Source organism: Protopterus annectens, chromosome 5.part1, assembly GCF_019279795.1.
Source record: "Protopterus annectens isolate FY-2018-M chromosome 5.part1, PAN1.0, whole genome shotgun sequence".
NCBI lineage: Eukaryota > Metazoa > Chordata > Ceratodontiformes > Protopteridae > Protopterus > Protopterus annectens.
The window spans coordinates 398,816,988-398,889,076 of NC_056736.1; positions in this window are offsets into that span (position 1 = coordinate 398,816,988).

A 72,089-nucleotide genomic window follows, 5' to 3' on the forward strand; every position below is an offset into this window, starting at 1 on the left:
TGGTTATCAGATAATATTTCTGATTCAGTTCCCCAGTTGCACACTCTATCTATCGCAGGGACTGCACGGAAGCAACAAGGAAAATCAAAGGTGGAGGTACTTGCATCCAGTATATTAATAACAGATGGTGTTCAGATGTGCAGATTCTTAGCAAATACTGCTCGAGTGATGCAGAGCATCTAATGTTGAAATGCAGACCCTTCTATCTACCGAGAGAGCTTACAGTTGTGTTTATCTTAGCTATTTATATCCCTCCACAAGCCATTCGCTCGGCTGCATTGGGGACATTGTAGGAGACTATAAATGCACAAGAAAACAAACATCCTGACACAGTGTTTAAAGTGGCTGGTGACTTTAATCATTGCAATTTATGGTCTGTGATGTCAGCATACCAGCAATATGATACCTTCCCTACACGGGAGAAAAATATACTGGATCATGTGTACAGTAATGTGAAGGGGGCATACAAGGCTGTATTTCTGTATCTCAACCCAGCATACAGATAGCTCCTCAAACAAGCTCCCATTGTAAGAAAAAACTGTTAAGGTATGAACAGAGAAATCAGTGGGATGTTTTTAGGACAGCTGCTATGAATGAGGATGGCATTGTTGAGCTGGAGAAATACAGTTCAGTAGTTTCCAGCTACATGAGCACATGCACTGACCGCATTGTGCCCCATAAAGACATCTGGATATATCCAAATAATAAACCATGGATTAACTCAGAGGTTCACTCTGTGCTTCATTCCCACTCCAAGGCATATGCATTAGGCAATATCAGTGAGTATAAAAAAATCTAAATATAACTTACACAGAGCTATCAGAGTAACAAAGGAGAATTACAGTCATAAGCTGGAAGGCTATTACTCAATGGCTGATACAAGACATATGTGGCAAGGCCTGGAAAACATCATAGGCTACAAAGACAAAGGCAAAGGGATGACTATTGACAGCCAGTTTTCACCGGACAATTTCAATGAATTTTATGCCTGGTTTGAGGTCCAAAACACAGAGTTAAAGGGTACCAATGTAAGAGAGAGAGAGAGAGAGGCAGAGAGGAGGCACCACCACCTTTCACAATATCATCAGCAAATGTGGCAAAGTCCTTGAGGAGGATAAATCCTCGGAAGGCAGCCGGTCTTCATAATATTTCTGGTAAGACACTCAAACCTGTGCTTCAATGCTTGCTAATGTTCTGGCTGATATATTCAATCTTTTCCTTGAATGAGCTACAATCACTCTTATTCCACTGCCGAAAAAGGGCAACGCCAACATCCTGAATGACTACCGGCTGGTTGCATTTAATCCCATTGTGATGAAATGCTTTGAGAGAATCATTATGAGTCATATTCAATCAGTTATAACTGATACAGTGAATCCCCTGCAATTTGCATACAGACCGAATAGGTTGACAGAGGATGCAGTCAGTACAACATTGTACACACCGAATAGATCGACAGAGGATGCAGTCAGTACAACATTGCATACAGACCGAATAGATCAACAGAGGATGCAGTCAGTACAACATTGCATACAGACCGAAAATGTCGACAGACGATGCAGTCAGCACAACATTGCATACAGACCGAAAATGTCGACAGAGGATGCAGTCAGTACAACATTGCATACAGACCGACTAGATCGACAGAGGATAACATTGCATACAGGACAACATTGCATACAGACCAAACAGATCGACAGAGGATGCAGTCAGTACAACATTGCATATAGTTCTTACTCATTTAGAGAATAAGGAATGTTATTGTTGATTTCTGTTTATTGATTATAGTTCAGCCTTCAATACAGTGATGCCAACAAAGCTCATTAATAAGCTGTCCATACTGGGTGTGCCACTGACTATTTGCAATTGGGTCTTAGATTTTTTAACAGGTAGACCACAGTCAGTCAGGCTAGGGAATAGCAATGCTGCACACCCTCTTTACTTATGATTGTGTTGCTTCTCAGCACGACACCAATATTGTCAAATTTGTGGATGATACAATAGTCATTGGTCTGATCTCCGGGGGTGATGAGTCAGCATATAGAAGGGAAGTGGAAAACCTTGTGGGGTGGTGTCAGAACAGTAATCACTCTTTTAATACCAGCAAAATGAAATAGATGATCATTGATACATGGAGGAATAAAGGGCAGGAATTACCATTATATATTGGTGAGTCTGAGGTGGAAAGAGTGGCTATATTCAAATTCCTCGGTATTAACATCTCTGATGACCTTTAGGGAAAAGCTGGCAGTGACTGTATTTTCTGAGAAGGCTGAGGAAGTTTAGCATCCCCAACACTATCCTCAGCAACTTCTACACATGTACAATTGAGAGCATTCTGTCCCACTCTATTACAGTATGGTTTGGGAATAGTACAATACGGGATCACAAGGCTTTGCAGCGAGTAATAAAAAACTGCGCAAAACATCATCAGAGTAACACACCCTGCAATGGAGGACATCTACACCAAAAGAGTTTTTAGGAGGGCCCAAAACTTTATCATGGACATTACCCACCCACAACACAAACTGTTTATGCTGCTACCATCAGGGAGGTGTTACAAGAGCATGTCAGCCAGAACAACCAGGCTGAAAGACAGTTTTATACCTCAAGTGTTTAGGGTGTTAAATAAAACTCATATAGTATCTCTCCCTCCAGTATTGTAGATTGGTTCACATTTGGGGGGAAACGGGCTTTTTTGCTCAAATGCACTATTTTGCACAGTTATGTATATTTACATATTATTGACTGTTTGCCATTACTTCCTGCTAATTGTTATTTTTATATGATGCTGGAGTACTTGCAGAATAAGAATTTAGTTGTACTATGTGATGCTGTCTCTAGTACATATGACAATAAAGTTGAATTGAATTGAATTTCTATAAGTTTCACTCTAACTGCTTTTTTCGTCTAATAGATGCTTGAACTGCCAAATTTGCCCCTCAGCAAATAGAAAAAAATAGACCAAGAGCTACTTCACCTCCATATAACTAGTGGCCCTCCACACATTTGGGGATTCTTTCTATAATTGAGACCTTCTTTAAATAATAAAGATCTACTTAGGAAACTGCAAACTTTTATCACTTTCCCTAAAAGCACCCAAAACCAAATAAATGAAACAACATTTTCCCTTCCTTAACTATATTATTATGTGACTTTAACCATAAGCTATCAACTACTGGCAATATAAAACACAAGCCTGGTCCCTACACTACTCACCCAACAAGCAGCCCTCCCATACCTCACCAAACACCCATCACTCAAGTGTGTTTGCATATTGTTGCTCAAAGTATAACCAATATCTGGAACTTCTTTAAAGTTTGGATAAATACTACACAACTCACATCTCTGAAACTTGGGTAAAGACAAACAATTGCCCTGCATGATTCATACACTCGAGGTACAACTTATTCATGTATAATAGATCAAGGAAAAATATGTCGGAGGTCTTACTCATGATTAAAAAACACCAGACTTTTAAGTTGCTATGGTGCTCAAACCCCATGGAAGACTCCTACAACTGCATGCTAGTTAAATTATACATTATCAGCATAATTCTATTAATCATTACATAGCTATTGCATACATACCCCTTCTAAACTGAATGTTATGGAAGACATCACAGAAAAAAATAATTAAACTCTTTAACTAAAAGAAGCTTATAATTCTAGGTGTCTTTAATATTGAACTTTTTAAACCCCCCTCAAAAAAAAGGGACCTAAGTGCTAAGATTTCTCTCACAAACAATCTTTCATATCTACTAACTACAAAAATTACTAAGACAACTCTTATTAGTTGATTTTATATTAACAAACCTTCCTAACCACATCTATCATAGGTTCATAGGTTAGTACTAAGTTAACTGCCCTTGCGAGCCATTTTTAAGCCTAGCCAATTATCTCTTGTGAGACTCAAACCCTGCACCTTGTGTTTGTAAGGCAAACACCTTAACCATTAGGCCACCCTCCCAACCCTGTATAACAGATAATGTCTATTCTTCTCAGTCACAATTAATTTTCGATCACCCAAACCCATTAGCAGAATAGTTCAAACCAGGACCTTTCCTGAAACCAAGGATGATTAGTTAAAATTGATTTTCAAAACTTAGACTGGACTATCCTGTACCATGGCCTTGTCTGGCATCTACTTCTCTGAAGTACAGACCAACGCTAAGGGACTCTGGCTAACAAAGTTTGCAGTTGACTGCAAACTGGGAGCCATTACTGAATCCCCAAATTATGTAGATATTCTACAAAAGGGCCTTACAAAAACAGATGCTTGGTGCCAGAGCCATGGGCTCAGGCTTAATGCCAAGAAATGTATAGTTATCTCCTTTGGGAAAAAACATGTACCCATGAATTACCACATAGGTGGCAGTACACTAAACACCAAAAGTGTGATGAGAGACTTAGGAACACAGGTGGACAGTGGTCTCACCTTTGATAACCACATCGCCACAACAGTCAGGAAATCCTTCTATGTTGCACACCTCATCACTAAGGGCTTTTCATCCAGTAAAAGGAGGTCATTGTCCCACTGTACTCATCCCACATTAGACTCGTTATAGAGTACAACACCCTGTTTGGTATGTACCACACAAGACATCTGCAACAGCTGGAAAGGCCGCAGAAATACCTCACTGAAAGAATCACAGGCCTTAAACAGATGCCCTATGCTCACCATCTAAAAAAATTCCAGCTATACTCTGTGGCATATCATCTACTCAGAGGTGATCTCTGCTTAACATACAAGGCCATGTCAAACCCTGAGCTGTTGGACATGCTCCACTTAAAGAAATCCCAATCCCTCAGAGCCACATGCTCCAGGGATCTAAACCTTGTCATTACAATGAACAAAACATGCTGGAGGGATGGGTTCCTGACCCAGAGACTCCCCATACTCTGGAATAGACTGTCCATACATTTCAAGCAGAGCGCCTCCTTGGCCCTCTTCAAAAGGAACCTTGATGACTGGATGAGTGATAGGAAATTCACCCCGGGGATCATGTCAGTCGCCCTACTAGACAGGGGTCCAGGGAAGTAAATACTGTGGGAAGAAATATCTAGGGAATTGTTATGGCTAGGCTTGTATAGGCCCTAGGGCCGATAGCCTAGTACTACCCTATGAACCTATGAACCTATGGAACTGACCCAGCTAAAGCCCTACATATATTTAATATACACCTTCTTGCCATTTCTGCACACACCTTCATATAACTTCTTTCACACTGTAGTCAGCCGTTTGTTGATGATACATTACTGTTTAGTTTAAGGGTTTATATCTAGCATTACTCTGTAGCTGGATCCTCTATTTTATTTATTTTTATTTTTATTTATTAATTGTGAAGGTCTGCTGGTCCTAATACTCTTTTCAACTATGAACTCTGGTACTATGCTGATGCTGATGACATTACAATGGCAATAACATACCATGACTTAAAAAAAATGTTGGTATAAAATGCTAAGATTTACAACAGTTTTTTTTTTTTTGTTTGTCACAAACAATGTAGGCAGGAGAAATACATTTCTGACATTATCAGAAGCCTGTGCTAGGATTCGGAAAATGGGAAGAGGGTCTCTGGCATTATCTACTAGATCTCCAAAAGTCACTTATTGAACTTGAAATTCTGTCTAGGTATGGGCACCCTTGATTTGTTGCTGAAACCTCATGGTCTGTGTGACATCAGTTCCACTTTAATTTAGAATTCTCCTTAGTGAGGTTAGGTGGCCTTGCACAGGAATTTGAATGATCCTACGAATTATGACATTATAAATGCCCTCAACTAGCTCCATCTGGAACATAATATATATAATCTAGAGCACTTTACTGTAATGATTTCATATTAGTGGGCAGAAGCATTAAACCTGCTACCAACAAAAAAGAATAATGCCAATGTTAAGACATTATTGATTAATTGAGCTGTGCAAAAAGTGTTTTTCAAGGGGGCTAGTTCCTATACCACCTACAACTCTGTGAATGTCAGCACACTAACTCTGAGATTGCTGAGGTAAAGGAACATTTCCCTCTATGATCAGCAACTCTGAAGTTAGTATTGCATCAATCTTATGATACTGTGCATCAACTCTTGAAATGTCAGTAAGCACACAGTAAACGAGGCACTCAGAAAATTAATTACTCCCAACAGTTACCTATAAAAGGACTATTGCCACTGCTCTGAAGTAGCTCACCCTGTTTTGTGGATGCCACACTAATACTAGGACCATTGAACCATAGTATGACCATGACGGCCACAGTTTCAGGCCTGTTTTGTGTATGCCACACTACTACTAGGGCCATTGAACCATAATATGACCATGAAGGCCACCGTTTCAGGCCTGTTTTGTGTAGGCCACACTACTACTAGGGCCATTGAACCATAGTATGACCATGAGGGTCACAGTACCAGGCCTATTTTGTGTATGCCACACTACTATTAGGGCCACTGAACCATAGTATGACCATAAGGGCCACAGTTTCAGGAAATCTGAATGAAAGATAATTTGCCAGAGGAATCCACCTATTCAATGTAACTTATTAACTGCTACTTCATGCCAACTCAGTCATTTACTTTGCTCATGTATTTGCAACTTCTTAACCAAATAGGACCCACAAAACCAGTATGTTTTTTAGATGCATTTACATGTAAATTCATGCTTTAAATTATAGAAAACACATCTCTCAATTTTTGCTTAAATCCTAGCACTTATCTTCAGAAATCTTATCAGAACACCAAAAGTAAGAACAGTTTCTTAGACTTACACAGTATTATGTTCACAAATTCTAAATCTGTGTAGTTAGTGGTAAAGAATGTTTATGCAACCTCTGTTCAGTGGTTTAATAATTAATGCTTTCATAACTGGCTCTAAATATATAAAGAGTAAGGTTATATCTGGGGAGGGCAAAAATGTTGTGACATATAAAACCTTTCAGGTTTAGTGGCACATGACCTCAGATTTCCTTTCTCTGTTTATCCTGTCTTAACACAAAACTCCTGTGCTCTGAAACTGCCATATCACTACAGACAAAATGACGTTTGCATCTCTAAACAACAAAATTCTCTGTGCCTTCTGAATTCAAGGTGGTCTCTATATTAGTTGAATTGAATGAGGCTTGAACTGTTCCTGTGACATAATTAAACTTTACCCATGGAATTGTTTAAACAGCTAAACGTGGTACACTAATAAGTTAATAATTATAATCAGATAAAAGGTAAAATGAGCCAAAAAAGTTTATAACCAGGAAAAGTGTAATGAGAACTCTCCACACCAAATACATATAAAATCCAAAGGTAAAAAAAATTTTAATAAGCACTTTGAACAACCACCACAAAAAAAGACTGGATCAAATAAAACAAAAAAAAAACAAAAAAATATCCCACATCCGTTTTTTCGTCAGCAAAGTTATACATCCATTTTAAAACTGAAATGCTTTTATATGCTGTTTGAATTTAGTCATAGGTCTGTTGTCCAATCCTTTAACACATTCAATTGAGGTTCATTTAACTGAATGATTAATTCATAAAAACTATGTAAAAAACTAAATAAATAAGTCCAATTCTCTAAAAACATATAATCACAACTTATAATTATAATCAGGCCTAAGCTTCTGTATATTTCATATTACATATCAGTTTGTTGCAAATTTTGGGTGCTGTTTGCTTAGTTAATAATTTATTTGATTATTCTGTTTTGGCGACCTTATTAAGTATTACTGTACTATTATTGTTTTTGCGTGTTTTTACAGTGGGTTAAGTCTGAAAAGGACTATTTGGATAATTTAATTTACCAAGTTATCAAAATAATTAATAAATGAATAAACTATCACATACTTTCTTTTACAGGTGTGCCTAGTTTCTGTTGCTGTATAGTTAGCTACTTACATGTATGTATAGTTGCTTATTCAAGAACCTAACTCTTTCTAAGGAATAAATGACTCCATCCTTTTATGTTCATCCTTTACACAGACACACACACACACACACACACACACACACACACACACACACACACACACACACACACACACACACACACACACACACACACCTCAACTTCCATGACATATATATTTAAAGGCATGTATCTCTCTTCATTTTTCCATGCCTTTTTTTATTTTTCATAATTTTTGCTTTGTACTTGCTTGCACCATCTTGCTGTATTTATTCATTCAAATACAGTGTTGTGATTGTCTTTATTTACTTTCATGTACTTGTGGCTACTCAGTGTTTAGGGCCTTATATATTATCATATAAAATCTAGTAGTGACAAATGCAACTTGTGCTTTATTATTTTATTCTTACCAATTTCTTCTGCATAATGCAGTTTCCTTTGCATGTGCATTACCACTGATGGAAACTGGACAGTTGCACTCTGCCTGCTGTCTTCACCTCCATAAATGTAAGAAAATTAGTAAATGTGTACTCAGCTTTCATAGACTTCACCATTACATTTAACAGCACTTAGAGTGGCAGAGCATATCTCAGGGATGAGATAAGTAATGCTCTGTAAGGACTGCTTTGGTTTTCTGGAAACGTTCCCCTCTTGCAGGCTATTAATTTCTCTCTGACCTTCGCTGTCATCACACTTAAGATGTTTAATGTTCCACAGTTGCTAGGATGCTGGGAACTGAATGTAATGGATGTTATATCAGTTCACATCCAGGAAATGCACACAGACTTGCCTGTCCCAGAGGTAAAGTGTGACCTGGTGTAACAGCTTTAGGGCAAAAGGGTAAAAGGAATATTGAACAGGTTTGGTGCCCTCAATTTTATAGCACATGCAGAAATCCTTTTCATCAGTGTTAATGTACTGTGCTTTAATACTGTCTGTGGTACACAGAAATGTACTGAACTCAGTTAACTGATCATCGGTTTAAAAAAAATCCATCCAACTACATACATATTTCTTTTACAATGACTATGTAACATGCAGTTTGTTTTGAAACATATAATGCACATATAGATTTGCTTATTTTTATTGTTGTCATACTCACAGATAATTTTAAGTTCCTAGTTTCATCTGTGTGTCTTGCCTCAGCCTTACCTGTCTCAGAAATGACAGTAAATAACTTGGGAGTGCATGGCTATATTTAAATTATGATTCTAGTCAAATAAAATTGTGAAGGAGAAGGTTGTTTGTTCATATAAATGTTGTCCGTAATAAATAATATTGTCAGCTAATTGGAAAACTAGGGACACAAAAGACAGACCAGACAGTCTAAGGATTAGAACTGATACTTTAGCCATTTGCCGACAAATCTTACAACATGATAAAGTTCAAATGACTGTGCAACAGATCAAGTTAAATTAGATGGAACAGATAATGATGTTTCATATTTGCTCAATTACATCTTCTTAGCAGGAACATACGTGTATTTTTTTCTTCTGTTCATCAGCAAACCCTTTCAGGTGCAATGAAGATATATAATGAACGCATCTTGTAAGATTTAGAATATGATCTTTGTTTTAGTTTGTAGTAGCTTGTAGATTATGTTGTTCATAATGTTTAGTTATTTGATGCCTGTCATGGGAGTAAACTGTTTCTTCTATGGCCACTTGGCCAATGTTCATGACCACAAACTGCATTGTGCTCATAGGAGGCCATCTGTAGGGGAGCGCTCCTTTCCATGATGTGAAGTGACTTTGGAGTTCATTATATTAGGTTATGCAGGAGGAAAGCCCACAGCATGGAGTTTTGGAATGCTTTATATATTGTATTTATTTATTTACTCTTTGATGACCAGCTTAGTCCCACTAGGCTAATGTCCTCTTTTTGTAGGGCAGACCCGAGGCAATTAGGGGAAGGTTGGCCAGGGTAATGGGGACCTTTCCTACTTTTTTCAATAAGTGATATGGGGTAATTTACAACTCAGACAAATAAGACTTGAGTTTAATGTCTCATCTGAAGTACAGTACACTTAGGAGTGCAGCATCCACCCCACTCCCATATGCTGCACTGCAGTGTCAGCAATCCATCTGCTTGGTATGGGAATAGAACCCATAGCCTCCTGATCCTTTAGCACCAAAGGCAAGCATGCTACTTGTTGAGCTACTGACACACACTTGCCCCATATTTGTCTGATTTTCAAGCTCCACTTTGAATAATGCTCTTTATTTAGATGTATATCTAACTGATCTGGATTACAGATGGACATTTCTGAGACAGGTTGCCATTTCACATGTAAGAATCAATAAGTGTATAAAATACTTTGTTTGACATATCTTTTTAGCACTCTGAGCAAAAACTTACTTTCAGCAAGTCAATACAGAGAGTTATGATTTGCTCATTTTAAAAATGTTCTATACACTGCAGTAGCTGAAACCATTATTGTACCGCCTTCATTAAAACCCTTTCTAAAATAAGGGCTGAATATCTTATAATAATATGTATACAACAGCACTTCTTATTCTGATATGTATTTTATTGTGATATGCATTTTATTCTGATATGTATTTTTGGATAAAATGTATTTTCTGATCGGTAAAGCCTTACTCTGAAATGGCTTTTTGTGTTTCTGCTAAGGAAATAGATGAAGGTCTAGGCATGCAGAACAAACATTACATTTCATGAAAGATATAATGAAACAACATTCTAGTCCTTAATGAAAAATGAGTATTAGAGATGTATATGTTGCATTATGAATGATATCGCACTATTTTATATATGTACTATATCTTGTACATTGGAAGCTACCATGCTTCTTAAAAGTGGTATTAATTTTGTTCTTTTTTATAATTTTACTGACATTCTGAATTAAGAGAAAGAGAGTATTGGTGAATTAGAGCAGTAGAAAGGTTGGGATCAGGAGCCGCTATCGGTCATTAATTGCTTTACAAAGGTTAAGTGTCATTACTGTATGGAAAAATGGTGAAAAACTATTACATTTTAATAATAAGTAGCAATGACTCCAAGAGCATGTCTTTCTTAATAGCCTGTCTTTGTATGTTGAAATCATACATCGGTCATAAAAAAATTAAGACCTAATGTAAATCTAAAATGCATAACAACAGTAACAGGGCACTTAAAATATGTTTATAAACCTGATATAGAAACTGCCATGCACCTATAACAGACAAATAAAAGTGCAGCTTCAGTTCCACTGATTTAACTGCATATACGCAACCTGCATAAAACTTAAATGGATATGTCCTACGTTTCCTGCTTTGTTGTGTCATTTAAGCAAAAATCATTCAGTTGAAATGGCATCTAATTTTTGCCAACAGTTAAAGTCTGTGCATTTAAACTGATATCATTTGAAGCATAGAGTTTTTTAATAGTACATTTAGCTGTTGGTCTGTTTTAAAGGATGCAGACTGATGTCCATGGCCTGACAATGCATTTCATTGTTGCTAGGAGAATCTAAAGACTCTGGTAGCTTATAGCATTTTGGTTTTACATTTCACTTATTTTTCATTGGGTGTTTTATTTTCTTAGTTAATAATTACTGCACAGAGTTGCAATGAACATTGCACTGTGGTAGCTGTATTTACTTACTGGACAGTGTAAACAAGCAAGTAAATGCTTTCTTCTTGTACTATTGAAAGGGCAACTTCTTCTAACTCCTTGGTGTGAGTTATCTACTTCTTCTCTGGGAAAACACCTTTTGTGAAGCTCTGCAGAAGTAAGCTGATTTGTAGTTACACAATCCTCTTAACTGTATTTCTTCAGTCCAAAAAACCTACTCTCTGTATTATTTCCCCGACGTCTCTAGCTCTCACTGTCTTCATTATATGGCAGCACTGGTCATCATCATGGGGAGACAGTGGACTGATCCTCCTTCTTTTGCCAGCCTTATAGCATGTGGTATCCTAAGCCAGTGTAAGAAATGCCTCATTTTCACTGAAAGCAAACTCCTACATAACCCAAAAAACTCTATCTGTTACAGGTGTAAGTACATCATAAATGGGAGGTGTCCCTCTCTTAACCACTAGCAGGCAATGAGCTTAACAATGACTTAGCCCCAACCACACCTATGCAGCGACCACATACTGTAAACAGAAAGCTTTCACTGATGCAGTAAAAAATCTTTTCCCAAGCTTTCTAGAACTTTTAAATATAAACATCAGCTTAAACCCTCAAATATATGTCCTGCATGGCCACTAGCATCACCAGATCTAAACCAACATACATCAGATTCTGAAATTACAGTAAACAGAGCCAAAAAGCATGCAGAAATACTTAAGGGAGCAGGACCAAGCATGGATATCCGGCAACATCCTGGTTATAGGTGACTCCGTATTTAAACACACAGATGCCCACTCACTAGGCTGAGCAAAGACAGTGTGACAGCTTTCTCTCAAGTGCCAAAAATCCATAATGTCAATAGGGCCCTAAGGTCCCTTCACCCCAGGTAAACACATGACCTCACCATTGTACACATGGGAGTGAATGACTTGAAACACACCTCCTTGGATCATATGTAGAGGGACATGATGGCGCTCTCACAGTAAGCATTAGAACTGGGTGTGAAACTAATATTGAGCCGTATCTTACTATTAGCAAGAATGATGCCTCAATACAGAAAAAAGATAATTGATTTTAATTATTCCTCAGCTACTGGTGTCATTCTAAAGGGATGTCATATAAATTAGCCTAGGAGGAGATGACTGACAACACCAGCTGCTTTGCTGGAGAGGGTCTGTATCTCTGACCTCATGGTTTCTCTATTTTAAGATGGAACTGTTCAATCCTAGAAACCTTAACAAAATGTTACACTCCTTGCAGGCATGCTTAACTCTAGAAAATATAAATATTTGCATAGTTACTGAAACATAGTTTCAGAACATCGATAACACCCTGCAATACAGGGATTTAATGCCTATCACTCCTACTGTATTTGGTATTTCCCACTAATTGTACTGTATTGCAATGAGAACACTTCACATTCTGTGGTATAGTTTGTATCACCTTTTGTGTTGTGAAATGTTGCTCTAATTTAGTTACGGATGAGCAGCATTTCTGATGTAATTGAAGAGGGAGATACAGAGAGACCTGGTAGAGCTCTCATTATATATTCATAAGGAGGGGAGCTCTTGTGTTGAGCACTGTTGTGCCCTCGACTAAAATAATTCATAAATACAAATCACTCATCACCGTATTCAACAGTTGGCTATATAAATGGTGTCATGCTACAGGGATCCAGTTTGTGACAGCCAACAGGAATATGGTAGAAAGACCTTCTTTCTTCTCCTGTCTTTGACAACTTTCACATGGTAGTCAAAACCTTTTCCACTCCATTCTTTAGGCAAAGCACAATTACTAGATATTGCAGCCTGTAAAATTTTAATCTGCCAGTTGCTGAGTTGGCCATGCTCAGCATATGGAACTGTAGAAGTAAAAATCTCTGAACTAGTAACTTTCCTTCACATGAAGAACATTTATATTCACACAGTTATTGAAACTTGATTGCAGTCTATGGAAAGTGCTCTTTTTTGGGGGTAGGGGGTCACTACATATCATTTCTTCAGGGCCAGGGCCACTAGGAACAGTATGGGCATCTCCATATTAGTCAGAGATCACATACCCAAGTTTCTTATCTAGCTGGCCTTATCTTTGATTTAGTATAGGTCCAAATTCCTCAAAACAAAATGAATACTATTTTATTGATAATTACAGGTCTTCCACTACGTCCTCATAAGAATGTATCAAATACCTAAACATGCTCCCCCAGCTGGAATTCAAGACAAACACCTTTTTATTAGGAAACTTTAATCACCCAAATATTAACTAGTCCAACTCACATCCAAAGATACACTCAGTACCTAAATCTCACTCTTATAGAGACTGTCGTAAACTGTCCAATTTTAACCCTAAAATATTTAACTCCTTACTCTCACACATCAACTGGCAGTCCCCTGGCAGCTTCCACTCAATGAAGCCATGCTTAAGTTTAATCAGATATTTCTTGACTTTCTCAACTCCATTGCCCCACCGAGGAGAATCAGAATTAGAGGTAACTATGTCCCTGGCTATCTAAAGAAACCCGATCCCTTATGCATAAAACAGATAGTGCTTGGAGAGCTTGGGTTAAAATCAAAATGCATCTCTGCTCCAAAACTATAGACAACTCAGGAATCTCTCCAAAAAATAATTAACAGTGATAAGAAAACTTTCTGCACTTCACCCCAATTCAACAGAAAAATCTAATCCACAAAGATTTCGGTTTACTGTAAACAAAATTGTTCATCCTGGAAACCCTTCCACACCCTTCCCTTTCCCAAATAATACCCCACTAGAAACTGCCACCCTTCTTAACAACTACTTCATAGATACTATTCAAAAATTAACACATACCAATCACAACCCTGACCCCCCCTCACCTCTTCTAACCCACACAGCAAGAACCTTTTCTCCCTCAAACCAGTCTCCACTGCCTGTATCAAATCACTACTTCTCAAACTTAAACCTTATTACCCATCTGCGGACAACCTTCTTCCCACCTTCCTCAAACTTGCCACCAAATCCATAGCCTATCCCATTACTATACTAATCAACAGATCCATTAAAGAGGCCAAGGTCCAGATATTTGGAAATCTTTTTACACTGTCCCATTGCATAAAGGTGGAAATTCTACTGACCCATCTAATTATAGGCCCACAGCTATACTTTCCCCTTTATCAAAAATACTTGAAAAATGTATCTACACTCAGCTCATGAATTTTCTTCTCCAGAAAAACCTGCTAACTCCCACACAGCATGGCTTCAGGCCATACCATAGCACTGTCACTGCACTGTTATCTTTTACCCACACAGTAGCCAAGGCCAGAGACAACAACCAGCTAGTATCCTGCCTTTCCCTTGACCTCTCCAAGGCACTTGATACTGTTTCTCACCCTTTACTTCTGTCTGAACTATCCCATCTCAACCCCTCTGGACCTTCTCTTGACTGGTTCACAAGTTACCTCTCCAATGGGCAGCAATCAGTCAGATGGCTCACTTCCTGCTCCTCCTTCCTATCCATCAAAACTGGCATCCCCCAAGGCTCTATTTTCGGACCTCTACTTTTAAATAACTTCACCAAGGACCTCTATACTGTCTGCAGACAATCCTCCCTTATTCAATATGCAGATGATTTGACACTCCTTACCATCTCAAACACTATCTCTGACCTCCACACACATACACAAAATTCTTTCCTTTCCATTGAAAAATTGCTCTCTGATAATCAGCTTATCCTTAATCCAAAAATAAAGATAAACTTTTACTATTCCTGCCTCGACTGCTTGCTCATCATAAATCTACCTTTGCTATTATATCCCTTAACATGACCACCATTAAAGCAGAGCCTCTCACTAAACGTTTAGGAATCATTATTGATGACAAACTGAAATTTAACCTGCACATCCCAAAAAGTATTTAAAAAAACAACAAAAACTAGGACTATTATATAGAAATAGGAAATTCCTTACCTCTGACACTAAACTCTCCCTGACTCAAGCACTCCTCCTCCCCTCCCTGCTCTGTGCAGCTCCAATCTTTACTAATATCTAATCTACACTTTTATCTAAGTTAGAACAAACATACCATAAAATAGCTCGAGTTGCTACTAACTTGCCACATAACTCACACCACTACCTTACTCTCAACACACTCCAATGGCTAGAATTTCCCCAACAACTCCAATTGACTCAATTTCGAATCCTGCACTCCATTCTATACAAACCCACATCTTGCCCTTCCCTCTCCACCCTTGTCACTTATTACACTTCCAATCGATCTCTCCATACATCCAATCAACAACTCCTTGTCATCCATAAACCTGACAAAAACATAGGAAAATGTCTCTACAAATAAACTGTAGCCCAGGCCTGGAATAAACTCCCCTCATGCATAAGAACCCCCTACACTTCAAAACAGAGCTAAAACAATGTAGACTCTAGATCCTGTCACTGTCATGACCATACCTAACCTCATCCACATCCTTTTTGCCAGCAGGACCCTGCACAGTACTCCTTGACTCCTATACGTTATTTACTGCTATCTCTGTCTATTTTTTGTACTCCACAAATCAGGCTACTACAACCCATGTGTGATGCCCCTGTACTGGCCCAGTAATCAAGGAGCCTCAATCACCACTAGCAGCAGTGTGGGACGTGCACATTTGGAGGATGACAAGTACACACACAGTAAAGTACAATTTCCCTTAAGAGCACACACAGATCACAGTCAGTCTGTATATAGCTAGATATATAGATATAGATATAGGTATAGATATAGATATGTAGTATTGGAAATGTGTTGAAGTCTGTGGTGAGTGTTCTTTCATCTTGTTTAGTAGTAGTGTTACAGAAATATTTTTTCTAAAGTAAGGTGTAGGGTTAGAGTTAGGGGTAGGTTTAGAGGGAAGCCACCATAACCCTAACTCTGTCCTTGCCTTCAACCCTAACCTGGCACTTTACGTTAGCATAACCCTTTCCATAACACTACTACTATTCAAAATTAAACATGGAATTAATGATAATGTTTTCTTACAGGATTGCACAAGGAAATTGTTGCTTTCCTTTTGCAATCATTTTGTTTTTAGAAGATTTGTTTTTTGAGATTGTGTTTGTTCGATATGCTGGCATCAAGGATTTGTGTAGCCATACACACACACACACACACACATATATATATATATATATATATATATATATATATATATATGTGTGTGTGTGTGTGTGTGTGTGTATGTATTTATATTATGAAATATCTAATAGACAAAATATTGAACCTCAAATGACTGCAGAAAGACTGAATGCATAAAACACTGAATATTGCAAATATTCGATCACAAAATATTGAATGATTCTGTCCAAATAAAAAAAAATAAAAATAAAATTCCTAGCATCAGTTTTCAGGATATACTGGGATTCCTCTGCACATATTTTTTCTAAGAAAAACCCACCTAGAAACAATGAGATCAAGTGTTATCTTGGTAGTGGTACCATTAGTGAAAGAGTTTTTTAGTAATGTATTATGTTCATCCCCCTGCAGCACCTTAGCAGTGTGTTAACACTAACCCTACCCCAGCCCCCAACCTAACCCTGCACATTACATTACTAAAACCCCTTTACCTGACAGTACCACTACACAAGATAAACGGATACAGAACACATACAACACCAAATGCAAAACAATAAATCTAGCTCCTTACCTAACCCTTACTCTAGCCCTAACTTTTGAACACTAGCTCATACATACTAACTGCTATAACATTTTCAGTCAGACTTCTACTTCCTGCTCTCTCCTACTTACCAACGCCATATAAATGAAATTTCAGTCACTAGTGCAGTCTTTTTTGAACCAACAAAAGCTTTTCACTTAAATGTGTTTTAGATATTTTGAGTTGTAATCATATAGATAGATAGGTAGATAGTTGTCATTCATTTGGTAGAAAGTACAGCTGTGAGAATCAGAAATGAGTGACAAAGCTAGACCAACAGCAAAAAAGTGTGACTTAACATTAGTGAGAATCACATTTAGTTGAAATCAAGCTTTATACAGGGTAACTGTGTAGGAGTAGATAGGAAAAAGAATGTTTGACTGAAAAGGTGGTGGTTTTGAAAATGTGCACTCCTGATTATAGGGGGTAATGTGTATGTGCGAGTGTTCATGTGTTAAGGCTAGGAAAGGGGATACATTTAGCATTGTGTCTGACTGTCAGTAGTGACCATGTGTCTGTTATTCTAAAAGCATCTTTGTCCTAGTTTAAGCACTTGGGCTCCATTTTCCTTAGGAAAGTCTGTGGTCTAAACTCTTAGGCATTACGGCTAGATAGATTTTTAACTACTGCAGCATTTCGTTTGCTCATAGCTGAGCAGTGCTCATCAAGCTCCTTGCCTTATTGACCTACTCAATATTTAAATTTACTCACTTCTTCCTAGTATATCAGTAGACATGGATATACACTTCCCAACTCTCTCTCTGTGGCCATTCTGGTTGAGATAGGTATTATGAGGCATTGTACCAGTTGCCTCATGTACACTGACAACCCACTTATTCTTAATAAAACAGATAAAATATGCAAGAGGTATAAATACACTTTAATACTGGAGGCAAAACTCTCTCATACAACCAAAACTTATCCTACAGAGGTTGTCAGTGACACATGCAGCATGCCTACTGCATAGGGTAAAGACCCTACACATAAAACTACTTATGCTGAGGCACTTACAGATAACCACTCTAAAATGCTAAGACCTGTGGCACAATATAATCCAAGAAAGGGTTCTCAGCCATCATGTAAACACTCTGTTAAAAAGGGTTCCTATCATGTAGTCGAACTTTTACAAGTTCGAACCACATATGGTTGAGACCATAAGTTCGAATTTGTAAAAGTTTGAGAGTTTGAATGGAAATCTCCATAAGCGGAGGTTTCCATTTTGTTCAATGTGGTGCAATCTCGGAGTTGGTATATTTAAGTAGCAGGGGGTGTGGGGGGTGCAGTAGGGCTTGCCCCCCTGCTTACAACAATTTATTTTGTTCTGTTGTTTTTTTTTTTCTGTAGTCAAAAGTTTTGTAACTTCGAACATAATGGTTCGACCATTAGGTGTTCAGAGATATGGAACTTTGACTATGTGATATCGACCCCATTAAAAACACTATGCACAGCTACACATAGTAACACTGTAGCCAATGTTTCTACTGCTAAGCCCTTAAGGCAAAGCAGTGCACAGCCAAATTTCCTGGTCATTGGTGATTTTATAGTGAGGCACACCAATGTCCCCCTCACCAGACTTGACTAAGGAGAGAGTCACAGTTAGCTGCCTTTCCAAGGCTAGTATCCATCACGTCACACAGGCACTCAGGCCATTCAACCTTAGGTAGCAGTATGATTCTGTCATAGTCCAAGAGTGTGTGTTAATGACCTGCGATGTACCTCCCTTGACTATATGAAGCAAGACATGTTCAAGCTTGCTGGTTATATGTCTCAGGCAGGTATGAGCCTAGCACTGAGCAGCTTACTACCTTCTCCAAGGATGATGCCTCATTACCAACAGGAAATGACTGATTTTAACAATGGGCTTAGCTTCTGGTGTTAATCCAAGGAGGTACAATATTTCATGGTCTGGGAGAACATGGCTGGCAGACCATGCTGCTTTGCCAGGGATGGTCTGCATTTATCCCCTCTAGGTTTTCGGATATTGGTAAAGAACATTTCCACCCCCATACTGACTTTTTTAGAAAATGCCAAAATGATAAACCTACCAACTTAACTGAACATGTGAAGCAATATCTGAAAATGGTACTGCTCAATGCTAGAAGTCTTAACAAGAAACTCCACTCCCTGCAAGCTCTCCTCTCCCTGGAGAGTGTAGACATCTGTGTAGTAACAGACATGGTTTGAAGTCACTGAAAGTACCCCAGTAATGCAATGTTATAATGCCTTTTACACCTTTAGACCAGCTACAGCACAGGAGGGAACTAAAGGTGGAGGAGTCTCAGTCTATACTAAAACCAACCTCACATGCAGACTAGTTAAAGTGTATGACCCACTGAAACTCATACATGTGCAATCCTTGCAACCTATAGGTTCCCCTCCATCTCCCAAGAAACCCATACTATCTATCTCAATGTATGAGAGTCCCTCACAGTTCAACCCAATATGATGTTTATGGAGGGTCTCAACAACCCCTCTAGAGATTGGGAATCCTTCACAGCTTCTAACGCATAAGCCCAGCAATTCCTATTCTTTGTTAATACCAACATCCTGGAACAGTTGCTCCATTCTCTTACCATGGGTACAAACATCCTTGACCTTGTACTCACAAACATGGTGGGGGGTGTTAAATGTGAGTTAAATATGGTGATCCAGTGATACCAAAAACTTTTAGGAACTATTCCAAGGCTAACCTCTCTCTAGTAAGCAACACCTTTAGCTAAATTCTAAGCACCCCCAAACCCAGTAAACAGCATACCATATGCTGAGCTATTTACAAAATCTATGTACAGCCATACTGATAGCTGTATAGAGTGAGATGTGCCCACTTGTATTCGGAATAAGACAAACTCAAAAGACAAGCCACCCTAATGGAATCACAATATCAATCGGTTAAACAACATGGACTTTAATCATACTTTGTCTTAGGGATGAGATCCATTCCCATCTTGGTATTAGAAACCCAAAAGATTTGGAGAAATTAAAAAAGGGAGAAACCAGAGGTCATTGCCAACCTTTTGGCTGACAGGTTCAGCTGAAATTTCTTCCCCCCACTCTCCCTCAATAGTCCACATGAAATACTGCATACCACAATCTCCCCAACCATTACTAGGGAATAAGTCATCAATGCACTTTCAAGATCAAAAACACATCATTGATGGGCCCTGATAACATCCTGGGATGTTTAATAAATAGCATGAAAAATGACCTCAGTGGTCCACTTGAATCACTTTTCAACTGGAGCTTTCAGTCAGGTTTTGTGCTCAAGGAATGGAAGATGGCTACAGTCATTCCCCTGCACAAAGGAGCTCCAACCACTGTTTCAGGTAACTACAGGCCCATAAGTCTTACCAGCCGCATATGTAAGGGCATGGAAAGAATCTTCATGGACATGATAAATGAGGACATAGGTAACCTAATCTGCAAACATTGGACCCATCACAGCTCAACTTTGTTAAAGGAAGGTCATGCCTATTAAATCTGGTCGACTTTTTTGATAGGGTCACCAAAGCACTGGATGAAGGCAAGATGGTACACACAGTTTACCTCAACCTGGCCAAGGCTTTTGATACTATACCCCACTTGGTAATTATAGACAAACTCACTAATTTAGGCATAAACCCTTTTATCACCCTCTGGGTAGTCAACTGGCTCACTGATAGGATCCAGGAGGTCACAATAGGTGAGGAAACCTCCACCAAAATTTCACTAGTGGAGTCCCTTAGGGCTTGGTACTGGGCCTGATCCTTTTTGGCATCTATTTCTATGAAATGGAAGCAAATGCTAAAGGTTTATGGCTGACTAAGTTTGCAGATGACTGCAAGCTGGGGGTTATCACCGACTCCCCTGCAAACAATAGCATTCTTCAAGAAGGTCTATCGCTGACTAACAAATGGTGCCAAAGCCATGATCTTAAACTCAATGTTAAGAAATGCATAACTGTACCCTTCGGGAAGTCAACCATCCTGGCTAATTACCATGTTGATAATACACCCCTAAGAGTTGACCCAGTGATCAGGGATCTGAGTACGCACATAGACAGTAGTCTTACCCATGACCATCATGTGGCCACAGTGGTTAGGAAATCCTTTTATGTTGCATAAGAGCATGGCATTTAGATCAAAGAGGTCATTATCTCACTGTACTCCGCATTTATCAGACCAATAATAGAGTACAATGCTCCCATTGGCATGTACCTGATCAGGCATATGCAGCAACTAGAATGACCTCAGAGGTTCCTTACTAAAAGAATACAAGGCATAACAAACCTGCCTTATGCACAGCACCTTAAAACCCTTTCCCTCTACTCAAGATCCTATAGATTGCTGAGGGGTGATCTATGCCTGGCTTACAAAGCATCCCCAAACCCTAAACTTACAAATCTCCTGCATATTTGTAAGTCAAATAGTACCAGAAATACAAGGTCTAGGGACCTGAATTTTTGTCTGTGACTTAAAGAGAACATGCTGGAGAGGCAGATATGTGTCCCAAAGACTGCCCCTCCTATGGAACAGTATTCCCATCCATGTGAAGCTGAGTTCATCTATAACCCAGTTTAAGTGCATCTTAGACCAATGGATGGGAAATAGGAAATTTACACCAGCCCTGGCACCCATGTCCTTTATGGACAGATATAGCTTATAAATAACTGTCCCACAATATCCTATTTGAATACAGGACATGATTATTCTTTCGGGAAAACTTGGCTAGGCTTAGAAAGGAACCCCCGGGTCGTTAGCCTAGAAACAATCTATGAATCTATGCATGTGAAAACTATGAATCTATGCAATGTGAAATATGTCTGCTTAGATGAGATCCTTCATCTATCTTAGCTTTCTGCTAAGCTCTCCCAAAAAATAGACCTATCCTCAGAAAAAAAGTTTGCATTCCTGCATTTCTTTCAATCACAGCAGGTTTCCTTCCTTCCATAATGTCTCATGTGTGAATCTCCTCTGTCTTATTAGTACCCTATTTTCATAACGTACAAACCCTTATCTCAAGTGGTTTTGTGTTACCTGCTGTGACGCACACTTATTGTATCTTCCACCACCATTTTCAATATATGGAATAGCAGATTTGTGGCGTCATTATTAATATTTCTGAAGCTGTTGTGATGGTTAATTGTGATTGTTCATGCAACAATGAGTTAGTGTGAGTAAAGGTTGCTAGCCACTGTGAGCTTTTGTGACTTGCTATTTAAATGTTATATGCTGTGTGTAGTGAGAGTAATGACTGTGCAGTTAAAAAGGCTGATTTACATCACTTGATGTAAATTCGATCATGTGTTTCTGGTTGACAGCATAGACTCAAAAACATATGATATGCCGTGTGTATATTTGTTACACCTTATATTGTGCTGCAATAATGGATGCATAACTCATATACAGAATCACATCATTTAAACATTTTAAAACACTTGAAAGAATCATATAGTGAGTTGAATTCCATTTCATTATTCTTTCAAATGCTGCCCTTCACACATCACACTGCCTATGAAGACATGCACTTCTTGGAATGGTAATGCTCAAAACACAGCAGGTGGCACAAAAAGTTACATAATTACTATAATATATGCACAGCTCTGCTAGGTTGTCCTTCATTTGATAGTCATACTGCATATCAGCATTGCCATCGCATTTATATGGTTCACAGAAGAGATTAGCGAATCGTATGATATTAAACAGAGTACTGTCTTTTGGCTTTTCCCGGTTAGGGGTCACCACAGCGGAACTCTGGTCCACTAATGATTGGCAGTGAATTTTTACAGTGTCAAGTTGCCAGCCCAGCACCCAACCTTCAAAGAAGGCACACCTACACATGCTCGCACCTACCTACATGTCTTTAAATTCACTTGATTGTGGGGAGGACATGCAGATTCTGCATAGAAGGCACTCCAGCCAAGAATCGAACCAAAGAACCTCTTGCTGTGAGGCGACAACGCTAACCGCTGCACCACCGTGGCCCTATGAAATTAAACTGAGTATTACTGAGTTCATCTATTACTGTAAATTAAACAGTATTACTGTAAAAAGTGAGCTGTTAATTGTGTATACCACTGACTTGCTCAGAGGTATATTCTATGTAGCTGTTTAAAGAAGTAAGCATCCTATTATCTATATGTTGTGGCTTCATAGCATATCATAAATATTATACAAATGTGCCATGTTGACAGTAATGCAAAAATGTTCTGAACATAGAAATCATTAGCTGGGAACACATATACTTGGTTATGCATTGTGCACCCTTCATTAGAAGGGAGCATACCACAGTCAGAAAAAAATATGTCCCACGCATCTGATAACTGTATCTAGGATTGTCCATTGTTGCTAGCCTTATTGCACAATACCTAACATGTTTGCAGAAAGCAATTATAAAGTACTGTGAAGCTTAGAAATATATGAAAGTATTTTTTCATATTATTTTCTTTCCACATACAGTTCCTGTTGTAGCACAGTAACAGAATCTATCACACTTGAACAACAGAGAGTAAAACAATTTCTCTGCGAATAATTTACTAGAATGACCACTGACTTTTATGGGTCATATTGTTCATAGATAAGCTGTCATTTGTGGGCCATTTTAAGCCTAGCCAATTTCCCTCAAAGGTGAGAATCAAATTCTGCACCTTATGTCTATGAGATAAACACCTTAACCCCAACATGGAATTGTAACTCAGATTCATCACAGTTTTGCAAGACATTGTTATAAATGTAGTTCAGAATTAAAATAATTCCTGCTTTAAAACTTCAGCTTGGCAAGCTAAGAACTTGGTTATATTCAACTGGACGTATAAGAGAATTTAAGTACCTTTTTATGCACTTTTTCTTTTAAAAAATACAGTATTTAAATTGATTTAAACTGTGTATGAAGGAGTGTTGAAGGAATTTTTAACTGGTTATTCTGCTCTTCAGTAACTTGAACTAAAAGCTAGTGTTGGCTGAATTTTGTTATTTGCTAGTAATTACAGGTGTGGGGGTAGCCACATTCAGTGATTTCCTGTCCTTGCATATTTAAACTGGTGCATGTGAAATAATTCCTGCTTTAAAACTTCAGCTTGGCAAGCTAAGAACTTGGTTATATTCAACTGGACGTATAAGAGAATTTAAGTACCTTTTTATGCACTTTTTCTTTTAAAAATACAGTATTTAAATTGATTTAAACTGTGTATGAAGGAGTGTTGAAGGAATTTTTAACTGGTTATTCTGCTCTTCAGTAACTTGAACTAAAAGCTAGTGTTGGCTGAATTTTGTTATTTGCTAGTAATTACAGGTGTGGGGTAGCCACATTCAGTGATTTCCTGTCCTTGCATATTTAAACTGGTGCATGTGAAATAATTCCTGCTTTAAAACTTCAGCTTGGCAAGCTAAGAACTTGGTTATATTCAACTGGACGTATAAGAGAATTTAAGTACCTTTTATGCACTTTTTCTTTTAAAAATACAGTATTTAAATTGATTTAAACTGTGTATGAAGGAGTGTTGAAGGAATTTTTAACTGGTTATTCTGCTCTTCAGTAACTTGAACTAAAAGCTAGTGTTGGCTGAATTTTGTTATTTGCTAGTAATTACAGGTGTGGGGTAGCCACATTCAGTGATTTCCTGTCCTTGCATATTTAAACTGGTGCATGTGAAATAATTCCTGCTTTAAAACTTCAGCTTGGCAAGCTAAGAACTTGGTTATATTCAACTGGACGTATAAGAGAATTTAAGTACCTTTTTATGCACTTTTCTTTTAAAAATACAGTATTTAAATTGATTTAAACTGTGTATGAAGGAGTGTTGAAGGAATTTTTAACTGGTTATTCTGCTCTTCAGTAACTTGAACTAAAAGCTAGTGTTGGCTGAATTTTGTTATTTGCTAGTAATTACAGGTGTGGGGGTAGCCACATTCAGTGATTTCCTGTCCTTGCATATTTAAACTGGTGCATGTGAAATAATTCCTGCTTTAAAACTTCAGAACTTGGTTATATTCAACTGGACGTATAAGAGATTTTAAGTACCTTTTGATGCACTTTGTCTTTCAAAAAATACAGTATTTAAATTGATTTACTGTGTGTATGAAGGAGAGTGTTGAAAGGAATTTTAACTGGTTATTCTGCTCTTCTTGAACTAAAAGTTAAAAGCTAGTGTTGTTGTTGTTTTTTGTTATAATTAGGTGTGGTGTGTGGGGTAGCCATTCAGGCTAAGAACTTGGTTTTATTCAACTGGACGTATAAGAGAATTTAAGTACCTTTTATGCACTTTTCTTTTAAAAATACAGTATTTAAATTGATTTAAACTGTGTATGAAGGAGTGTTGAAGGAATTTTAACTGGTTATTCTGCTCTTCAGTAACTTGAACTAAAAGCTAGTGTTGGCTGAATTTTGTTATTTGCTAGTAATTACAGGTGTGGGGGTAGCCACATTCAGTGATTTCCTGTCCTTGCATATTTAAACTGGTGCATGTGAAATAATTCCTGCTTTAAAACTTCAGCTTGGCAAGCTAAGAACTTGGTTATATTCAACTGGACGATAAGAGAATTTAAGTACCTTTTATGCACTTTTTCTTTTAAAAATACAGTATTTAAATTGATTTAAACTGTGTATGAAGGAGTGTTGAAGGAATTTTTAACTGGTTATTCTGCTCTTCAGTAACTTGAACTAAAAGCTAGTGTTGGCTGAATTTTGTTATTTGCTAGTAATTACAGGTGTGGGGTAGCCACATTCAGTGATTTCCTGTCCTTGCATATTTAAACTGGTGCATGTGAAATAATTCCTGCTTTAAAACTTCAGCTTGGCAAGCTAAGAACTTGGTTATATTCAACTGGACGTATAAGAGAATTTAAGTACCTTTTATGCACTTTTTCTTTTAAAAATACAGTATTTAAATTGATTTAAACTGTGTATGAAGGAGTGTTGAAGGAATTTTTAACTGGTTATTCTGCTCTTCAGTAACTTGAACTAAAAGCTAGTGTTGGCTGAATTTTATTATTTGCTAGTAATTACAGGTGTGGGGGTAGCCACATTCAGTGATTTCCTGTCCTTGCATATTTAAACTGGTGCATGTGAAATAATTCCTGCTTTAAAACTTCAGCTTGGCAAGCTAAGAACTTGGTTATATTCAACTGGACGTATAAGAGAATTTAAGTACCTTTTTATGCACTTTTTCTTTTAAAAAGTACAGTATTTAAATTGATTTAAACTGTGTATGAAGGAGTGTTGAAGGAATTTTTAACTGGTTATTCTGCTCTTCAGTAACTTGAACTAAAAGCTAGTGTTGGCTGAATTTTGTTATTTGCTAGTAATTACAGGTGTGGGGTAGCCACATTCAGTGATTTCCTGTCCTTGCATATTTAAACTGGTGCATGTGAAATAATTCCTGCTTTAAAACTTCAGCTTGGCAAGCTAAGAACTTGGTTATATTCAACTGGACGTATAAGAGAATTTAAGTACCTTTTTATGCACTTTTTCTTTTACAAAATACAGTATTTAAATTGATTTAAACTGTGTATGAAGGAGTGTTGAAGGAATTTTAACTGGTTATTCTGCTCTTCAGTTATTCCCACCCACCCGCCTGTTTTTGTTTTGGTGTTAATCTTAGTGGCATTGAAACCCTCAGCCTGCCTCTGGGCCCATCTCATTTGCTCACTCAACTGAGTGCGTGAGATCATATTCTGATTTCAGGCACTCCTACTGTGTACAAAGAGAGCATCTGGGAAATAGGAAAAAAAAAAAAATTAATTATATTTCCCTTTCTTGTTAAGTGGTGGTACAGATTTGTTGTGTTTCTGAGCCCCAAGCCCTTCTGTGTTTGAGAGGGAAGCCTTCTAGCTTGTTTTTAGGAAGCCTTCTAGCTTGTTTTTTTTTTGTAACTAGCCAGTTTTCCAGTTTCAGCACTCAAGTCTGTTTCTTTGATCTCAGCACTTGTTCAGAAAAAAAAAAAAAAAAATTTCATCTGCTTTTTCTGTACTTGTGTTTTACCTACTTTCTTTTTTTTTGCATCATCTTAAAAAAATTGTATTTTTTTTTTACTGCTTTGGTGTAACTCATTAAGCCTTTTTTTTTAAACACTTGGCTTCGGACCAGTTAGTTGTTTTGCACTGAGAGGTTTGTGGTCTGCACTGTTGTGGCAGAACAGGTAGCTTACATCCTTCTAGGTTGAGAACTGCTGATTGAGGGCTCAGTGTCTGTTATTCTAAAAGTGTATTAATTCTGGTTTAAGCACTTGGGCTTTCAAGCCAGTTATTTTACATTAAGAGGGTTCGTGGTCTGCACTCTTGTGGGAGGAGAGGCTGGACTCTGCCCTTCTGAGCTGGGAATTTCTGGTTAAAGGCTTATAGTGCATGCATATCTGAACTGTTTCTTACTGAAGTTGGTGCGCCTTGTTTGCTGTGGCATAGACTGGATTCGGGCCTGCTGGATCTAGCTTTGTTTGTGTAACTTGAGCACTAATCCAGACATTCTCTAAAGTATTCAATGGTATTTATTACTGCTTGGTTGTAACTTGATTAAAGTGTAGCTATCATTCAAGTCTTTTGGATTAAGCACTTGGGCTTCAGACCAGTTGTTTTACATTAGGAAGTTTTGTGGCAAGCACTGTGGTGGCAGGACAGGTAGCTTTCATCCTTCTAAGTTGGGAACTGCTGATTGAGAGCCCAGTGTCCAAGTGTATTAGTTCTGGTTTAGGCACTTGGGCTTCAGGCCAGTTATTTTACATTAAGAAGGTTCGTGGACTGCACTCTTGTGGGAGAAGAGGCTGGACTCTGCCCTTCTGAGCTGGGAATTTTCTGGTTAAAGGTTTATAGTGCCTGAATATTTGAACTGTATCTTACTGAAATTGGTTCACCTTGTTTGCGCTAGATCCAGGCCTACTGAATCTAGCTTTGTTTATATACTTGTTGTTTGTTTGCTTGTTATTTCCCTGGAAGCTAATTCACCTAATTTAACTTCTCAGCTTCTGTGGATCACTAGTGATATCTGCATTGCTTACTGTACTTATTTCCTTGTTTCACTTGAAAGAAAGTTACTGTTTGTCATTTTGCATTTAGTTACTTGTATCACATTGCACTCAAGTTACCTGGCACTTGCTCACTAAAGCAATTATATAAGTCAGCACTAAAAATTAAAAGCACTACACCCTCACTCCCCACTGGCCCTTGTTTTCACTTAGGATTTCCCAATATTATTCTAGCATGTCCAAAGGTCAGTTGTCAATCTCCTCTCCGGTCCAGCTGGTGAATCTGGGAATCTTGAGGCAATGTTATAACTGCCTCATGTACACAGACAACCCTCTCCTCCTCCCACATAACACAAATACTTGAGAGATGCAGCTATTTAGCCAAACTGGAGGCTGAGTCAACTCAGGACTGGCAAGACCAGACAGGAGGAGAAGGCAACTACACACACCACAAAACCAGCCTCACATAATGCTACCACTCCACTGAATCAAACACATAAACACACAAAGACATACTCGAGGCTCTGAGTAAAAATTTACCTAAACAGCAGAGGCCTCCAAAGCAGACACCCAAACAACTGCTACCTCAAGACACCCCACAAGCAACACATAAACCACAAAAGCAGTGTGCAAAGCAGTCACAGCCCTTAAGGCCAAATACAACACCAAACATACTTGTCATAGGTGACTCCATAGTCAGACACACTGACGTCCCACTCACCAGGCTGAACAAGGAGAGGGTCACAGTAAGCTGCCTATCGGCCGCTAAATGGCCACATAACACAAGCACTGGTCACTCCACAGCAAGTACAAATATGACACAGTCATTGTCCATGCTGGTGTGAACGACCTGAGACGCACCTCCCTGGACTGCATGAAAAGAGACATAGAGGAGCTCTCTGATTATGTAGCCCAGGCAGGTATGACCCTAACCCTGAGCAGTATCCTTCCTTCACCAAGAATGATGCCACAATATAGAGACAAGATGATCAGCTTTAACAATTGGCTTAATGTCTGGTGTCATTCAAAGGGGATCCAGTGTCTGTCTGCCTGGGATGACATGCTTGACAAGCCAGGGACGGCTTGCACCTGTCACCCTGGGATTCCGGATATTGGCTAAGGCTCTTGCCACCCCATAGTGCCTTTTTAGGCAAGGCTCAAATTCTAAACCTACCACCCTAGAAAACAAAATGGGAAGAAATTGAGGGTAATGCTGCTCAATGCCAGAAGTCTAAATCTCAAAATGCACAGGCCCTTCTCAGTATGGAGAACATCGATGTCTGTGCTGTAACTGAAACCTGGTTCAAGGCTCCTGAGAGCACCCGGCACTATTAGGTTTTACCTCATATCATGCCCGCCCCAAAACCCGGACCACTCCACAAAAGGAGGGGTGTATCCATATTCATAAAGGATACTCACACCTCCAGGTTGGTGGCAACATGAAGCTTCCTCGAAACCATCCAGGTGCAACTAACAATAGGCAAAACTGCTCTACAAATTGTAGCATGCTACAGGCCACCCTCTCAAACTCAGGAACCCCACACAGCCTTCCTGAAGACACTGGAGGGTATAAATGTATCTCCAAACACCATCATATTGGGTGACTTAATATAGACTGGGAACATTACTCAAGCCCTAACTTTCTAGCCCAACGGTTCCTGGAGTTCATAAAATGCCATGGAACAGCTAGTCACTGTTGAGGAGAAAATATACTAGATCTCATTGTCACAAACATGGGGACAAAATGCTCCACACCGGAAGTATATCCCTCATTGGTGAGATCTGATCATAAACTAATCTCACTGGAAATCCACATCCCGCCCCACCCCAAACAAAAGACCATAGTGAAGAACTTCTCTAAAGCAAACTTCACACTACTCAAGACTGGTGTGGTATCCTTCAAGGCCCCTGAATCAGAGGAAACCACAACCAAGCCCTTACAAATGCCTTCTATGAACACCTCCAGGACTGCATGGATCAGGCAATCCCAAATAAAACCAAGACTCTTTCCACAAAGGGCAAACGTCCAGTCTGGTGGACCCCAGCCATTAACAAACTTTACAATAAGAGGAGAAAGCTATTACATGATAGAACAAAATCCATAAAAGGAAGTCACCCTGATCATTATTAGTAAAAAATACGAGCACTCATAAAATCAACTAAGGCCAATTTTGAGAGAAAATTGCCATGGATTCAAAGGACAATCATAAGGCCTTTTTCAGCTATGTTAGGAACCGAAACTCACAGATATGCTCAGAATTAGTCCAAAATGTTACAAAAATCACTGAACCCACAGACATTGCCAACATACTGGCAGACAGGTTCAGTGCAAACTTCACCCCTCTCCCCTAAAGGAGTGATAACTATCCCAGCCGAGTGTAGCCTCCCGGACATCTCAAATGCGCAGGTGAAAGCTGCTCTTTCTAAAGCTAAAAACACAGCATCAATGGGACCGGATGGTGTCCCCGGCGTGTGTGCTACAACGCTAAATGAGGAATTAAACCCGCACATAAGGCAGCTGTTTAATCTCAGCCTTACAAGAGGATACGTGCCAAAGGAGTGCGACGCGCAACTGTGGTCCCACTCCACAAAGGTGGCGCCCACGGACCCTGGTAATTACCGCCCCATAAGCTTAACAAGTCTAGTCTGCAAAGCTATGGAGAGGATCATAATGGAGCTCATAAACAAAGATATAGGGGACTTGCAGACATTGGACCGGAAGATCATGCCTTTTGAACTTGGTAATAGTCACCAAGGCCATTGATGAGGAAAGGCAGTCCATACAGCCTACCTTGACCTTGCAAAGCTTTTTCACAATAAAATGTAAACCCATATGTCACAAGATGGGTTGCAAACTGGCTTAAGGACAGAACCCACAGGGTTAGAGTTGCTGGCGCTGTGTCAGACTGTCACAAGTGGTGTCCCACAGGGCTCGGTCCTTGGCCCCTATTGTTTGGCATCTACTTCTGAAGTACAGGCCAACATGGGAGGACTTTTGACAAAGTTTGCAGATGACTGCAAACTGGGCCATAGTGGAAAGTGCATCGGACACTGATATCCTTCAGAAGGGACTCACGGAAACAGATAGCTGGTGCCAGAGCCATGGCCTGAAGTTAAACGCCAAAAATGTATAGTCATACCTTCGGGAAAACAAGGTAACCCCAAGCTACCATATAGGTGGCAATCCACTAAGCACAGAAGAGGTTATCAGGGACCTGGGGACCCAGGTTGACAGTGGCCTTTCTTTGACATTCACATTGCTAAAGTGGTTAGAAAGACCTTCTACATTGCCCACCTGATCATGAAGGGATTCACATCCAGATCTAGTGAGGTCATTGTTCCCCTGTACTCTTCACTTATCAGACCAATGATCGAGTACAATGCCCCATTCGGGATGTATCTCACCCGACATCTGCAGCAATTGGAGAGACCCCAAAAGTTCCTCACCAAAAGGATAAAGGGACTCCAAAATCTGTCATATGCTGCCATATTGAAGAAACTCCAGCTCTATTCAGTCACATACCGTCTGCTCAGAGGTGACATGTGCCTGACATACAAGGCCATGTCCAACCCGGAATTAATGGACATGCTCCACCTCAAAAAATCCAAATCCACCAAAACCACTAGAGCAAGCGACTTAAACCTTAGCACGGATATAAATAGGACATGCTGGAGGGATAGATTTATCACTCAGAGACTCCCTATGCTGTGGAATAAAATCCCGGTCCATGTGAGGCAGAGCACCTCGCTGACTCTGTTCAAGAGAAATCTAGACCTGTGGATGGGAGATCGTAGGTTTACCCCGGGAATCATCTCTGGGTCACTGCTGGACAGAGGCACAACAAACTAATGGGCACAGTATTTTTTCATATAACAATAATTTGGGCTAGGCTTATAAATGCCTTAGGGCAGATAGCCTAGTATAAACCTATGAACCTATGAACCTAAGAATTGATAGGGGCATGATAACAGTGTTAGGCCAGTAGTATTTGTAAGTGCTGTTAGTTAGCACTAATTATTGTTAACATTAATTAAAGTGTTATTCATAAGTAGTTGCAGCAGTTGATATAAGTATATGGATATTTACATATTAATATTATCAGGACTTTTCATTTCAAGTAGCTACATATCTAAGAGTAGATCTGAGTGTGTAGCAAAATGGTCAAATTCATTTAGGGTACACATAATCATTGGACTAGTCAATTTTAAGGTAGGCTGAATGGTTAACTTAAGGAATTAGCTATATAATGTAAGAATGTTGACTTGGTCTTTGGAAGTCATCTGATAATGTTTGGCTAGCTTATGTGATGTAGGCTATTTGAGGTTAATTTGGTGTAGGTCTGGAGATTAGGTGTTGGGGTTCTGTTGGAGACAATGATGTACAAATCTGTTTGTGAGATATGTTAGGAATATTTATCTAAATTTCTGTAAAGGACTATTTCCAATACGTGGTGGTAAACAGTCCCAATGTTTTGGCCCTAGAACTGACAATGCATTTTTTGAGGATGTTAATGTTTCATTATATCTCTGAAGGACGGGAGTATTGTCTCAATGGGGACGAGCAATGGATTGTAACTTTGAAGAAAAGGGTACCTCAGGAAGCACCTGAGTGTGTGGGACTAACCAGAATAGAATGTGGCTATATTAGGAAGCCCATTGCATATCTATCTATCTATCTATCTATCTATCTATCTATCTATCTATCTATCTATCTATCTATCTATCTATCTATCTATCTAATCTGTCTTTTTTATGTTGAAAACCCATCACAGGTACAACGATATAGTATCAAAAATATTCTGGTTGGAGTTCTATTTCAGATGAATGAACTTAGATCTGAAGGCAAGAAATTCTGCTATCGGGTTCAGTACACTACAATCAAATTAAAATATTCTAGACTGGCAATAGTGAAGGGATTCTTTAGGTATCATCCTCTAAGAACAGACTAACAGCTAGCTAATGATTACTTAAGTTGCAGCATAATAACTTCTGGAAGTTTGGGGTATCTCAAGCAGGCTATATGGTAAGTCTCTTCCACTTTAATAGTGCCCATTTTTCTAGCAAAGGATAGTGTATATGCCACAGAAAAATCTCAATGCCTGATCAAGATGTTGATGGAAAAAGAAAACATCTGATTTGACTATAGACTAGTCTGATGAAATGACAGAGAAGAGGTACTCCACAGCCATAATTAATAAGGATACAGGCCTTCAATGAATAAACGATATAAATGCAAACACTTAAATTATACAAGATGACAGAAAAACGCAAACAAAAACCCCAGTAAAAAAAAAAAAACAAAAACAATGACAAGCAGAAAGACTCCTGCAAAAATAAAATGCCAACAAATTCAAAAGCAATTAATACAGAAACATTAAAAACAAATAAATAAGTGAAGCAATAGTAGTCTAAGAGGCAGCAATACATGATGCTGAGAGCTAAAAGAAGCAGCAAAACTTAGAATATATTGTACACCAATACTCAACAAGACCAACAAAATTCAAGATATCACAATCAGAAAACTAAACACTAACCTGGGCACGAGCACTACTGTAGCTCTGGAGTGTAATAAAAATGACAAGTGCAAATGCTATACTCAGTTTAGAAAGGAATATAAGACTGGTGTTCCTGTGCATGTTTGCATATAGGAATGGGTGAGAAGGGAGCACTGAAATATAAGTGATAAAGAGACAAGATAAAACACAATGTTCTGCCTTAGTAATGAGAAACAAAGCAAGCACAGAGCTGGTTGAGCTAGATGAAGATGCTTGTTGTAGTGAAATAATACAATAAAACCGGTAATTTTTAAATAAAAGCCTATGACTAAGACAATTGCAGGACACAGAGCTACAATTTTTCCTAACATACACAGGCTTGAATTTTGGTTATGTAAAATTCAGATTGCAAGTGATCTTTGCCTCCCACTCTCCTAAAGTACTGTTTCCCTCAAGAAAGTGTACTTTTTTAGGGGGACTTACCAAGGCTAGTTATGAGTCTGGTTTCATTGTAGTTTCTTACATCCATGAAATAAAAGCCAACATTCAATCTGATATGATGTAAAGGCATAAATGTGCCCAGCAAAGGAAGAAAGCATGACCAAGTTCCGAGGAGAGACCATCTAACAGATGCCAATAAGAGGAGCAATGCTAACGAAAACCTTTAAACTACATGGTCAAACTCTAACCAAAGAAACCAAATACATTTCCAACTGAATCAGGGAGAATTATGGACTTTTCTAAAAAAACTATTCCTAAAGCATTTAGGAAATTACCCCACCTACAGAACACATTATTTAATCTAGTATTCTAATGGGGGCAATACTGTAAAAAAAAAAAGCAGGTGACAAATTGGACACTACTGGTTATGGCTCACAATAGCTTGGTACACATATATTGGCAGAATGCAACTGCATGCACATGCAAGCAAACTTTAGGAGACCCAAGGTTATAATATTAGGGGAAGTAGGTAGGAGACGCAATGGCTAAGGCAGGGGGGTGAAAATAACAAAGAATGAAAACAAAACCGAATGCAGTGATGGCAATAAAGCTGTTTGTTGGCACAAAACTAACAACAAAATGGAAAACAATACTGGGACTTCTCAAATGAGAATTTTCAAATGGAAAAGGCAAAAGATCGACTCTCAGTAGAAAAAAAATGGAAAAGAAAAAGGCATGCAGAGAAAATCACATGAAACAGGCTAATGCAATAAAGAACTCAAAAAGCAGAACACTGTTAAGGAAGAAAATAAAACTGGCTTAGTTTCTGGTGTCACTCCAGGAAATCCTATATTTGTCAGCATGGAAGAACATGGTCAAAGGACCACATTGCTTTGCCAAGGATGGGTTGCACCTGTCCCCTCTAGGCTTTCTGATATTGGCTAAAACTTTATCTGCCCTCTTAGAGACTTTTTTAGGCTATGCCAAAAAGATAAAACTATCAACATAGTGAAAAAGTCTACAAGCAGCCTTAAAGTGATACTGCTCAATGCTCAGAGCCTAAACAAAAAACTTCACATCCTTCAAGCCCTCCTCACTCTTGAGAATATAGACATCTGTCCCATGACTGAGACTTGGTTTAAAGCTGTAGAAATTACTCCAGCAGTGCAAGGCCACAGTGCTTTCCACACATTTAGACCAACAACAGCACAGACTGGGGCCAAAGGTGGTGGTGTTTCGATCTATGTTAGCAACAAAAATGCCTTCAGGTTGGTTAAACAGGATGATATCATGGAGCTCAACCTTGTGCAAATCATCATAGGTAATGTTCCTCACCATATCATGGTTATCTACAGGTGATTATCTATGCAGCTAGCATCTCGTGACTCTTATGTATACCTAGTAGAGGCACTCACCATCCAACCAAAAACTCTATTCATGGGTAACTTTAACTACCCCTCCACAGACTGGGAAATCAATGTTTCCTGTACTTTATTAAACACAAACACCCCAGAACAGATTGTGTATACACCAAACAAAGGCTCAAACATACTGGATGTGGTAATTACCAACATGAAAGAATGTTGCCCCCCCCCATGTCATGTTCTCACTTCTGAAGTCAGATTGCAAATACCCTGGAAAAGATAGTGCACATTCCAACCAGAGGATCAAACATACTGGATCTGGTACTTACCAACATGGAAGAACGTTGCACCTCCCCCCCAGCCCCTGTGTCATGTCATCACTAGTGAGGTTCGATCTCATTTGAAGTAAAAATCAACCCAGAAACTCCAGCTAAACCAGTAACAGTTAGAAACTATTCAAAGGCAAACAATGTATTATTAAGTGACAGTTTATCAAAGTTCAAGGCTCCCCCAACCCCAAGACCATAGCACAAGTAGTCACAGAGTCATTATGCAAACATATGAATACCTACTGAAAATAAACTCACTAAAAACACTAAAAATAAATCCCAATGGTGGAATCCTCACTTAAACAGGGTATGTAGTAAAAGAAGAAGAAGAAAGACTGCGGTGGTGGTGCTGCAGTAGCGTTGTCGCCTCACAGTTAGACGTTGCCCGTTCGATTCTCAGTTAGAGCGTCTTCTGTGTGGCGACATGCGTGAATGGGCGTTCCTTTGTTGAAGGTTGTGCGTTAGGCCCGGCAAGCCAGCACATAAAAATCTACTGCCAATCATTAGTGGACAGGAGTTCCGCTGTGGCGACCCCTAACCGGGAAAAGCCGAAAGACACAGATAATAAAAGAAGAAAATTCATGGCCAAAATCAGGAAAAGCAACTCCCTTAAAGACACGTGCTCTCTTACACAACTAAACAAAAAAAAAACTAAGAGATCTAATTAGGTCCAACAAGGCCATCCATAAGGTCAGGATTGTCTTGTAGGCTATTGACAATCAGAAGGCCTTCTTCAGCTAAGAGTAGAACCTTAGAGGTAACACACAACAGTGTGCTGAACTGGTGATGAATGGTGCCACCTACACCAATCAGGCTGACATACCAAATATAATTGCTGATAAATTCAGCTCAAACTTCATCTCCTCTCCTCTCCTCAGCTCCACCAAGTGAAATCCCCTCTAACATACTTCCCCCAGCTATCACAGGGACCAGGTGCTGGCAGCACTCACTAAAGCCAAGAACACCGCTTCCATGGGTCCTGACAACATCCATGGTTACCTCCTGAATAGTCTTAAACATGACTTAAAAGGATACTTGCATCACTCTTCAACTACAGCCTTGAAACAGGCTTTGTTCCAAGTGAATGGTGGACCACAACAGTCATTCCCATCCACAAGGGCAGACCATCAGCTGACCCAAGAAACTTCAGGCCCATCAGTCTAACAAAACTAATATGCAAAGCAATGGAATTAATTATCATAGAAATGATAAATAAGGACATTGGCAGCTTACAGACACTGGACACATCCCAGTTTGGCTTTGTTAAGGGAAGGTCATGTCTACGTAACCTGGTAAACTTCTTTGAGAGGGTCATCAAGTCAATGGATGAGGGTAAAAGAGTGCATAGAGAGTATCTTGATCTGGCTAAGGCATTTGATACAATACCCCTCTCAGACATTATTGACAAGCTCTCTAGGCTAGGTGTAAACCCTTACATAATTTGCTGGATTGCCAGCTGGCTCATTGACAGGACTGAAGAAGTCAGGATCAGTGAGATCACCTCCACCAAGAGACAGATTACTAGTGGGGTAGCCCAGGGCTCCATGCTGGGCCTGCTCCTGTTTGGCATCTACTTCTCAAAAGTCAAGGCTAACATTAAGAGCCTCTGACTTACCAAATTCGTAGATGACTGTAAATTGGGAGCTATTTTATATTCCATCCCAAGACACATCTTGCAAGTGGGTTTAATACAAACAAATGACTGGTGCCAAAGCCATGACCTAAAACTCAATGCTAAAAAATGCATTATAATGCCCTTTGGGAAACTGCCAACACAAGTTAATTATTCCATTGATAAAATGCCCTTAAGAGTCAAACCAATATTATAGGTTCATAGGTTGGTACTAGGCTATCAGCCCTAGGGCCTATACAAGCTTAGCCATAACAATTCCCTGGTTATTTATTCCCAAAATATTTACTTCCCTGGACCTCTGTCTAGCAGGGTGACTGATGTGATCCCTGGGGAGAATTTCCTATCTCCCATCCAATCGTCAAGGTTCCTTTTGAAGAGGGCCAAAGAGGCGCTCTGCTTGACATGTATGGGCAGTCTATTCCAGAGTCTGGGGAGTCTCTGGGTCAGGAACCTATCCCTCCAGCATGTTTTGTTCATTGTGATGACAAGGTTTAGATCCCTGGAGCGTGTGGCTCTGAGGGATTAGGATTTCTTTAAGTGCAGCATGTCCAACAGCTCTGGGTTTGACATGGCCTTGTATGTTAAGCATAGATCACCTCTGAGTAAACGATATGCAACAGAGTATAGCTAGAGTTTTTTTAGACGGTCAGCATAGGGCATCTGCTTTAGACCTGTGATTCTTTTAGTGTGGTACTTCTGCAGCCTTTCCAGTTGTTGCAGATGTCTTGAGAGGTACATACCAAACGGGGCATTGTATTCTGTAATGGGTCTAATGAGGGATGAGAACAGTGGGACAATGACCCCCTTTTTTCTGGATGAAAAGCCCTTAGTGATGAGGTGTGCCACATAGAAGGTTTTCCTGGCTGTTGTGGTGATGTGGTTATCGAAGGTAAGACCACAGTCCACCTGTGTCCCTAAGTCTCTTATCACACTTTCGGTGTTTAGTGTACTGCCACCTATGTGATAATTCACGGGTACATGTTTTTTCCCAAAGGGGATAACTATACATTTCTTGGCATTGAGCTTGAGCCCATGGCTCTGGTACCAAGCATCTGTTTCTGTAAGGCTCTTTTGTAGAATATCTATATCATTTGGATTAAAGGATCTGGGAACATATGTAGACAGCTATCTGGCCTTTGACCAAAATGTAGCTAAGATAAAAAGAAAATCATTCTATGTCACCCAACCTACAGGTAAGGGTATGGCATACAGGTCCAAGAAGTTCTAGTATCACTCTACTCGACCCTTTTCAGACCTATCATTGAATACAATGACCCCTTTGGTATGTATCTAACCAGACAACTTGCAACAGTTGGAACTCCCACAAAGGTTTCTCACCAGGAGAATTCAGGGTATGAATACCCTGTCCTACACTGATTCCCAAAGGGCTCTGTCTCTGTATCCAGTCTCCTACAAGCTGTTGAGAAAGGATCCTTGCCTGGCTTACAGGGATTCCTCAGACCCAGCCTTGATGTATTTGTTGCACATGTGGAAAACAAACAGCACCAGAAACACTAGATCCAGGGATATGAACTCCACTTGTGACATAAACCGAACATGCTGGAGAGACAGCTATGTCTCCCAAAAGATCCCTACGTTATGGAATAGGCTCCCCATTTATGTAAAACAGAGTTCATCCCTGACCCTATTCAAACAAAACCTTGACAACTGGATGGGAATAGTAAAATTTCCCCTGGGCAGGCCCTCATGTCCTTTATGTACACAGGCTGTCAATAAGAAAAGTTTTATCCTTAATAACACCACCACCCCCCACAAATCCGTAGCTACCTGCCTACTAACATGCCCCCATATGATACTTGGGACCCAAATGGTTTGGAGTTTGTGGTTAGGCCTGTAAGGGCTGTAGTGGTTGTTAGCTTAGTAACATCCTATCAACCTATTAAATACACAACTATCTAACAATGCAAGAAACCCTCCTGCAATCTGAATGCATGAATATGTTACCCATCTTGGTTAGCTTGAATATGCTCAGATAAATCAGATCCAAAAACTGTGGAGGCAAAAGTAGTGATGATATTCAAGATATAAATGCAACTACTGCCATCTTGATCTACATTTATATTTCCAGTTGTTTGGTTGTGTTACTGCTCTTTAACAGTGTCATTGCCCCACAGGATGACATTGATACAGGTTAAGGAATCCATGTTTATATATATATATATATATATATATATATATATATATATATATATATATATGTATATATATATATTTTTTTTTTTTAGTAAGTATGCCCATTACACAGTAAAATTGAGTGCCTCCACTTAGACAAAATGACAGACCAAAAATGCATGATACCACATGCGTATATCGGTTTCGCTTTTCCCCATATGGTCTTGTATGTTTCAATCCCATCTTGGCTGCACTGATCATGTGAAAACTATTAGAACGTTCACATCAGTGACTTGTTTTTGCTATAAATAATTAATTCTTTGGTCATACTTACTTTTTTCCAAATACCTGCAGACAAACTACAAAAGATAAGTGCTTATTTTCAACTGTTTTCTGCACTTTCTGATTAACTAAAACAATATTTGCTGCATATCTGTGTGTTTAAACCGTGCAACTGTGTTTTCTGCATTTTTAGATTGTCTGCTAATTGCATTCCTCTTATAACTGTAATTACTGTTCATCTGCTTGTTTGTTCATTTTGTATGCTGCATTTGAAAAAAACACTAGCATAGACTAGGTTGTAGTTTTTGGCGAATATTGTACTGTATGTGACCTTTGGAGCTTGTAAAACAGTTAATCTTTTATTTGGAGAGGCCTCCCTGTATCTTCGTGGGAGGAAGGTACAGTCTGGACTGATCTAGCTAGAGTTACTGTTGCAGGGCTTTGTTTAGGACATTTTGATTGTATAATTTGAACTTTGGCTGTTTCCTATTTTTCTGCTTTATAAAACCTGTGTTTGAACTGGTTTGTGCTTGTTTGTGCCTATTTGCACATCACGCAACATCACACACTACTGTGCAAAGTGATTGCTGGTTACAGATGCCTGCTCTCTAGCCTCACAAATATTACGTAAGCCAGAGCTTTTTGCACCTAAATCTACTAATACCTGCCCCTGCTGTATTCCCTCTTCAACTGTTATAGCCAGACCAAGATTATTCCTAGGACTATGACCTGTCAGTTTCCCACCTTTTCTCCTAACAGCCTGGTTGACATGGATCTACTGAGGCAGTGTAACAACTGCCTCATGTACACTGACAACCCCCTACTTCTAAATCATTCCTGCACCATTTTGAGAGATGCACCTACATTATGAATCTAGAATCACAGCTCTCTTGCTCAATAGATAGCAATACATAGTGGGTTGTCAGCCCACCTACCACAACTCTGACTCATGACACATAGCATACATATAGACCAACATATTCTGAGGTACTCGCAAAAAATCTGCCTAAACACCAGAGACCTCCAAAACACACAATACACATCAAGGTTGTTCAGTATCCATAATGACACAAGCACAAGTGTCTCACCATCAAAGCCCATAAGGCAATGCACATCCACTCCAAATATCTCAGTCACAGGATACTCTATAGTGAGACACACAGATGTCCCCCTCACAAGGCTGAACAAGGAGAAAGTCACGGTCAGCTGTCTTCCTGGTGCCAGGATTCATCAGATCATGCAAGCACTCAAGTGTCTCAACAACAAGTACCATTATGATTCGGTCATAGTACAAGTTGTTGTGAACGACTTGAGATGTACCTCCCTGGACTATATGAAGAGAGGCATGATTGAGCTCTCTGATTATTTGTCACAGGCAAGTATGTCCTTAACCTTGAGCAGCATATTACCCTTGCCTAGAATGATACCACAATATAAAGAGAAAATCATTGACTTAATTGGCTTAGTTTCTAGTGTCATTCTAAGGGGATCCAGTTTCTGTCAGCCTGGGATGACATGATCAATAGAACTGATGCTTTGCCAGAGATGGTCTTCATTTGTCCCCCATGGAATTTCAGCTATTGGCAAAGGCTATTTCCAACCCCATAGTGCCTTTTCTAGGCAATATCACAAGGACAAAATTCCCAATGTAAAAATTTCATCAAAAAACAACTTCAAGGTTATGCTGCTAAGATCAAAGAGTCTTAGCATGAAACTGTACTCACTGGAAGTAGTCCTCACCTTGGAAAATGCTGACATCTGTGCAGTCATGGAGACCTGGTTCAAGGCAGTGGAGAGCACCCCAGACATACTAGGTTACACCTCCTACCACACATTCAGACCACAAATGGAAGGCGTGAAAACTAAAGGAGGTGGTGTATCAATATTCATTAAAGATAAATACATGTCCAGACTGGTTAAACAGTATTATTCCCTGGAGACACTTCAGGTACAACTAACTGTTGGTAGGACACCTATTCAAGCCATTACCTGCTACAGGATTCCCTCCATGAATCAAGACACCCACTCTGCTTACTTGGATCTACTGGAATCCATCAAGATACATCCGATCACCATGGTTATGGGTGATTTTAATTACCCATCCATTGACTGGGTAAATTACTTATTCTCAAACTCACTTGCCTAAAGGCCACCATTATCCCCTTGCACAAGAGTGGTACTTCCTCTGACTATAGACCTATTAGCCTGACCAGCCTTATCTGCAAGCCCATGGAGAAAATCATCATGGACCTTGTCAACAAAGATATAAGTAATCTTCAAACACTTGACCCTACTCAGTTTGGATTTGTCAAAGGGAGGTCATACACTGTTTAACCTGGTGGACTTCTTCGTGACAGTCACCAGAGCCATGGACGAAGGGAAAACTGTGCATACAGCCTACTTGGACTTGGCCGAGGCTTTTGAACTATTCCCCACTCAGGCATTATTGACAAACTCACCCAGCTAGGTTTCAACCCTCATATCGTTAGGTGGGTCGCTAACTGGCTCACCGATAGAACCCATACAGTCAAAATAGGGGAATCCACCTCCAACAGTAGACCCATAACTAGTGGTGTTCCACAGGGATCAGTACTGGGACCTCTACTGTTTGGAATCTATTTCTCCAAAGTACAAGCAAAAACTAAAGGTCTGTGGTTGGCAAAGTTTGTTGACAACTGCAAACTGGGAGTGGTCATAGAATCCTCAAACAATGTCAACATCCTACAGGAGGGTCTTATGCAAACAAATGATTGGTGCCAAAGTCACGGCTTTAAACTCAGTGCAAAAAAAATGTATTATCATCCCTTCTGGTAAGAGCAATGTTCCTGCTACCTACCACATCAATAGAAACACCCTAAGCATACCTTCAAGTGGTGAGAGACCTGGGCACACAGGTTGATAGCAACCTTACCTTTGATTACCATGTCTCCACTGTGGTAAGAAGGGCATTTGATATTGCTCATGTTATAAGTAAAGGCATTGCCTCCAGAAAAAAAGAAGTTATAACCTCCCTGTACTCTTCCCTCATCAGGCCAGTAATTGAGTACAACGGCCCTTTTGCCATCTACCTTTCTATACACCTGCAACAATTGGAGAGACCACAAAAGTTCCTCACAATGAGAATTCAAGGTATTCAGCATCTGTCCTATGTGGTTGGTTAAAATCACTGTCACTTTACTCTGTTTCATACAGACTACTCAGAGGCAATCTCTGCCTTGCGTATAAGGCAATATCTGACTCTGCTTTATTGGAAATGCTGCATATCCGTACGTCCAATGGCTCACAGGTTACTCGCTCTAAAGACCTTAACCTGGTATGTTACATTAATAGAACCTGCTGGAGGGACAGATTTGCCTCCCAGAGGTTACCGCACCTGTGGAACAGAAACCCAATTCATGTCAAGCAGAGCACCACTTTGGCCCTCTTCAAGCGCAATATGGACGATTGGATGGGTAACTGTAAATTCACCTCGGGGGATTCCACCCGTGTCTCTCTTGTGCTGGAGCAATAGGTGCTGATTGTGGAAACAAGGGCAGAACTTGGCTAGGCTTGTAAGGCCCATAGGGCCATTAGCCTAGTAACTTCCTATGATCCTATAATCCTATGATATTTGACTCTTTTCTTTAAAATGGATCTTTGCAGAAAATCTTAGCTGAATCATCTATAACTGTGTTTTAGAGCCAATATAGTACTTTCCTATAGAATGTGTTCAGCATTCAGTAAATTCAAGAATATCCTGATAAAATACAAAATGTTCTGCAGTCTAAGCATTTTTGGAGATCCCACTTTGGAGCTTACTAGCTGAAAAAAAATCAATCAGTTATGCAAACTTATTAGATGTTTGCCTTAAAGTATGAGAAAGTAGCATCTGTGATAGCAAAATGCTGACTGCATGCTGAGTATTGTGCAAATATTGAAACTGCTTTAACATTTTAACATGTTTAATTGTGTGGAATGAAATGCTTAATGGCATTAATAATGTAACAATGATTTTAAGGTCATCAGATTTAAATTTTTCAGATGTAATCTGTGTGATACTATCAACAAGAAATTGTGGTTTAATTACTTGAAGGCAAATTCTGAAGGAAAACAAAAAATTCAATCTCTTAAGCTGGAGACTGAAATAACATGTCCAGGAAAAAAGAAATTTCTGCCAGAATTATCTGCCAGGAAAGCTTCCCTTTAAACACACACCCACAGATATATATATATATATATATATATATATATATATATATATATATATATATATATATATATATATATATATATATATGTATATACACACACACTCACACACACACACACACACACACACATACATTATAAATGTACGTATACACACACGCACACAGACACACACACACACACACACACACACACACACATATATATATATATATATATATATATATATATATATATATATATATTTGTGTGTGTGTGTGTGTGTGTGTGTATGTATACGCATATATATATATATATATATATATATATATATATATATATGTATAAATGTCTTATATGGTAACCATTTTAAATGTCAGGACCAACTAGAGTGAGTCCTCAAACTCAGAGACTGAATAACCGAAAAAGCAGTCTTCCATATACCAAGTTTGAGATGGCCATTTCCCGGAATATTCCCTTTTCTCAGAGGTATATTGATCTTGGCATTGTTAACTTCAGGGAGTGTAGGGGACTTGTCCCCGGCAAAAAGAAGTTTAATAGAGAAGAGCGATCTTCGGTCTTTTTTTGGGGGCTCGTCATTTCAACTGGGAGCATATATATATATATATATATATATATATATATATATATATATATATATATATATATAATTGTGGCACATGTCAGTCCATAATGACAAGTTCATTCACCCAGATAATAAAATTGAATAACTTGGGGAAAGAAATTGTTAATGCAATTTGAGAAGTGCTCTTGGGTTTCACATACCTTTTGTCTGACTGTATTCCCTTCATTATTTTTTGCAGTGAATAAAAATGGAGGTGCAGTGGTTAGCATTGTTGCCTCACAGCAAGTGGTTCTCTGGTTCACTTCTTGGCTGGGGTATATTCTGTGTGGAGTCTGCATGTCCTCCCTGCAGTCACGTGAGTTTCCTCCGGGTACTCCAGTTTCCTCCCACATTCCAAAGACACACAGTAGGTGGACTAGACACTTTAAATTGGTCATAGGTGCAAGCATGAGTGCAAGTGAGTTGTATGGATGAACTACCATGGTAGGGCAAGCCACCTAGTGGTGTAAACCTTGACCCAAGATGATTGTCGCTGTTGAAGTGACACCCCAACTTCATGTACAAAATGGGAAAAAGGGGTTGAGAATGGATGGATGGAAATGAATTTCAAAGTGCTGACATTCTGCAAGCAGTCTGCAATAAATAGGTGCCACAGTGTTACAGAATTCAGAGGATTCATTTATGGCTTAAATGTTACAAAAGAGGTAAGGCTGCACTTACTTTGTCATGAACTCTACACTTACTGAAGCCTTGTCTTCTGCTTACTGAAGTCTGGCAGTTGGCTTAGAGGATTAATGAGCTGTTTCTTGTGGTCCAGAAGTGCAAGGTTTGATTCTCTCAGCTTCCATTGCCTAACTGTGTGACTATAAGGAAGTTATTTAACCAAACACTGCTCTCATTACTTTTAATAGAACAAATTTTCATCCCAAAAGAAGTATATGACAGTTTTGTAGCATGAAAGATGTGTGGGCAAGGGGAACACTAGTCACCAGGGATGCACTTTAAATACTATACTACCTTTACCAAAAAAATGTTAACAGAGCAACAGTTTTGCAACAGGAAAGACTTATGGACAGGTTAGCAGAGTAACACAAGCCATTACGGATACACTTTGAATGTCACTGTACATTCACTTAAAACATTAGAACAAAAGTTTTGCAAGACAAAAAGCATACAGATGATGGGAACACTTGACAGGAGGGGTGCATTTTAAACATTATTCTGCAATCACTTAGTAATAAAGCAAGAGGGAAAATTCTTGAATCCCTGTACGCTCAACAAAGAAAGTTACATTTTAGTCCAGTGCACTATCAATAGACACCAGAGAAGGACATTTCAGTTTATGCTAATTTCTTTAAAAATGCAAGAGGAAATGTTTCAAACCCTGTTCCCTTGGTACAGGGATCACCTCCTTAAAAATTAGAGCTTTAGTAGCCACCAGGGTACTCATTAAATATTCCCCTAAGCCACTTAATAGAAAAAGAAGAAAAACAGAGGGGAAAAACTTCAAACCCCATATCTGTTAGTCAGGAAGCACCTCATTAATAGTGTTGTAGTCTTCTGAGCTACAGAACAGCTGTTGCTTGTTGATTTTTTTTTTTTTTTTTTGAAATAATAACAATGAAACCCTAATGAATGCTATTAGTGGCTGACTGTAATTATCTGTCAGTTATGAGGGATAGGGCGGGTATAAGGCAAAATCAGGTATGTTGTGTAAAATCTGGGACATTTGAAAGGAATGGGTGTGTGTCTGTACAGAGGAGGTTGGTGCCATACTAGTCAACAGCCATGCTCAACACTTTCAGACAAACGTGGAGGGACACTGCATGGCATCAAGCAGATTTTTTAAATATTCCTCTGAGTCACTTAAAAAGTTAGTGGAGCAACAAGTGTAGCATCAAACGCACTCTCTGAATAGTGTGAAGAATGAAGTTCTTCTGTGTGGCATTACTGACTTACTTTAATCAGCCATGTTGTATAAGGTACAAGGAAAAACTAAGAGGATACACTGAGGACATTCTGCAAACTCCGGGACAGATAAGAGGTATGGGGATACGTGTGTGTGTGTGTGTGTGTGTGTGTGTGTGTGTGTGTGTGTGTGTGTGTGTGTGTGTGTGTGTGTGTGTGCACATGTGTGCGCGTGATAAGAAAGTATGCATGTACATGGAAGAATGAATGAGGGGGTGCCTGTGCCGACACAATGCATGGGCCACCACAGGTGATTACTGCAGGAAAGTGCTGATTACTGCTAGTAGTAACACCACGGGATTCACAGACATACAAATTAGCCAATAATGAACTATCTTTTTCTCTTTGGGGTTAATATGTCTCTGAACTGCACTTCCTGAGATCACAGAAACAGACCATTTTGGCTGCAGCTCTTACCCACTGTGGTGGGATTATTTACGAATCCTGGGAACATCCCAGAAAATATCAGCAGCAATGGAAATGTTGCAAGAAATGCACGTCTTTTTTTTCTGGAGTAATTGAAAGTTGCACCATCTGAACTGTAGCACACATTTTTGAATACAGAGTGTGAAAAATCTACATACAAGAAAATATGATTGCGGTTTTATTGAATTATGTTATAGCATAGTGTTAGTTGAGACTAAGACATGTTATGAACACATTTTCTTATTTTGCTAATATTTTAAACTATTTTGAGGAATGAGGGGAATGGTACTGACTCTTTCCCTAAGGTCTACCGATTTCTAATGTACTAACTTTTTATTTTAAACTTGCTCTATAATGACATATTAGTCAATTGCAGAATCTGCTCCTTACTGTCTCCGTATGAATGTGATCACTATATATAAAGATAAGTGGATTTTTTTAAATGGCCTCTAAACAGAAATATTCTGTATCACTATCTACAATGAACTATTATTTTGTGTCCAGAAACATATGCTGAATTAAAAAAAAATTCATTATCATTGAATCATAGAATGTACCAGGTAACTAGGCCATGTAGCCATTTATGTTTTGCTAGTACACACCCTTAGACATTACCTCCTTTTTCAAAGAGCAATATGCCAGTCATACCGGGAATGAATTTATGAATACCCTTTCAGTTGTGCAATTCATTCTTACAGGAAGATAGTGTGTAACGTTGCTTGATTTGAAGATGAAGTTTGTTCCAGAGAATGGGTAGACACTGTGTGAGGTATCTGTCCCTCCATTGTGATTTGTTTATTTTCTGAAGAAGTTCCATCTCAATGGTTCTAGTGTTCACAGGACTGCTTGATTTCTAGAGAAATAAGAGGTCTTGGATTGCCAGATGCCTAATGGCCAGGAAAACAAGGCACAGGTTGCCCCAAAAGGAGTCTGTAGGATCCAGAATACAGGGACAAGGCCTTCAGACTCTCTTCATAGGTCAGGTTCTTTAGTCCTATGATCTTTTTTGTCAGAAACCTTTGGGGTGTTTCTAACTGCTTGATACGATTATCAAGGTATATCCCAAAGGGGCATTGTATTCTATAATGAGCAAAATATAGAGGAGTTAGGACTTTCTTTGTGCCAGATAGAAATATTTCCTTACCACTCCTGTGACATGTTGATCGAATGAGAGGGAGTGTTCCAAGGTTTCTCACAACACCTACATTTTGAAAGGTATATGGAGGGGTTGTTTGTCAAATGCACCAAATTTGTAGCATTTAGTTTTAACCCGTTGTTAGTGCAGCATCTATCAACACATATAAGTTAATTTTAGAGCTCCAGAATATTAGAAGGAGCTTTAAGTGTAGCACCCTGGTTACAATGGTTGGTAAACTTGCTTAACCAGAATTCCTCATTTTTGATTTGAAGATCAGAGAAGTATATGCCAACTAGCAAAAGTCTTAGCACAGTACTTGTTGTACCCCAGGGGTTACTTTTATAGTCTCAGAAGATGTGTCTGCCACCTTCACAGTGTGGGTTCTATCCCTCAGCCAATTAGCTATCTAACTCCACAGGGATTAGTTTGGAGTGCATTTAGCTTGTTGATAATGCTGGCATGTGGTATAGTATCAATTGCTTTGGGAAGATCAACATATGCTGTATGGACAGTATGACCATGGTCCACTGGGAAGGTCAATGTATGCTGTATGGTCAGGCAGCCTGTGTATTATCATGACCCATGGTGGGTGGACTTTTTGTTTTGGAACATACTTTTAACAAGTGTTCTTTTGTGATGATTGCAGGTTTTAGGTCATTATGTATATGTGGGTTTGGTACAGATATCTCTGGGCTGAAGCACTGAACTTGTTTCCATATGTATTTCTGACATCCACTGGATCAGAGTAGGTAGTGCCATTTTGGATGAGTTCAGAGTGTGTTGGTGTTATTTAGTAACTTCCTGACACAGGTAAAGAAAGATTTGTAGTTATCCTTAGTTTTCAATGCTAGCCTAAGTTCATGGGAAGCTTTAGTTTTCCTAATGGTGTTTTTCACTACCTTGGACACCTTTCAGTGTTAACCTTGATTTGTGGGTCATTAGTTTTGCTACATATTCTAATAAACTTTTTCCTCTTATTGTATTATTAATTTATGCATGTGGACCACCTGGCTGGTTTACTTTTTCATTTCAGTTTTTGTTTAGTTTTGGTTGGAGCTGACAGGTTTATACAGTTTTCTAGGTGATGGTAGAATTTACTTGCTTAACTAGGGTCTATATTATATGTTCGAAGTTTGAAAACTTCGAACATTAAATAATCGAATTTAAATGTTCGAAGTTTCAAACATCGAACATATAATAAAAAAAACAAAAAAAACAAACAGAACTTACCTGACTAGTGTAGGCAGGGGGGCAAGCCCCCTTGCACCCCCCACACCCCCGCTCTTTAAATATACCAACTCCGAGACCGCACTATAGTGCGGTAAAGGGAAGATTTCCCCCTGCAAAAAGCCGTTAGTTTTGAGTTTGTTTTTTTTTTTTTTTACATATGTTCGAAGTTTTATAACTTTGAACATTTAAATTCGATATTTAATGTTCGAAGTTATAAAACTTTGAACATATGATATAGACCCACTTAACTACTAGACATGTCTACATTTTAGGGGGGAACAGTTATATCTGAACTTAGAGAGTTCATCATAGAAAATGTTATAAGTTTGCATGTTTGTAGTATTTGAATATTGTGAAATTTGCCTCAGCTTGTTTAAAGATTTTAAAAGAGAAATTTACTAATTAGTGGTCATACCTTACTGGGAAAAGGTGTACTTGTAGGATAGTACATATAGTTGCCATTTTTATAAGGATCAGGTCAAGAATATTTTAAACTCTAGTGGGCCGTTTTGACTATTTGATCCAGGGAGTTTTTGGTTACAAAAGCAATGAACTTTGTGGTGTAGCCTACATTTGAGACATAGGTCTCCTAGTTTATTAGCAGATAGTTAAAGTCTTCCAGGATGATGGAGTTTTTGTGCATATGAAGTTCATCCAATATATTTAAGGTTTGGGCATGATTTTCATGGGGTCATTGAAGGGGTCTTGTAGCATGCCATGAGCTGATAGTAGTTTTTATTTAGGCTGAGCTGAACCTCAGTAAGTTCAGTTTGTGGGAATCTAGGAATCTCTCTTGAGGTAATGTGGTCTTTGGCACCATCAGTTTCCATTGGGCCTAAAGGGCATAGTAGATGCAAAATCCTGGTACAGAGGGGGTGCTTTCTGCTCTCTTGATCCAGGTTTCAGTAATAACACATACATAAATGCGCTGCAAATGTAGTAGGGGAAGGTCTGGCAATTTGTTATTTAGACAACTAGCGTTGAGCAGCACCAATGTGTTGTTTGTTTTGCTCTTTAGGTTGAAAGATCCATTAGATGGACTCTACCTAAAAAGGCACTATGGGGGCAGCAAAAGCTTTAGCCAGTATGTGGAAGCCTTGGAAGGAGAGGTGCAATGCATCCTTAGCAAAGAAAGTGGGACTGTGCAACAGTTCATTCTATGCTGACACATACTGGATCCCCCTCAAATCCTAACTTAGAAATGGCAATTGAGAACAGACTGTAACACACCATAGGATAGGAATTGTAGTAGCAGAAGTCAGAAATAGCATGTTGTTGTCATCATGGTGACTTGTATGCCATCTTAAGCATGACATTTATCACAGGAATGATGGCTGCCTAAGATGAAGAGACAGATGACATAATGGCCTGTTAGTATGCAGGTGTATATCTGTGGGACAACAAGAACATCACTGTCAATGCAGGGCTGGGTATGTACCTGCCATTGACTATGTGCTGACCACACATCATAGTCTGTGAGAGGAGGGGTCTCAGCAATAAAAATAAATGGTCACCTTTCCTTCATTGCTAACTGGGGAACACAGCATGCTAGAACAAGTCTGTTAATTTTTATTTGTATAGAAGTGAGTGGATAAGTCTCACTGAAGTATTGCCTCCGCTTATACAAAAAAGGTGTGAACAATTTGTTCTGCAAGTTATAGATGTTTCTACAGAAATAGCTGGACATTATAATATATTGATATTTAAGTACCAAAGTGTCTTTAAATATGCACTACAGCAGACAAGACAAAAACATTTCAATGTTATTTTGAGAAGGCACGAACATCACACATTTAGTACTTCTAACAACGGAATGTATATTTATTGAGAGGATCCTAAAATCCCACTTTAAGTAATACTGCAATGCTAAGTCCCATTTTACTATAGAATGGCAGTGCAACAGTAACTTTTTTAATTAATATTCATTAGGCGATTTCATAAATAATGGATGAAAGAAACCCACTGAATCCAATATGGTGCATCTACATATATTCCATTATGAGTGTTTACAAACTTTTATCATGCAGTCAGGACATGAAAGGAATAATACAAAGTAAATAAATAACAAAAGTAACGTTATAGAGAACTTCATTTTCTACTGTATATGCAGAGATTTTTAAGGTAAGTGTACATAACGTCTAAGAAAAACTTCCTTTGTCCACCATGTGGTCAGCGCCACACTGAAAAATATTACATGATAACCAAGCCCCTTTCTTTAACCCCGACCCCTCTTTGATTTTGATAGCTCCCTTCAGCTTGCTTCATTTAAACTACCGTTATCATATCAACCTCTCTCATCCTTCTGCTTTCATCTGAGATTTTACAGTGCAGCCTTGATGGGTATAAAGCAGGCAGTCCATGTCTGTATTAGGATTACAATATAATAAGAACTGGGGCAGTATTCCTTAAGGATCTAATTACAACTTTTTTTCTACAATGCAATGTTCTTTCAACAATTGTTTGTTTTGAAAAACATGAAAGAAAGGTTTCTTAGTTTTGAAAGTTGTCAGATATATTTCACATTAACTACCAATACCAGAGTAGTCAAATTCATTCCCACTCAGAGCCATATGAAGGCTAGGGATGAGGTATCAACCTGTAAGGGGTAATGATCAACATATGCTGCCATAAAAACAAAGTTTCACAATTTACAAGCTATCAAACTGCTCTCTGAAAAGTAGAAACAAATTATTAGGCTGTTACATAATAAATATATTTTATAAAAAGCTTATAAAAATATGTTTATTACTGTAGCAATCCAGTTTGTTGCTACCTTAAAAAAACACTATGACAGTTTGCAAGCTATCATTCAGCAATCATGATTGAGACTGCTTGGAGCCAGGGGGTGGGGGCAGTGATGCCAGACTCCCTTGCTACAGCCCTGTTTACACTTATCTTACAAACTCCTGTTTTTGAAATAAGTAAACATACATTGTTTTCATTTACAACTGATCAAGTAATTACAATGTTCCTAAATTTTCCTGCTTAACTCTGGCACAGTTTGTTCTTGAGGAATCTCCACTTTAACAACATTGTGAAGCATATATTTATAGGGATTTGTCTACAAAAACACATTCTGAATTTCCCTGTTTCACTTGTCGTTCTTTCTCATAGTGATCTGGCTGGTCAGGATTCCCCCCCCCAAAAAATATCAAAATGCTATCTCACTAGCTTTAGTATAAATTAAATCTTCAAACTGTGAGCTCGAAATTGAAACAGTGAGTGTAAAAAAGACCCCTTACAGGTTTAAGGAAAAAAAAAAACATTTTGCAGATCAATTGTATCTTTCTAGCTGGAGTCTGAACCCAGAGACAATAACAAACTTACTTCTTGCCTCTTCCTTGACCTATCAAAGCCATTTGATACAGTCTCTCACCCTATCTTACTCTCCAAACTCTCTGAACTAAACCTATCCAGTACCACTATTTCATGATTCAACAAGCTATCTCACTAATCAACAGCAATCAGTTAAATGCCTCTCCTCAATGTCTCCCTTTCTCCTCATCAAAACTGGTGTCCATCAAGGATCAGTTTTCAGTCCCTTATTATTTAATATGTTCACGAATCACTTACATTCCTCCTGTCCAGACTCCTCTTTTATACAATACACAAATGACTCCACAGTCATCTCTACCTCAGACTCCGTCTCTGACCTTCACCTCCTCACCCAGAACTTCTTTAACTCTATTGAACAATGGCTCTCCAATAACCAACTCATCCTTAACCCTAGAAAGAGTAAGCTGCTTCTTTTCTTACCGAAATCTCTCACATCTGAAACTTACTTTCTCCATTATATCCCTTGACAACACTGTCATAAATGCTGAAACTCACACCAAACTGCTTGGAGTCATCTCTGATGACTGACTCAAATTCGACTTCCATGTCCACCACTGCATTAAAAAAAAAAAAAAACATCAAAAACTGTGTCTATTTTATAGAAATAGCAAATTTCTCACTAAAGACTCTAGACTTTCTCTTGCCCACTACTTCCTTCTTCCTAGTCTTTTGTACAGTTCACAAATACTAACTAACCTTCAAGCCTTTCTCCTGTCCAAATTGGAATCCACCTATAACAAAGTTGCAAGACTTGCTGCTAGCCATACCTCAAATACACACCACTGCCTATCCCTCAATCTCCTACAAGGGCTAAAGTTCCCTCACCATCTTCTCTACTTCCAACTACTTATGACTCATTCCATCTTAAACAGACCCTCTGCGTATCCTTCTGTCTCCCCACTTATCTCACACTATACCCCTTCCAGAACTCTCAGAAGTTCTGACCAGCAACTGGTGGAAATTTACCAGCCCATAAAATCCATAGGACAAAATCCCTATAGCTACACACCCACCCTAGCCTGGAACAAACTACCATTGCACATCAGAAACATATCACATACACAAGAATTCAAAAAGGCATTAAAACAACATTTACTTCAGTCTCAGACCTGTCACTGTAGCAAATCTAACACATACCACCCTCCTTAATTCCATCTCTCTCCCCAATCTATCTCCCCTCCACTATCACTTTACTAGTATCCATCATACCCTGCTTATTACTCTCAATAACACTTCCATTATTCACATAGCCATAATACGCTTACTAAAATTCTCTAAAATTCTTAACCTACTAACAGCATTATGCTGACTCTCTTCCTACCAGCCATGTCAAAACATAACTGCCTCCTAGTTCTTCTCATACTAACATACCTGTCTGTGAACTATTAAACCCTATTTTGTACTTCAGGTCCATATTCTTGGGAGTTTTTCATTCTCAATGTATGTGTTTATTATGCCACTGAGTGCTTTTCCTTGAATGTATAGTACTATTGGACCTTATACTTAAATTGTAATTATGCAATTTTGTTTCTTTGTGGGACTTATGAATTACAACTAAGCTTATGTGTTTCCTCTGTGGAGCTTTTTTCCCCAGGCCTCCAGTGAAAAACAGCTCTAGCCCAGTCGGACTTTCCCGATCAACAAATGTCAAATAAATAAATGAATACAATTAAAAGACCTTGGTTGACCCAGACAAGAAAAACATAGTTAAAAGATAAACTGGATGACCTGCTATTAGAATATGTTGGATGAGGTAGTGGTAGGGCTGTGGAATAAAACTTTCTGGCTTATTTAAAGATCACAAGCTGCATTTATATCTTGTGAATTGTAAGCATTAATTTGGTATTTTTAAATCCCATTCATAATGCTGCAGACATCCTGCATGCTTTTTTGTACTGTAGGTGTCCCAAGTAAAAAATAATAATAATCACAGTATCACCTGTTTATGCACAGTATACCTCACTGATATACTGTTTCACACATCTGTGAATATAACCTTCACTCTTGCAGCATGCTAGACATTTCTAGAAGGCGTGCTCAGCTCAGGCTGGATTTTTTAAAAGAAATTCAGTAAAAAGTAAATACAATAGTTAATAATGGTTATTAAATTTCCTGTTGCAATGTACATTTTGCTGAATTTTACATCACTGATAACATTGTATCTATTTTACATAACTGTACATATGTTTTCTTTGAAGTACTCACTTTCTTGTTTTTAATATTGTAATTTGCTTTGCATTACTTGTCTTTATTTGCAGCTTAATGCTACCATGTGTGTGTACTTCTTGGTAAATATTGTCTCAGCCTGGGCCATGCCTGAAAAGCAGTGGCAACCCCAGGTCCCTTTCCTTGCAGGGATATGATAGGAGCACAGTATCTAGCTGATTATGTAGGACATGTGAAAAAAAAAAAAAAAACCTCAGTAAAGTGAAGAATACATGATACATGGTAGCAACTCACCCATAATCCAGTGTTAAAAATGAAACACGATTTCTCTAAAAAAAAAAAAAATCAGCAAGTGCCCCGATCTTACAAACCCTGGCAATGTTCACAACACTGAAAAAAAACTACTAATTTATCATACTCAATTATTATGGCATCGTCTGGATCAAATTTTGGTATGCCACAGTGTAACAAGTCAAGGGGTAATTACCAGTACAACAGAAGTGAGAAATATCATACAAAAAACATGGGCTACAGTAGAAAGATAAAGAAATATCATTAACTCAAATTCAAGAACAGAAAGTCTGACTTATTTTGTTCTGTGCTGTACTATAAGGAAAATATTTTTAAACAAATTCAGCATATTTTGCTAACATTTATGATAAAACACTCATCTTCCTATTGCAGACACTGGTGAAGAGCAAATTAGTTTAAATCTCTGATAAAACGTTATTTGAAGCAGAAGCAGGACTGGTCAGTTATCAGCTCCTGGAGCACAATGATAGCTTTGACATCTCAGGAAGAATGTGGAAGAGGGTCTGTCAGCATTTGGACTAAAATTTGGATCGTGCAATTCAGCTAGTTTATTTTTTGAGCATTTACCACCTACTGTTAAAGAGTTAAAGGCTGCACTGAGAACATAAAGAGAGCAGTTTGAGTAAAAAAAAAAGTAAAAATGAAAATCAGTTCCAGAAGCTGTTGCAACCTACTCGTGACTTATAATACTGCCAATATTTTTACATGGAAGTATAAATACTGGATTTCCTTATGTTCAGTGTGACTTGTATAAAGAGGACTTGAAGCAGATTTTGGGGAAAAAAATACAAGAACACTTTACAGTGCAAGTTCATTGAGATATAATAAATATATCCAATTAATGATGCTGATGCATTAAAATAAAATACAAAGATATAATTAAATAAATGAGATATAGTGGCAACCATAATTTATTTATTTGTTTATGTATGTATGTATGTATGTATTTATTTATTTATTTATTTATACATACTTTTTGTTGACTGGGTTAGTCCTGCTAGGCCAAAGGTCTCTTTACAGGGGAGACCTGAGGTGGTGCTAAGACTGCAAATAAATACATGCTAGTTTTCTAGCCCCCTCCAAGTAAAACTGCATTGATAAAGACATAAAGTGTACCAAATACAGCAACATTAGATGCCCAGTACTCTGTTTCTGGTTTGCTGAAATAATACCAATAGAAATAATTTAAATCTGAATATTTTGGGGTAGCACCACACCTCTCAACTTATTTGGTCAAAAATTCTGGACAAAGCTAAAAATAATGGAGGACATTTTTTAAATATTGTTTTATGTATCTGTTAAGCTGGTAAACCCAATGGGTATAGCGCCCCTTACTTGGGGTGACACAGGAACACTGTCTGTTTAAAGGACTTGCTCTAAAGTCACAAAGTAGGCAAATGGGTGTGAAATGATTCAACCCCTGTACCTATGAGTACAGGAAGTAGTTCATTATCATAAGTGCCAGAGAACTCAAAATCATTTAAAATGTTGACAGAACAATAAGTGCTGCATGGATGAAACTCAGCAGAGAAGGCCAGTAGACTTGTGTTTATAGGTAAATTTCAATAACTGACTAGTAACTGCACTGCCTGGATGTCAGGACTAAAGAAATACAGGAGATCTGGAAAAAATCAGCTTTTAAAAGTGAGGAAGAAGCACTGACTGGGGAAAGTTCTGCAGCTGCTCAGCAAAAAGCAATGCAACCTTCAGACATGACTTCCAATAACCTACAGGAAGATATAAGACAACTGCATACAGAACTGGTTAAAAAAAACAGTGATAGGGGTATATCAACACAAACAACAAAAGAATAAAAAAATAGAAGAAGATTTAAACAAATATTCAGTTGAGATGATAAAGCTGCAAAAATCAGAAGTCAAAATGAAGAAAAGGCTGGCTGAATATGAGACTGTTCAAGAAGAGATGTTTCAAAAAGTAATAGAATTAGAGGACAGAGCACGTAGGGAAAACCTGAGATTTCAGCTATACCAGAGAAGCTGGAAGGAACAGACTGCATTCATTTTATGAAAGCACAAATAAGTAACTAGACTGGTATTCCATTGCAGGAGTTGTTGGTTGAAAGGGCACATTGTGTGTATGTTCCCAATCTGGCTATAAGAAAGCAACCTAGACCTTTAATAGTAAAGATGCAATCCTGCCACCAGAAGGAGTTGGTTCTGACAAAACTGTGGCAGAAGGACAAATAAAAGTGGGAGACAGAAGAGTGTTTTTGGAGAATAATTACTCATTGTACACCAGACAGAAGAGAAGCAAATTTATTCCACTATTCAGGGAATGTTGAGATGCAGGTGTGAGATTCAGACTGCTGTACATAGCTGTCTTCAAGGTATTTTTCCCTGGAGGGGCAAAATCATTTTTTGATGAAGTACATGCTAAGGAGGAAATGCAAACGTTTATCCAACAAAAAGTAAGCAGTGAAAAAGAAGGAGATTCTCCTTCTTTTCTTCTGGTAATAAAGACCACAGAGAGACTGTACCTGTGAAACCTTTTCAAAAATTTCAGTGGAAAATGTTGGAGAGAAGAAAAGGAGCATGAGAGTTGATTAGAAGTATCAAACGCATATTGGAAATTAAGCAGAGGCAGGATTTCGTAGATGAACAGTAATAAAACCAGTAACTTAATATGATTACAATGCAATAATTATATTTGTGAAATATGACAGAACAAGAAAATCTGGAAATATTAGACTTTTTTGTAGAGGACTCTAAAGCATACGCCCTACTTCATGTCATTAATCATCAGAAAAGCGCTTTGGGGAAGGGAAGAGGAGGGAGAAAGTTGACTGTAAGTAAAGATTTTTCTTCTTAAATAGTACTAATTTTGTGGCATGTGGTCTTCTTTACATGGTATAAAGCAATGTTTTTTTTAGTTATTTTTAAGTGTAATGGGGATTGTAAACAGGTGCTGCTGTTCTTTTTTCTTTTCTTTCTCCCTTCTTCTCTCTTTCTTCTTGTTCAGTTTTCAGAAATGTAGGCACTGCAATGTAAAAAACAGCCTGATTATAAAGCATGATAAAAGAAAAAATAATGTATTTTTTCTCATTCTTGCATGGGGGAATGACTGGATGAAAGATCTTAGATTGATTTAGTAACAAGTTTTAAGAGAGAGCAAGTAAATGAAAAAGAACTTTGAATATTATGAGGCTTTTTGCTAGAAAATGCATGTTTGCTCAGCAACAATTCTGAAGCTGTTCTTCATGTTTCCATGGAAACAATTTGATAAAGAGAAACTGGTTGCCTGGTTCTCATGTCTTCATGGAGACAATCTGATAAAGAGAAACTGGCTACAGTCTGGTGGAGAATGATTGGCTGAGGGAAAAAAAAGAAAAGAAAATTTGGCTAGGAGATAATGTTCTCTGAAAACATTCAGGTTTTTCTCCAAGGTAGATACTGTTTGTTGAAAGTATTCAGGGGCTTTCCCAAGCTAGTAAATTTTTCTCTGAAAACACTCAGGAGTTTTCCCAGCTGGGACAGCTATAAAGATAAGACAAAACCAATCAGCACTTAGTAGAAACACAGGCTGGACCATGCATCTTAGCCTGAATAACCTTTCTTTTAGGTTAACTCAAGTCTTTGAGTGTGGCTGTCTGTTTGGGACTTTTTAAGTTAATAGATTTTAGTGGGTATTGGGGGTGTGTTGTTTTTTGTCTAAGGGCTTTGAATAAAACAAAAGTTTTATAAGATGTGACATTGGCTCAAATGGATACGAGAGGAAACAACTATATAAAAGTTCCACCTTCCAGTGTATGCATGTAACACAAAAGCTGGAACTAGAGATTTAACAAAAAAGGTATTATACATAAAAGGTAGGAATAATCCCCCAGATTCTACAAGCTTTGCACGGCATGCAGGATCAGTACAGGGGCTTTAACAGGCAATATGTCTGCCGAGCGATCCAGGAATAGCCTGCAGGGGTATGCACAAGCGCTCCTGCACTAGTCCTGCATGGACTAAGCTCCTGTATGCAAATCACCCCATTTGCAGGAGAAATCCATGCAAATGAGGTGAATTTGCGATTCAGGAAGCTTGAAACCAGCCATGCAGGACTAGTACAATCTGCAGAAATGTACTCAGTTAGTAACCGAGTACATTCCTGCAAAATCCAAAACAGAGCTGTGACAGCTCCAAATAAAGACTGCATATCACTCAGGAAGCATGCCAATGGTCAAGTATAAGGCCATTGGCATTGCAAACAGCTTAAAAAGATCAACTTTTATTTTTTTTAGCCGATCTCGGCTGTTTAAGCGTAGGGCAGCGGCACGCAAACTGTATCGGGGGAAATAATAAAATAAACCTAAAATAAGCATTCTAACTAAAATCACTATTCTGCCATGAAAGTCAATGGCAGGTAGAAGACAACATGGCCAGTGAGTAGTGGTTGCTAAGGGGGGAGGCTCAGTGTGAGACATGTAACTATACATTAGAAGGCAATCCTATGCAAATGAGGGTAATGATAGTGAATCCCAGTTTTCCCCAGCATGCTAGTCAGGTCCCAATAATGTAAAAGTAGGAATAGTTTTGTGCAAGCCTAGGAGTTAGCTGACATCATAGGGGTGTGTGTCAGGCACTCTGTAAGTGGATTGGAGCCCTGTGGCTTGGGTTTGCTCCTAGCTTAGCACAGCTAAGCAAGGGGGTGTGTCTGAATCTGCCTAGCACTCTTTACATTGCCTAAGTGGGTGTGGGCACTGCGCACCAGGTTTTAAAGAAAGAAAAACAAGTTAAACCAGGAAATAGCAGCACTGTGCACATTTGAGCACTCTGTTTATGCGGCGCACCCCCGGGCTTAAACAGGAAGGCAATGGGAAGGGAAAACAGCAGTAGGAAGGTAATCAAGGAGAACTAGCCTAGCTGGTGGGTGAAATGTATCAGAATCAGCCAATTACACAGGCAGCAGACCAGCCCAGCCCAGAACGCCACTATAAACTATGCAAACACCTTTCCCTGTGGTTTTTCCCATACTCTACACCTCTGGTGTATACAAGCATGGAACTTTTAACAAACAAAACAACAAAATAAGAGGGGCTGCAGCAGGCAGCATAGAACAAAATGTGCAAGAGGCTGAGGGTGGTGAGGATGTGAATACTGCTGATCAACCCACAGTGAGGAGACAGTGAAGAGCATACAGACCCAGAATAACCTACCATGGGCTACATGAGCTGGAGATAGCGGAGAGCTATGGGGTGGACATGGACCTTGTACAGCAAATTGTTGAGCTGTGCCAGCCATGCCTGACACACAGAAGTGACCGAGGGGAACCCATCCCAGTGGATACCAAGGTATGTGTAGGCCTAGGAATACTAGCCACAGGTACCTCCCAAAGCTCAACTGGGGATATCATGGGGATCTCACAGGCATCAGCATCCAGAGTATTCCACCAGTTCCTGGATGCCATGTCAGCACATGCCAGTGAGCACGTATATTTTCTCAACACCCATGAGGTGTTGGTCAGCAATATGCATCTCTTCCACCAAATAGCAGAATACCTTGAGGTAGTGGGTGCTATAGACTGCACGCACATATGCATCAAAGCACCACCCGGTGATCAGGGTAGGGCCTACATCAACTGCAGGAGCCTCCCCTCCATCAACTGCCAGGTTGTGTGTGATGCCCAGGGCATTTTAATGAATGTGTGTGTGTTGGCTGCCCTGGATGCTATCACAATTTTCACATTTGGCATCTGACACAGCTGTACCAGAGATTTGCCAATGGGGACATCCCCTACGGTCACCTAGTGTGGGATGCTGGTTACACATTGGAGCTGTGGCTGATGACACCCATCTGAAATGCACACACACCTGAACAAGAATGCCATAATGAGGCACACGTACAGACCTGACATAATAGAGTGTATTTTTGGGATGCTCAAGTCATAGTTCCAGTGTCTGGACACATTCAGTGGAGCCTTGCAGTACTCACCAGCTACATGTACCCAAATTGTTATGGTATGTGCCATGCTACACAATATAATCCTGTGGAAACAGCTGCAGCAGGAACAGCACCGGGCAGGGCCACACAGCCCCCCACCAATGCCAAGGCCTGCACAGGCACAGAGTGACTCAGAGGAGGAAAAACCTTTGCCTGCCCCAGTAGACAGATGGAGGCATGCCCAGTATGCCAAGGCCATGGCAAAGAGATAACACATAGCACATACACTGGCACAGTAGGGACCCAGGGAATGACATCTTTCTCTGACTCACACATGCAATAAAAGGGATGCCAAACATGACACTACCTGTGCTCAACCATGTATAGGGAGTGTACTATGTGCATCTGACATAAGCATCCCTCCAGCACCATCCTCAATCTTGGCACACCCACAAGGTAAGTTAATCAACCTACCAATTGACAAATGGAGTAGAATGTGTCATTACCTGTATCTATGGTATGGATGTGAGCATGCAAGGCCGTTGGGTGGCTGAATGTTATAGCAGCAGATAGTAGACACCCATAGTGGCACCATGACATCTGTAACACATACTGGAGTCACCATAGTAACCAGTACTACACAGAGTGACAAAACCCACTGCAGGAAATGTGCTGGGTGACATGTGAGTCCATATGACTCCCACATGCCAGTCAGGGAGGTTCACATACCCAACAACAGTCTCAGCCAGCAACACAGGTGTAGACAAACACAAACAAAGGCTGTGCTATGGCCTCTGAATGATTCCTATGGGTAACCCCAGGCCTAAACAGACAGCCTACAGCAGGTCAGGCAGTGGGACATTAGTTCTGAAGGGTAGGAAGTCAGAAACTAATATGTAGGTAAATCAAAGCTAAGATCTGTAGTACACTGGTATCCCTCTAGTTAACAGGATAGGTAAGAATGCAGAATGAAATGGAGTACCTGACATACCAGTACAGTCATAGCAAATGTGTACAAGTATCAGGTGTGCCCCCCATCTTACATAGTAATGTAATAACAGTCAGGTGTGTCCCCCAATCCTGTGTAGAAATGTAGAAATAGTCAGGTGTGCCCCCCCCACCCTATGTAGAAATGTAGTAACAGTCAATGCCAAATGATCGATGGATACCCTGCAGAAACAGTATGCTACCTGTAGGTGTACAACACAAAGGTCAGCACTGCAGTACAAACTACCTGGACTCGATCCACACATTCAATACAGACGGGCACACTGGGCATGCTCACACACTTAACCACATGAAGGCCATGTCTGCAAACACTAGTGGACCAGACATATCTGACAGTCACAGATGTTAGTGCAGACAGTCCTCAGTATACACCACACATGCTTTGCACACACAGTGGATAGGAATACAGACATATATATCTAAGGACAACACACTATAATAAGCCAAAGGTAGATGTACATAGATGTGTGGAAGAGGGTGACTGTGACAAGGAGCCATCCAGGCCTGCCCCACTAAGCACACAGCCAAAGGGCCACAACCACATGAGGTCAGATGTCACTCACTGTAGATACTAGCCACCGGTATTTGTCAGCATTGACTGCAGTGGTGGTGCTGCGGTAGCGTTGTCGCCTCACAGTTAGACGTCCATTTGATCCTCAGTTAGAGCGTCTTCTGTGTGGCGACATGCGTGAACGGGTGTTCCTTCATGGAAGGTTGTGCATTAGGCCCGGCAAGCCAGCACATAAAACTCTACTGCCAATCATTAGTGGACCGGAGTTCCGCTGTGGTGACCCCTAACCGGGAAAAGCCAAAAGACACAAACAAACAAACAGACTATGTGGTGCAAGTGCTAGCTGTGCAACATGACTGTATAAGGAAGTAGTCATCTATCAGCTGTATACACGTACCTGTGAAATATGACCTTGTGTGTTCCCACATGTGGTGTATCAACCTCTAGATGAATGAGTTATGGCCCATGCACACACAATGCCCCCCTATAGCCCTACTATGACAAGCCTGCTGAGGTCATCCACTGTGAAATACACCTTTGGGAGAGTTGTAGCCCAGTAATCTCTGTGGTGCATCCCATAACTGTGTACTGCTGCAGTGTGATAAAATAGGTAGGAGTTCTAATCCCAGACTTGGCAGTGTGTGTGTGTGTGTGTGTGTGTGTGTGTGTGTGTGTGTGTGTGTGTGTGTGTGTGTGTGTTTGTGTGTGTCTGTCCATTTCTGTCTCTGTACAGAGCAATGCTTTTTAGGGCAGTCACACTCCCTACAATTAAAATGCTGTACATTGGCAAGGCTCCTGATGTCATCCACCTAGAAATACACCTCTGGAAAGGTTGTAGCCCAGTAATCTCTGTAGCGCATCCTATAACTGCATACTGCTGTAGTGTGATAAAATAGGTAGGAGTTCTAATCCCAGACTTGGCAAGTGTGTGTCTGTCTGACTCTGTGTAGAGAGCAATGCTTTTTAGGGTAGTCACACTCCCTACAATTCAAATGCTCTACTTTGGCAAGGCTGCTGATGTCATCCACCTAGAAATACACCTCTGGGAAGGTTGTAGCCCAGTAATCTCTGTAGCGCATCCTATAACTGTGTACTGCTGTAGTGTGATAAATTAGTTAGGTATGAGTTCTAATCCCAGACTTGGCAAGTGTGTGTGTGTGTGTGTGTGTGTGTGTGTGTGTCTGACTCTGTCTGTGTAGAGAACAATGCTTTTTAGGGTAGTCACACTCACTAGAATTCAAATGCTCTACTTTGGCAAGGCTGCTGATGACATCCACCTAGAAATAGACCTCTGGGAAGGTTGTAGCTCAGTAATCTCCATAGCATGTCCTATAAGTGCGTACTGCTGTAGTGTGATAAATTAGTTTGGTAGGAGTTCTAATCCCAGACTTAGCAAGTGTCTGTGTGTGTGTTTGCATGTATGTCTGTCTGACTCTGTGTGGAGAGCAATGCTTTTTAGGGTAGTCACACTCCCTACAATTTAAAAACTCTACTTTGGCAAGGCTGCTAATGTCATCCACCTAGAAATACATCCCTGGGAAGGTTGTAGCCCAGTAATCTCCATAGTGTGTCCTATAGCTGCGCACTGCTGTAGTGTGATAGAATAGTTAGGTAGGAGTTCTAATCCCGGACTTGGAAGGTTTTTTTGTGTGTGTGTGTGTGTGTGTGTGTGTGTGTGTGTGTGTGTGTATGTGTGTGTGTGTGTGTGTGGAGAGCAATAGTCACACTCACTACAATTCACATGCCCTACTTTGGCAATCCCGCTGATGTATTGACTGTGAAATACACCTTTGGGGAAGGGGCACTCCAGTAATTTCCATGGTGCGTCCTGTAACAGCATCATGCTGTAGTGTGATATAGAACTCTGGTAGGGGTTCTCTCCCCACACATAGCAGTTGTGGATGTTTTGTGTGTGTTTCTATGTTTGTGTAGGCAGCAATGCATTTTAGGCTAGTCACACTCACTACAATTCAAATGTCCTACTTTGGCAATCCTGCTGATGTCATTCACTGTGAAATACACCTTTGGGGAAGGGGCACTCCAGTAATCTCCGTGGTGTGTCCTATAACAGCGTCATGCTGTAGTGTGATATAGATCTCTGGTAGAGGTTCTATCCTGTGTGGCGGTGGTTGTGAGTGTGTAACAACTGGACTCAATGTGGAGCAGGTTTTGCAAACTTCTTATATGGTTGGGCCAAGTATATATCATAATGTCCACCATACAGGGATAACAGATGTGAAATAGCCAAGAGGCTGAGGTGCAAATCCATGTCCCTAAATGAGACCTCAATGCCAGTTGAACAATGTTAGCAACTCTTGTATTACCCAGGGTACACTCTCTACCCATGTCTCTTACACACATACACTTGCCTAGGCAACCGCCACTATGTTTGTAGTACCCTGCATATTGCCCACTGATAGTAACCATGGTGTGACTGTAGTGGGCTACAAAGGGCATGGCACCCTGTCCATCAGTCCAATAGGCATGTACATGCCTACAGTGCACCTCCCCCATGTTCCCCACTGGACACCTGCAACACCTGTTGTGCCATCAAATGTGACCCACAAAGGATATAACATGCCTGAAACACAAGCCCTGTATGGACAGATGCCACTGACACCAGGGAATACTGGCATCATGCTATCAATGTATGTGCAGGGCCAACCTGCTGTCCATGAACAGTCCCCACCACATGAGGCCAGGACTGGCACATCTGATGATAATGATCTGTGTACACAACATGGGCCAGACACCCCAGGTACAGTTCCACATGTCACTGTACATGCATGTGGGAGGTGTGCACATCCCAGACACTGTCCATTTCATGGACAAAGGAACACATACATGGCAAACAATGCACAGCATTAGCCACAAGCAATAGTCACCCAGGTGACTGGATGGTGAATACAATACCCACCTGTGTGGGCAACTCCAGGCAGTACACCCCTGAGCCACAATGTAGACCATTGTCATGTGGCCTGATGCCAAGGTATACCCATCACCTAGCCTTGTATAGCCATCTAACACCGTCAACCACAACACACCCATGAAGCAGTGCACACATGCATGTCAGTACTGGCACCCCTGTCTAAGTGTGTGGTGTATGATGCATATGACCACATTCACACTCACTACAACCCCCATTGGCATACTGAAGCATGCTGTCTGATGTCAGACATCTCCACATACCCTTTGCACATATAACCTCCGTATGACCCCTGTTGTGCATGTCATACTTGCACAGTACTGTGTTGTGGCAATCCCACTAGTGATAAGTTGTATTCCTGGCCCTGCCAAGTGTGGCAATGTGTGTGTGTGTCCCTGTGAGAGTGTGGTTGTGTTGACGCTGATACCTGTTTATGCGGGCAGGCACATGTACTACACCTACCACATAGCTACCATATCCCTGTTGCAGATGTCACTCACCATCACATATACGTTCTGAGGGCTCGCCAACATGTAACCTATGTGGCGCATCCAGTAACTGCATGGACATGTGATAGCACTACATAGTTGTCGGGGGTTTGATACCCTGTACTGGTAGGTGTGTGACACATGCATAGCTTTTACTCTCCCACCCCTCCCTGGCTTTTCTGTGCCTCTGTCTGCCTCTTGTACTCCCTCTCTGGTGGATGTGGAGACTTACACCTGCTTTGCTTAGGCAGCAGCATGTGTATTTTAAGTGATGCTCAGGATCAGCTGATGGTCTCTGCAGGAATTGCAGCCCTCCTCTAGCTATGTGGAACAGCTGTGGTAACATTCCCATAGCTAATTGCATGGAAACACACACCAATATCTAGGAACATCATGTTGGTGTCGGGCCTTTCATTCACTGTGAGCAGGAACTCGATCTGTTGTTTGCCAAACAGCATCTCAGATGGCTTGAGGTTTACCTCTAACAACATACACTGTGGAAACAGGCCAACACACAGGAGGGGGATGTGTCTGACCTGACTACAGACTGTAAGTGCTGCTATACTGCATTTGGTGTAATGTTAGTTTAGCAGGGTGTGTGTGGATATGACTGTCCTACATGTTTACATACCTGCCATGTCAATGCTATGTTTATGAGGGAACACCCATCTGTAGGGCCATCTGCAGACTGGCCAGTATGTGGTACCTTTTGTTTCAGGTGTTACCCACAGAGCACCTGTCTGTGAACTGCAGAAGGTAGTATGAGGATTGCAGTCTGTAGATGGTGACAGCCGTGAGAGTTACTGACTTCATATACCCTCATAGGACATGTGGTGCAACAAACCCTGTTACAACAGTAAATGAATGAGGTTATCACAGCAAAATGTCAATATTGGCCCTGTGTATGTGCCTCCAGCCACAACCCTGTCAACCTTTGTACATATGTCATGCAGTAAGGGGTGCATATGTACTGTACATCATAATTACTGACATTATATCTGATAACAAGCCAGTGACATATCTGAATGCTACACATGTAATGATAGTAGGGGTTACATTTCATGACATAACCTGGACATTCTGTGGTTGTGTGTACAGTACTGAGGTCTGTGTATTTATGGTGATTGTATAGACTGTGGTAGATGTCATTGTTCTTGGTCCTGTTCTATCTGATGTTACATGCTGCTCCACTGTGTGTTACCCTATCGGCTTACATATCTGTAGGGCCATACACGCACATGCCCCATACCACAGACAGGCAGCGGACCACACTGTTTATTGGCCCAGTATATGTAGGGTTATTGTGTGGGTGGCACATATGAGCTTGGTGTTGAACAGATAGTCCATATACTTTAATAATATGCTAGCATGCCATATGTAGCTGTGACTGTATTCACATTGGTTTTGGTGATGCACTTACACACAGATGTATGTTATTCTGTACTGTGGCATGCCTGTAGAGCCTGCTATCTATGTGCAGGTACATGTGCATTCCCCCATAGAAAATGTAGGCCAGTGTTGAGCTGGTCTGCCTGTAGCCTGCACAGAGCTTTGTTACATGCCTAGCAGCTTAGTGTACTTACCCAGTGAGGTGTAATGTCCAGTTACTTGCCAGATGTACTGCTGCTGGGCCACCATAACAGCCATGTATGTCACACAGAGCAGTGAGATGCTGTACAGATGTATGTCAATATCTAGTGGGTGGTATGTGGCCATGGCACCACCTTACCAGCGGTTATTATGTGTCAGGACAGACAGGGATGTGTGAATACATAACCTATGGGGGCAAATGTATACCAGTAGTTATGTGTTATACACATCTACATTGCTAACATTGACATTGTCAGGATTGGTCCACATGTCTTGCACTAAGGGGTTATGTGTATACCTCTGGACTGTCTAGAGTGTGTCAGACTGTCCACATATATTGGCCATTATCTCTGCTGTAGTCCACAGGAGCATTATGTGCTAGCAGTGGTACTGTACTATGATGTCCTTAGGATGTCTGTCAGTAGCCAATGGCGCACATGTTAAAAGCAGATGTGACCTCCCACACACACACCATGTCTGTGAAGACAATCCCTATTACAGTAGCAATACTCTACAAGTATACCTGCTATACATACCTGACATCCCCTTGCACTATGAAGTTGGGTCTACAGGGGCTGAGGTAGGGCTACACTCCATGTTCAAGACATATGGTGATGATATATGTACATATATTTATCCAGATATCTATATAGACATACAGATTTACATATCGACATACATAGATGGATATGTATATGTACATAGATATACAAATAAACACCCAAGTATATACATATACAGAGCAATATATGTCTACACATATACAGATAGAGATACATATGCACATATATGTATGGATATCTACATATATTTTGACAATAGTAGGTATATCAGAATAGATATGTATGCACATTGATATCTACATATATACCAACATAACTGGCATATCCGTACATATAGGATCTGCATACATATATAGCTATATATACATATATCTATATATTCATATACGTATATCTATGTATACATATATCTATATATACATATATGTATATGGGAGTGCTACAGAATCCTTAAAGCCCAAAGCCCTGAAGACCATCAGGGGTGAGCTGCCTTAAGGTATATGGATGTACATTACCATACAATCCACCTTGGTTAAATGCAGGCCTACTGTCACCTGCCATACAGAATGTTCTGATTGTCAGTGCACTTATGATGGTGTCAGTTGTGCCTTGTTATGTAACAGTTACATCCCATTGTGTCAACTGAGGTCTTTACCCCCTAGGGACTGTCTACAGAGTGAAGCTAGAGGCTTCTGAACTATACACCTGCATTACTTACCGTTGACTGTTTGGTATCCTGTGGCCCAGTCTGTCTTTACTATTGTACTACTTGATGGCCTTGGCCTGGACAGCAACATTTGTTAACTTTTCCAGACTACTGTATTAGCATAACTGTTTCAAAGTTGCATTACTCAGTTTGTATGGATGTCCGTGTCTAAACAGCTATATGACATGGTATATACAACTGTAATAGTACACAAATAAAGCTTTCCCATTTATGCACACCTGTGTGTGGTGTTATATCCTTTGATATCTCTGTGGGTATATGTTGCAGGTAATGAATGTCATTTGTATGGGTGGCTCATACAGTCTCCAGCTGGTAAGGTGGTAACTGCAGTAATAGTGGCTGCTCCATATTGTGTGCACGTACTACATATGTAACTTACTGTACATATCTTTGCGTGTGTATGTGTAGCTGCATATATATATATATATATATATATATATATGTATATATATATATATATATATATATATATATATATATATATGTGTGTGTGTGTGTGTATGTGTATATCTGTATCTGCATATATGTGTCTATATATGTATCCTAGGGATGCCCATGCCGTGTCTGGTCCTGGTTATAGGATCTGCAACACTTGGTAGTGTATTGCAGGGGGGATATGTTTATATACACACATATATATATATATATATATATATATATATATATATATATATATATATATATATATATATATCTGCTGACATATATATAACCTGCTGTATATATTTAGACATATAAATGTAGATATATATCTATAGATGTAGGCATTTGCATGCACGCACTCGAGGCCCTTCTCAATATGGAGAACATCGATGTCTGTGCAGTGACAGAAACCTGGTTCAAGGCTCCTGAGAGCACCCCAGCACTAACAGGTTTTCACATATCATACGTTCCGGCCCCAAAAGGACAACACACAGGAGGGAAAGGAGGGAAATTGTATTCATAAATAACCACACCACACACTACACAGGTGGCAATGCATGCATGCATGAGAGACCATCAGTCAGGTGCAATTAACCGCAAGAAAGTCTCATGTTACAGGCTTGTAGCATGTACCAGGAACCTCATCAAAACTCCCAAATGGCCTTCTCAACAACAAAACCTGGAAGGAAACAATGTCATACCAAACACCTTCATACTAGGTGACCATGCTCTACCCTAATATAGAAGCCGAACCTACTCACGAACCTACACTCTAACCCAAAGATTCCTTCATAAATAAAAATGCCATGGAACAACCCCACAAGAGGTGAAAACACCACATCTGAAAATATACTTGATCTCATCATCTGTTATGGGATCAAAAAACCATTCAAAACTACCAAAGTCTGATCAAACCTGATCTGATCTCAGGTCAATCCCTCACTGAGGTCCTCATCCCACCAACCCCAAAAAAAACAAAAAAAGACACAGTGAAAAAACTTCTCAACTAAAAACACACACTTCTAAAAGGAGCCAGTGGTAAACATTACTCTGAGCCAGTGGTGACTTACACTCAAACTGCTGAGAATCCTACACAAATGCCTTCTACAGCACCTACAGGACTGCATGGATCAAGCAATCCCAAACAAAACTAAGACTCTCTTCTGGAAGGCAAAGCCACCAGTCCAGTCTGACCTAGACCAAAGGAAAGCAAGCTCTAAAAGGAGGAAGCTACTACAAGATATAGCAAAAATCCTTGAAAGGTAAACTAAAATACTATAAAAAAAAGTAAAAACTAATCTCTCTGAGAAAAATCAAACAAGGGCAAATTTTGGGAGAAAAATCGCCAGGGACTCTAAGACAATCTATGTTAGGAACTTAGGAGGAAACTCCCAGGGAGAGTTCAAAATGATGAAAATGATGTGAAAAAAATTGAAACCGTGCTTCATACTGGCTGACATGTTGATTCAAACTTCACTCCTCCCCCCCTCCCCCAAAGAGGATCCCTATTCAGAGAGAGGATCCCCCAATTCCAGCCCCCAACGCCCAGGTGAGGTGAACTGCCGCGCAACACAACAAACAACACAACATGGATGGGATGGGCATCCTCCCTGTGTGCTGTGTCTGAACAAAAAGAATTAAACCTAGGACAGCTGTTTAAGTTTTAACCTCTAATCTTAGCCTCTGATCAGGATCCACCTCTGGGGTCCGCCCTAAAGGGCGGTGCTCACAGACCCTGGCCACCTACCAAACAATTGACCTTTTATTACCAAAAGCCAGGGAGGCAAGCCTTGCTAAGCCTTATCTGCAAAGAGATGAAAGGAAAGGACTGGGAACCATAAAAGGAAGACATAGGGAACTTGCAGACTTTGGATCCAACCCAGTTTGGCTTTGTCAACAGTCAGCAAGGAGCTTGGCACTCCATGACTTTTTGAGACAGTCACCAAGGCCATTGAGACCATACGATCCACAAAGGCCTCGAAACAACATCAGCATCCGACTGCAAAAACCAATAGCTCACATGGAAACCAAAACTGGCGGAAACAGGAACCCACACACCAGCAATGTTGCAATGTGGCTAGCAAACAGACAGCCCAAACAGAGTCCAGTCCATCTGGGGTCCTGTCTGAGTGCCAGGTCGGTTCTGAAGTCCAAGTGTCAGTCCTCAGGCCAAGTCTCACAGGTTAGTAGACACAAAGTACAGGGAAATCTGAAAAAAGTGGCCATACTCGAAAGCAGATATCCTGCAAGAGGGCCTCCACAAATCTAACACACAGCACAGATATCCTCAGAGTTATGGCCCAAAAATGGCCTCATAGGGTGCCCAAACTGGGTTACCCACCAAAACCGAATAAAACAACAAATATATATAGAAGAAATAACGGTGAGGGAAAACCAAATAACACACAATCCACTGAGCACAGAAAAATGAAGTATGTAGAAAAGTCATATCAGTAATCGGGGATCTTGAAGGGATTCACATACCTGCTAAGGAAGGTTCCCACCTTCTGTGCGGAATCCTTCTCAGAAAGGGCGATTGATCATGAGGGAGGATCATCATATCCAACACATCACTCATTGCAGCCTGAAACCCCCAAAAGAGTATTTCACATATCAGACAGACTGTCCAAAGTAAATGATGCCCCTAGTCATTGAAACAGCCCCAGAGTTAAAAAGTAAAGTATGTAAAAAGATACTGAAGAAACCCAGCTGTAAATATCTGCCGGAACTCCCAGATTGCTCCTCTGGCTCGACATAAAAAACATCCTGACCCCAGATTTGATGAATATGAGAAACCTCCTGACCCGGTTATAAATAGAAGATGCCAACCTTGAGAGATAAGATCCATAAGAGGTTCAAAGGGAGAATTACGTAACCTGAACCTGTGAGA